Source organism: Neovison vison, chromosome 13, assembly GCF_020171115.1.
Source record: "Neovison vison isolate M4711 chromosome 13, ASM_NN_V1, whole genome shotgun sequence".
NCBI classification, from domain to species: domain Eukaryota; kingdom Metazoa; phylum Chordata; class Mammalia; order Carnivora; family Mustelidae; genus Neogale; species Neogale vison.
In genome coordinates, this window is record NC_058103.1 from 31,197,413 (window position 1) to 31,269,501 (window position 72,089).

Below are 72,089 nucleotides of genomic sequence, written 5' to 3' on the forward strand. Positions count from 1 at the left end.
CTTAGCTGATTTTAACAAGTATCTATGTGCAAGTATCTATGTTCTAAGAAGATGTCAGTCCAGAAAATGGGGGTATCGGTTTCCATGTCAGCGGACAGCAAACCCAATTCCAGCGTCTAAACCCCAATTGCTGGCCAACGCGTCGGAATCAAAGCGTTAGCGCTTAAATTTCCGGGCGGAGGCGCAGTATGTCGCAATGGGTCGATTGCTTTGGCCTGGCGGAAGTCTATCAGGAGAGGACCGCGGCCGCGAGGACGGTGGAAAGGCAGGGAGCGTGTGATGTCCTCGTCGCCCGAGAGCTTGAGCTGCTGGGTTTCGGGAGGCCACGCTGGCCCTCTTGGGACGGCCAAGCAGGTCGGAGAGTTCAGTCGTGTTTGCACACGCGCTGGTCGAGTCCCGTTGTTGGCGATGGAGAGGTGAGAGCAGAGAGACCCGAGGCAGAAGTGTGAGGGCGGGATTCTGGAAGGGGCGGGTCGTGATGCGGAGAATCTGTGATTCGCCGGGCGGAAGGCGGGGACCCGGGCGCTCAGGCGGTGGCCGGTGGGTTGGGGGTCTTCAGGCAGTCTTCGTCGAGGGTGACCCCTGCAGGAGGTGGCAGAATGACCAGACGCCGGAGCCAGATTCTAACCCAGGCGTGGGTAGTAACAGAGCCTGCGGGCTGCGGCCGCCGGGATGAAGGGTAGTTCCTTCACTGTGCGGTTTGCGGCGTCTCCGTGCGTCAGCTTCCCAGTTTGTAAAGTGGACTTAATTCGTATTTCACATAGTTGATCGAAGGATATATAAAGAGTTCAGCTCAGCGTCTTCCAAATGGTTGGGACTCCCAGAGTGGTTGACCGCTGGGTTACTCTCTGTGTTCTCACAGCTCTTTCCCTGCCTCACTCGCGTGATACTCTTGTGTTCTCTACGTGTGCTCCCTTCTACACGGAGTGCCCTTAGAATGAGGACTCTGCTCTCGGGCGCCTGGGTGGCTCAGTGGGTTGAAGTCTCTGCCTTCGGCTCAGGTCATGATGTCAGGGTCCTGGGATCAAGACCCACGTCGGGCTTTCTGCTTGGCGGGGAGCCTGCTTCCCTTCCTCTCTCTCTGCCTGCCTCTCTGCCTGCTTGTGATCTCTGTCTGTCAAATGAATAGATAAAATCTTAAAAAAAAATAATAATGAGGACTCTGCTCCATTGCCCAAGGGAGTGCAGGTTGTCTTTGGTGTCAGCGGCGGGAGGATAAGGTCTTGGAACCCTTTAGACCTCAGTTGGAATCCATGAAACTCCCTTTGAGTTCCTTAGTGACCCTGGGCATGTTGTTTGCTTTTGCAGACCTCGGTCTGGTTCATAAACACAATAATTGGGATAAAGCTTTGGGTTCTCCTTCCAGTCTGAATTAACTCCAGTTACACACTAATGAGACCATGGACAAAGGCCACTTAATTGTAAACACAAAATGGTCTGTGTTTTTGAGGGACTGTAAAATTTATTTCTGGTGGCCTCTAAGGCAGACAGAAAGTACTGGATTCAGCGCTCTTAAACCCAGCAAAATTACTGGAATGAATAAAGTAATGCACCGTCTTTCCTTGTAGCGGTGTTATGTGAAAACAGCATATTGTTATATATATCCCATAATTACTATGACGTCTTCAAGGTGGATTATATCTTCTGATAAGTATTACTAATCTTTTTTTTTTTTGTTAAAATCTTTTTTGTTTAGATTTTATTTATTATTTGACAGAGAGCACAAGTAGGCAGAGAGGCAGGCAGAGAGAGAGGGAAGCAGGCTCTCCGCTGAGCAGAGCCCAATGTGAGGCTCTGATCCCAGGACCCTGAGATCATGATCTGAGTGAAGGCATACGCTTATAACCACTAGCCATCCAGGAGCCCCTAAATAGTACTAATCTTTATGGAAAAAAACATTTAGAAGAGGGTTTTAAAGTAACAGGGATACACTAAGTAATATTCTCAGATAATGCCTTTGAAAAAATGATGAATTTGATGCTTCGGCTTCTCTGTCTGTTCCCTCAATTGCCCTTGCTGATAGCATCAGTGACCCACTACTTTCTAAATCTAATATTTTTTCATCTTTATCCACCCTGACTGTTCTATAGTATATGCTACCAATGCTGACTTCCTGCTTTTAGAAAACCATGCTCTCATTCATAAACTCACTGGGCTTGCTTTCTTCTCCACCCCTGCTCCCTCCCCCTCCTTTTCTTGTTAGGTTGCAGTCCTCATTTTCCTTCATGATTTTTTTGGTCTATCCATTAATCTGTATTTTTCAGCACTCCCTCCTACATACTTCTAATTCTACATGTCCAAAACCACACTTGATGGCTTCTTCAAACTTTGTTCATCACTCTACAATATAATACATAATATTCACCTATATACATGTATTTTCTTTTTTTTTTATATACATGTATTTTCACCTTCCTCAGCCCCCACTACCAGAATTCACCAGGATCTTTAGTTTGTCTCTTAAATGTCTCTATTCTATTCCTACTACTTTGCTTTAGTCCTCAGTTATGTCTTCTATTCCTGCTCATACTCCGATATTTCCTACTCATTGGGAAGGAACTTTGAATGCCCAGGGTCTAGGATTATCCTGAGGCTTCTTCATGCACATATTTCGCTTCTACCCTGGAATGGCTGTCATGGTATCTACTCATGGTCCCTCTATGTGGCCCTTCCATGCTTCTCATAGCATAGAACACTCTCCTAAGGGAGTGTTCAGAAAAAGAATATCTGGAGACTGAGTTCCAGGCGAGCCAGGTAGAAACTACTTCTACCACTACTGCTTCTTTTTTCTTCTTGTATATCTCTCTAGACTTGGAAGTAACCCAGGTTCATTATTGTTGCATTCTGTTAGTTACAGGCCAACCACTAAGGCCAGTTGAGCCCAGATTCAAGGAGAAAAGAATTAGACTCCATCTCTTGATGGCGGAATGGCAAGGTCACCTGGCATAAGGGAATGTGGGATGGATGATATCTTCAGAAAATATCATCTGTCAGATACATGTAATACATGTGTATACTATATATATACATAGTGCTAGTTTTTTCCCCCAAAGAACAATATTCATAAACTAGTCTGAACTTTTTTTCTGTTATTTTTTAGTGATCAGTGATATGAGTGTCACTTCCTTCTTTCCTCCCTATTACTATTGTAGTAGTGTTCATGGCTGCTGTACACAAAAAGGAATCTTAAGACCAGGTAACCACCATGCAGGAAAAATGACAGTTGCCACTTTAAATACCTGGAATGGTGGATCTACCCAGCTCCTTACCTTTAATAAGTCAGCCTTCATTAAGAGGAAAGGGGTGTGGCTTCTCAGTCCTCATCACTAATCACAAAATAGAGAACAGGGTGCCTTCTTTCTCCCTGTAATTTAGATGTGATACATGTAATTGCAATTTACTGGAGTTTCTCTAGAGTGCATTAGCAGATTACCAATCCTTTTTTATAGTGCTTTATTTCCAGAAATTCAACGAATAACCACTCCCATATACTTTTTGCCATTGGGAGAACATTCCTGTCACGTATTTAAAATTATATTGATAGGTAATCAGGTGCAATTTTGAGTTTAACACAAGGTCTTTGGAATTGCTCTGGTGATCTCCTGAGGTGGGCCCTAGGGCCAGATAGGGAAAGGTACCTCAGTCTGATTAACCTCAGTTTGCTGTAACGTGGTTAGGTTAAAAGAAGGTTTCAGCGATGAATGACATTTCTGATTTTGTCTACCTCCTCGGTAACCCTGCTTGTCAGTGGCAGTTATAACTCTAGATGTTTGTGTGTCTCTCAGTATCCTCTTAGGACACAGGGCTTCCCAGACTCTGTCCCACGTCCACATTTTTTGGAAGTATCTGTGTGTCATTTTACTATCTGCATTAGTTTTCTACTGTTGTGTAACAAATTACTATAAACTTAGTGACTTAAAACAACACAGATTTATTACTTTACATTTCTGAAGGTCTGAGGTCTGATGGGCGTGTCACTGGGCTAAGATCAGGGTGTTTGTTGTCAGGGCCGGACTCCTTTCTGGAGTCTTTGGGGAAAATCTGTTTTCTTGCCTTTTCCTGCTTCTGGAGGCTGTTTGCATTTCTTGGCTTGTGGCCCCTTCCTCCATCTGCAGAGCTGGCAGTGGAGGGTTGCGTCCTCACTTCTCATCACATCACTCTGACCTTTTCCTTTGCCTCCCTTTCCCACTTTTAAGGACCTTGGTGACTCCATCGTAATTGTCTGGATCATCGAACTGTTACCTACCTTAATTCTATCTGCAGCCTTAATTCCTTTTTGCTCTGTATGATTATATAGTCACAGTTTCCAGTGATTAGAATGTGGATGTCTTTGGAAGTGGTGGGGAGATATCCTGCTTAGCACAAGGAGAGCTTTATTATTTTGGAGGAGTCCTATTTGAGTATGATAGGAAAAATGTAGAACTATCTCACAAGTAACATCATCATCGTTACAATCTTCCATTAAAAAACTAAGACATGTTAAATATGTTTGAAAAGTAAATGACAAGCTTATGCATATATATCAACTCACTAAAATCATTAAATAATGATCTAAAACTATCCACAAGTTACCACTTTACCCTTAAATTCTAGAAAGGAATCTAGAGAGCTGAGCGTGGAATTGGTGGTGTTTTTCCCCTGAGAATATTTCTGCCATAGGCTGAATGTTTGCATCTTCCCAAAGATTCATGTTGAAACCTAATCCTCGTGATACTATTTGGAGGTGGAGCCTTCCAGAGAGGATTACGTCATGATAATGGAACCTTCATGAATGGGATCAGTGCCCTTATAAAAGAGGCCCCACCGCACAAGCTCTGTGACCCTTCCTGACATGTGAAGTTATAGCCAGAAGACTAAACAAGGAAGGGGGCTCTTAACACTGAATTTCTTCCCATCTTGATCTCGGACTTCAGCTTTTAAAACTGGCATATAAGTCACCCAGAGTATGATACTCTGTTATAGCAGTCTGAATGGACTAAGTCAGTTTCTAATTTTAGAAGTGGTAGCTGAGATGCTAAGAGATTTTGCAGTACTTATGACATTGTTGGAGGTATAATAATAAAAAAGTTGGGATCCAGGGCCCAGCAAAAAGGGTACCTAGTAAACTATCATGGCTTTGGATTGGACAGTTAGAGAGCTTTACTGACTGATACTTAGAGAAACAGCCCAGAATCCATTCACTTTGAAAATAGGTTGGCAGTTCCTTAAAATGTTAAGCATAGAGTTGCCATATGACCTAATAATTCATATACCCAAGAGAGATTAAAACATATATTCACATAGAAACACAGATTCATAGTAGTATTATTTATAATAATCAAAAGTGGAAATAATCCAAAGTACATAAGCTGATGAATGGATAAGCAAGTGGTATATCCATACAATGGAATGTTATTCAGCAATAAAAAATGTCGTACTGATGCATACTACAACATGGGTGAACCTTGAAAACATTATGCTAAATGAAAAAATTCATTCACAAAATGCCATGTATTGTATGATTCGTTTTGTATGGAATGTCTAGAAGATGCAAAATTATGGAGGCCAAAAGTAGATGAATGGTTGCCTAGAGTTGGGCAGAGAATGGAGAGTGAGTACACATTGGTGTGAAGTTTCTTCCTGGAGTGATGAAGATGTTCTAAATTTAGAGAGTGGTAAAGGTTACGGAACTCCATGAATATTCTAAAAACTCTTGAATTTTACACTATGGTGAATTTTATGGTATGTGAGTTATGTCTCAGAAACACTATTTAAAAAAAAAAAAGGTATTATCTTAGTCTCTGAGTTTGGATCAGGGTGTTTTGGATTGCTGTTGCCTTTAGGTGCTGGCAGAAAAAAAGTGAAATTATCTCTGGAGAATGAAAACACTGTCTTAGCCCACAAATTAATTAATCTTGCAAATGTAATGTTAAACAGAATTTTAAAAGAACCAAGTACATAAAGAGACAAAATAACATAAACAAGAACCAGCAGAAACAAAAAAATAAGTTCAAAAAAAATAATAAGTTCATGGGAACTCTAGCTGTTGAAGTTACTAGCTAGAGACTTAGAAAACTGTGCTTAATAGGTTTAAAATGGTAAAAGACGAGATTTTTTAATTTTGGCAAAGACCTGGAAACTATGAAGGATGTAAATTTGAAAAAGAACCAAAAGATACTCTAAAATGAGAAGTATAACAAATATTAAAAACTCAATAGGTAAAATAATAAGAAACAAAGCACAACTGAACAGAAAATTACCAAACTGAAAGAAAGTTCTGGAAGAAAATACCCAGAATAAAACATGGAGACATGAAGTGATGAAAAGTAGTGATGAGAAGGTAAAATACAAAGAAGATACCATGAGAAGGTCTAACCTATATATAATTGAAGTCCTAGGAAGCAGGTATGAGATGAATGGGGCAGAAGCAACGTGTGAACAAACTAATCATTGAGAATTTGCCAAATCTCATGAAAGATCAAGCTGCAAATTCTAGAATTGTTACAAACTACATGTAAAATAATAATAGCAATGATAGTAATAAACACACTTTATAAAAAATTTGCTGAAAACCAAGGAAAGGAAAATAACTATAAAAACAGCAGTGGAGAGTGCTTGGGTGGCTCAGGTTTGGTTTAAGCATCTGCTCAGGTCATGATCTCAGGGTCCTGGGATGGAGATACACATAGGACTCACACTCAGCAGAGAGTCTGCTTCTCCCTCCCTCTGTGTCCCCCCCACTCGTGTTCTCTCCCTCTCTCAAATAAACAAAACCTTTAAAAAAATTAAGAATAGCAAAGGGAAGTTTCTTTATTGTGTAGCATACTAATAGTACTAAAAATGGAGGGGAAATTTCTTATTCTGATGCAAGGTTATCTATAAAAAGCCCACAAAATATGGTGAAATGTTGAAGTCATTCCCTTTGAGGTTAGATCAAGGATTCCCACACTATCCCCACAGTTACCACTTATATTCAACAATATACTGAAAGTCTTAGCCAATCTAGTAAGGCAAGAAAAATGAAAACAATTGGTGACAGATTGGAAAGAAAATTTTAAATGTCATTATTTGAATGTGACTGTGTGAAAAATCCTAAAAGCTCTACAGATGAGTTTTTAAAGAGTTTAACAAATTTGCAATTTAAGATCCATAGATAAGAATCAATTGTATTTCTATAAAGCAAGGTAAAAAAATGAAAGTTGATTTTAGAAACAGTACCACTTATAATATTTTGCATATTGCATCCCAGTATTTTGCATCAAATAAAAGGTGTTCAAGCATTCATCACAGAAAATTAGAAAATTAAAAAAAGAAAATATTATTGAGGTTAAAAGTGACCTAAAGTAAAGATAATGATACATACCATTTCATGGATTATGAGATTAAAAATCATACAGATGTCATCTCAATAGAGCATGATCTATAAAATTAGTACACTCCAGTCACAATTCCAACAACTGTTTGGTGAAATTTGAGATGATTCTAAAGTTTATGTTGGAAATTCAAAGGGCCAAGATTTGCCCAAGACAGGTTAAGGTATATGTCCAAGGACAGATGAATAGACAATAGAGAATGTAAAAAATAAAGATTATAGGAAAAAAGACCCATACATCTCAATACCTCAAAACATAGAGCACAAGATAAAGGAATATTTAGATATATAGTGCCCCCCAAAATAGAATCTTGATTCTTATCCCATATAACATAAAATCAGTATTCCATTAGCTATATTTGTCTTCATATAAGAGATTAGTCTTATATGTCTTTATATAAGACATTATCGTCTTCATATAAGACATTAGTCTTCATATAAGAGATTTTTAAAAATTTTAGATAATATTAGATAACATATTCAGAGCAGAAAAATAAATATTAAATGGGATATAAAATAAAGGAAAAGTTTCTAAAGATGAATTTATTTGAGTAGGAGGTGGTGGGGTTGAGAGAGTCTAAAGCAGCTCAGCACGGAGCCTGACATAGGCCTCAAACTCACAACCCTGAGATCACGACCTGAGCTGAAACCAAGAGTTGGACGCTTAGCCGACTGTGCCACCCCTACGCACCTAAAGGAAAATACTGAGAAGTTGGACAATGTTAAAATGAAGAACTTAGGGGCGCCTGGGTGGCTCAGTGGGTTAAGCCGCTGCCTTCGGCTCAGGTCATGATCTCAGGGTCCTGGGATCGAGCCCCGCATCGGGCTCTCTGCTCAGCAGGGAGCCTGCTTCCTCCTCTCTCTCTCTCTGCCTGCCTCTCTGCCTACTTGTGATCTCTCTCTCTGTCAAATAAATAAATAAAATCTTTAAAAAAAAAAATGAAGAACTTAGGTCCATCAAAAGATAACATTAAGAAAGAGAAAGAGAAAAGATAACATTAAGAAAAAGAAAAGACAAGCTTTAAACTGGAGGATTTTATTGCCACACATAAAGTCAATGAAGGGCTTGTGTCCAGAATATAAAGTGAACTTCTTATGAATCAAAAGTAAAAGAACAAAGGCTTCACAAAGGAGATATATCCACATTGCCAATACAGGTGTGAAAAGGGCCCAGCCTCATTAATCAGGGAAAGAAATGCAAACTAAAACCACAGTGAGATAACAGTGCATGTCTAGCAGAATGGCTAAAATATTTTTAAAAAGAAAATAGGTAAGAATTGGCAAGAACGTGGAATAACTAGAAATCTCACATGTTGCTGGGAGGGTATAAATTGGCACAATTAATTTGGAAATAGGAATGTGTGTCTGTGCGTCAAGATACATGCATAAGATTGTTCATAGCCACATAATAGCACATTTCATAGCAGTAAAAAACCTAAAATCAACCAAAAAGTCCATTATCAGTAGAAGGAAAAACACTTGAGAAATGGTGAGGATGCTGATTGAGGGAGGGTAGAGACAGAGCAGAGCAGAAAGAGGGAGGAAGAGAGAGAGAAGCAAGATTTGAAAAGGAGACTAACCAGACAGGACTACAGATTAGAAGGAGTCATGAGGCAGAGGGAGAAACCTCAGTGAGTGAGGTCCCATGATCTTTTTTTTTTTTTTGGTAAAGATTTTATTTATCTATTTGACAGAGATCACAAGTAGGCAGAGAAGCAGGCAGAGAGAGAGAGAGGGAGGAAGCAGGCTCCCGGCTGAGCAGAGGCCTGATCCCAGGACCCTGAGATCATGACCTGAGCTGAAGGTAGAGGCTTAACCCACTGAGCCACCCAGGTGTCCCAGGTCCCATGATCTCTTGAGTTGTTCTGCTTTCCAGTAGGGGGGAAGTAGAAGACAGAACGGATTGATCTCCTTTTGCTCATTAAACATTACTGGGCACCATTTATATCCTAAGCACTTCTCTAGAATCTCGAAATACTAACATGGGTTAAGAGTGCAGTCTGCTGAGTCTTCATTTGAACTTTACAATAGCCTTTTGAATCTAGACCGTCATTTACATTCGACATAGTAAAAACAACCCATACAGGTTTTATCCTGAACGGCATTGTACATGGAAATCAAGGGGAAAATGTTTTTCAAGAGAGAGTGTTCTCCTGCATCAGATGCTTGAGACTTTATATAAGAGGAGACTAGAGGACTGGTTATTGAGTTTAGCCACGTGAAAGTCATTTCAGAGGAGGAGTGGGGATAAAGCTATATTAGAATGTATTGAAGAGAGAATGGGAGGTAAGAAAGTGAGAACAGGTCATGTGGAAAACTTCCAAAAAGTCTTTTTGCAGTTAAGGAAGGTAGAGAATGGAGTGGTAACTAGAGAGAAGACTAAACTGGTTAAGGTCATATTATGGAGAATGTTTCTCACATTGGCAGTGAAAACCCTTGAAGATTTCAGAATCATACAATTCACTGAATGTGGAGGGTGGAATTGGCATGATTACTTGGAAAGGGTGAAGCTGATAGACCAGTGTGCAGATAGTCCAGGAATAAGGGCACAGGGATATGAACCTGGGTGGTGGCCACCGGGATGGAAATTAACAAACAATGAGATAATTATTTTATTTTATTTTACTCTATTTTCTCATGTTTTATTTTTTAAGATTTTATGTATGTATTTGGCAGAGAGAGACACAGCAACAGAGGGAACTCAAGCAGGGGGAGTGGGAGAGGAGAAGCAGGCTCCCTGCCTTCCCTGCCTGCGGAGTAGGGAGCCTGATGTGGAGCTTGATCCCAGGACCCAGGACCATGGGATCATGACCTGAGCTGAAGGCAGACGCTTAATAACTGAGCCACCCAGGTGCCCCTATTTTATTTTTATTTTTATTTTATTTTATGATTTTTATTTGAGAGAGAGAGTGCACGTGCTTGAGCTGGCGGAGGAACAGAGGGAGAGGGACAAGCAGACTCTGTGCTGAGTGTGGAGCCCAGCATAGGGCTTGATGTGGGGTTCCATCTCATGACCCTGAGATCATGCCCTAAGCCAAAACCAAGAGTCATACTCTTAACCAGCTGAGTCACCTAGGCGCCCTGTAAGTGGGGGTCATTTTAGATCTTTAAAAAGATCATTTTAGTGATCTTTGCTGAAAGATTTTCAACAAAATGCCCAAATCACTTACTTAGAGACAAAAGTATGGAGCTGAAAGGAATCTAATGTTATAGAAAAGGAAACTAACACCCAAGAAAGGAGTTAAAACATATATCTTACTTGGAAAGAAACTAAATGTACCCACATATATTTATATATTTATGCATTGAGAATATAAAATGTACTTGAAGACACCCCGGCCAAGGGTCCTGGCTAAGGTCCTCTGAGCAGTTTGCTCCGTGGTCTTCAGCCCCATCTGGCAAATGGTAGGACCTTAGGCTTTCCTCATTCATGTCTCTTAGGTGTTCCCTAAAGGGCAGGGCTGTGGTACACATTAACAGTTCTGGAGGACATCAGTTTATACTGGGCTCATGGGAACTTTACTCTGCATTTCTGTTCTGTGGTCATCTTGAGTCTGTCACCACTCACCCTCTCCTCTGCACATCTGTGGCCCACAGTCAGCCAACTCTCCCAACATTCCTGTTGTGGTGGAGCTGGCTTGTTGTCCTCCAACTCTGGTTACGATTTGGGCACCTGCTGTCCATATTGCTGCCACCGGAGCCAGGTTGGCTCTTAGCTGCTGCTAAGACCTTGAACAAATTACTTAACTTCTCTGTGCTTTTGATACCCATTTGGAAAATGGTAAAAATATTACTGCTTACCTTACAGGTTTGCCTTGAGTATTATTAAATAAACTAATTACTGTAAAACACTTAAATATATTAGCATTTAGAGAGCTTAGAACACTACTTGGTACGTAAGAAGGATTTTTAAGGCATTATTATTATACTCACCGGATACTGTGGATCAAACTAAATGTTGCACTTAGGCTCTCTTCTTCCTGCCCAAAAGAGCCCTACTTACAAGGGGTGTGTGTGTGTGTGTGTGTGTGTGTGTGTGTGTGTGTAGAATGCTTTACTTAAGATTGGGGGAATGGAGGAATTTGCATTTCATTTGTGTCACGAACTTAAAATTTCAGGGTATACATTTCTGTTCCTAAAAGCTTCTCAAGCCACTTTAAATTTACTCTCCTCTCATTCTCTGCTCATCCCACATTTTTCATCTTTATGAATGCAGAGAAATTGAGCTGTGTCTTCACCATTAGCTCTGCTGACTTGTGATCGCAGAGTCTTATCATTCACTCAACCTGTTTATTAAGAATTATCTTGGGGCGCCTGGATGGCTCAGTGGGTTAAGCCTCTGCCTTCAGCTCAGGTCATGATCTCAGGGTCCTGGGATTGAGCCCCATGTTGGGCTCTCTGCTCAGCGGGGAGCCTGCATCCCCCTCTCTCTGTCTCTGCCTACCTCTCTGCCTACTTGTGATCTTTGTCTGTCAAATAAATAAATAAATACAATCTTTAAAAAAAAAAGGAATTATCTTAAGCATGGGTATTTCCTTCTTCTGTGAAATTGTAGATACAGTTTCTAATGGTTCTCATGTATTCTTTAATATTGAAGTATGTTGAAAGCAGTCCAATAAATTATCTTATCATTTGAGCCATCTTGCTGGATGTAGGTTTTCTGTAAATCCAAATTTTCACACCTTAAGAGTACAAAAGTAATACAAGAAACTGTAAGCCCTTGGGGTGCCTGGGTGGCTCAGTGGGTTGGAGCCTCTGCCTTTGGCTCAGGTCATGATCCCAGGGTCTTGGGATCGAGCCCTGCATCGGGCTCTCTGCTCAGTGGGGAGCCTGCTTCCCTTCCTCTCTCTCTGCCTGCCTCTCTGCCTACTTGTGATCTCTGTCTGTCAAATAAATAAAGAAATAAAAATCTTTTAAAAAACAAACAAACTGTAAGCCCTTAAAGAGCATAGATTAAATCTTTTTCATCTCTGTGTCTGCAGCAGTACCCAGTAGGTGTCTCAAAAACTGATGTACACTTAATTCATTGTATCTTTTCAGTAGAAATGAAATACTTTCTTTGGGGAGAAGTCTTCAAGGTTGGTACTCATTTGCAGTGAGTCGGTATAATGTTGCAAAATTTCTTCACTACCATGATGGTAAAGCAAATGATTCCTTTTGGGCTCAGCTCAGGTGCCAGAGAGACCCAGCTGATATTTATACGCTAACATAATGCCAGGAACTCTTAAACATCATGAGCAGTTCTCATTCTTTTCACTCCACAGGACTTGAAGTCTAGCTTTATGTTACTGCAATAATTACTCTTGATACTGAGTTCTTCTGTGGAATAGTAAAGAATTTAAATTTTTCTACCAAATTTAACAGTTTGACCGTAGTTATTCCTCTAGTAGTGTATTCCTGGAAGAAGAACGGGTGAAGTGGTATCTAAGAGGAGAATAACATTCTTTTCTCTGCAGACATAGTACTTCCAACATGGCAGGTACCCCTTTTGTTTCCTTATACAGTTTTGTTTAAAATATTTTTGTAATAAAGAGTGCGACTCTATTTTTTGATGTTTAACTGACATCTTTTAAGCCTCATCTCTCCCTCTTAGCCATCTGTCTCACATATGGGCAAGCTGATTGAGTGATCTTTCCTTTGTGCCTATGGAACTTAAAACCATGCCTAGGAACCCTTGCTCTAATCACCCTCCTTAGTCACCATAAAAACCTGAAACCAATCTTTTCCTGCTCTCTCAAGCCATTTTTGGGCCTGCCTGGGAGCTACCCTCTTCTCCCCAGAAGGTCTTATTAAATGATCAATTGTTTCATACCTTCCTGGTGTCTGTGTGCACATTTAAGTCAGATTTGAGTATCAGGGATCCATCTGGACCCTACAGTGTAGCGTCAATTTTATTAAATTCTTAATACATACAAAAAATGTTTATATGTTTAAAATATAAAAGGAGCAATTTTAAGAAGTTCTAGACCTCTCACCCAACCTAAGAAATAGAGCATTACCACTGTACTTGAAGTGCCTTTCCCTGATTTCATGCCTCACCCTGCATAAACCAGTTCCCTATCCCAACTCATCAAGGCATTTTGGATATTTGATTGTTTGTCATTCCCTCTATTTTCTTTTCACATTTTAACTGCAGATGTATGTATTCCTAAGTTATATATTGTCTTGTGTTATATGTTTATTTACTCAATATAGTTGAATTCATACTCTATAAACTATTTGGGTAGTTTTCTTGTTGATACTATGTTTGGAAGTTTGGGTTCATACAGCTTCATGCATTCATTTTTCTCTACTGTATTTTATGTCCATAGTGTGAACAAATTACAAATAATTTATGGATTCTCCCCTTATCCTTTGATCTTACATATAGTATTGCATGCTAAACATTCTTGTACATAAGCTCTGGTGAAAATGTGCAAGCGTTTCTCCAGCATGTATGCCTAGGAGTGGAACTTCTCATATACAACATCCACAGTTTTAACTCTAATTGATGATGACAAATTGACTTTCAATTTCATATCTTACTATTTGGATAAACAATCTTTCCAGCACCATTTATCAAAAGGCTCTTAACCTACTGATCCATGTTATCACTTCTGTCATACATCAAGTTTGCATACATGGGTGGTCTGAGTTCTCTGTTCTGATACACCAATCTATTTTTATCTGTATCCATACAGGTACAGTTTGGCCTTATGAAGATAGTTTAGTTATAAGCCTTGATATCTAATAGAACAAGATTCCTACTTTATTCTTTTTTTTCCAGGAGTGTCCCAACTATTTGTGGACCTTTGTTTTTTCGTAGAAGTTTTGGAGGGGCGCCTGGGTGGCTCAGTGGGTTAAGCCTCTGCCTTTGGCTCAGGTCGTGATCTCAGGGTCCTGGGATCGTGCCCCACATCAGGCTCTCTGCTCAGCAGGGAGCCTGCTTCCCCCTTTCTCTCTGCCTGCCTCTCTGCCTACTTGTGATCTCTGTCTGTCAAGTAAATAAATAAAATCTTTAAAAAAAAAAAAGTTTCGGAAACAGCTTAGTGAGTCACCAGCCAAGAAAACAAAATAAACACCCAAAACTAATCTTAGGCTTTTAACTGGGATCGAATTGAATCTATAAATAAATTTGAGGAGAAGTGATACCTTTTCAGTGTTGGGTCTATGTATATATAAACATTACGTAACTACCCATTTATAGAATTCTTCTTCAGTATCCTTCAAAAAAGTATTACAGTTTTCCTCAGGAGGGTCTCACACATTTTTGGTTAGATTTCGTCCAGCTCCCTCATTTTTATATACTATTGTTCATGTAAATCTTTTTTCTAAGTTAGGTTTTATATTGGGAAAGCTGTGTCTTGGTGGTACATATAAAAGAACTTGACTTAATATGTCTTGATTTTGATTCTACATACATTAGACATACAGCATTGTCATTCCAGTAATGTATCTATAAATCATTTTGGTTTTTTCTCTGCATCTCTGAATAATAACAGTTCTGACGCTTCCTTTCCAGTCCTTGTAACTTTTAACTCTTTCTCTTGCCTTTCACTGGCTAGAATCTCCCATATAGTGTTGTGTAGAAATGTCCTGTCCCTTGTTGTAAAAGGGTTCAGCAATAAGTAGGTATGTAGACTTGTTTGGAGTTGTCCTGCATAGACTGTTGGTGACCCTGGGAGTGCTCCTTGGTTGCCCAACAATGAAGTATCTGGGGCTGGGGATGCTCCTTCTTCCGCTCAGTAGCAGGGGGTCAGCCTAAGCCCAACTTCACAAGAACTAGAGGCTTTCCATCCTTGAGGTACCTGAGTGTGGTTGCCTTAAGCTCATCAGTAAGAATGAAGACATATGACCATACAAAGACTTGAACACGAATATTCATGGCAGCGTTTTTCACAATAGCTAAAAAACTTGGAAAAAAGTGAATGTCCATCCGCTGGTAAATGGATGAACAAAATATGGAATAGTCATATGATGGAATATTATTTGGCAAGAAAAAGGGATGAAGTGTTGACACATGCTAGAGCATGGCTGAGCTACAGAATCATTACACTCAGTGAAAAAAGCCAGTCACGGAAGAACCCATATGAATCCATTTACGTTAAATATCCAGAAAAGGCAAAGAGATAGAAGGAAGTTAGTGGCTGCCTACTGCTGTGGGTGAGCATGGAGAATGGCTATAAATGGATGTGAGGGCTTTTTAGGGTAATGGAAATGTTCTAAAATCAGGTTGTGATGATGATTGTACAACTATAAATATAATAAAATTAATTTAATTATACACTTAAAATGGGTGACTTCTGTGGTGTATAAATTATATCTCAGTGAGGCTGCTTTAAAAAAAAAACAAAACAACAGTAAAAGCAGCTGATGTTCCATGACAGTAATCTGACTGACCAGCATCTGAACCTAGACCACTTGGTGTCCAGATCCTGGCTGATTAGTCCCCGCATATGAGGCTCCTCTGACGCTTGCCTGGCAGGTAGAATAGTAAAGGGGCAGGGGACCATCGCAAACAAATCCCTGAACTACCACCATCTACCGAGACCATAGTGCAGATACCAACCAGCCACAGTCATTGGCCACCGCGGTACTGAGGTCGTGGACTCGAGTGGAGTAGCCGTGGTGGCACAGAAGCATGGCATCCGGCATTGAAGCTGACCTTGCCCCAGCTTCCACCCTACCTGTCAACCACAGACACTGCTGCCGAGCCCTTTTAGTGTGAGAATCTTCAAGGAGACCAACCAGTCACTTAGTGGCACTTATCACATCAGAACCCTTCCACCATGAGGGGGCAGCAGGTCATTTTGAAGGGTTTTCTAAGTGTGCTCTTACCTTTCCTGCCGGTGTCCCCTGGGTCAGCACCTCTGTGCTAGGACTCACGGAGTATCTGATTGACTGACATGGGATCTGTCACCTACTGTCACTTCAGATCAAGGACCTGATTTATGAAAAAAGAGGTTCTGCAATGGGTAGATTCCTGTGAATCCATTGGTCCTGCTACTCCCACAGCCTCCATAAGCTGCCGGCCTGCTGGAGCAATGAAATGGCCTCCAAGAAACATAGCTGAAGCAACACTTTGGATGGACGTGATACCCTACAAAGGTATGCGGTCGGGAGGCAGCAAGTAGATTAAACAGGTTGGCAAGCTGGTTCCAAGGCCAGATCAGGCTTGCTGCGCTTCTACAAATCTAGTATTATTGGAACGCAACCACATGCATCATCTGCATATTGTCCGTGGCTTCTGTTATGCCATATCAGCAGAACTAAGTAGTCGTGTCAGAGACTCTGTGGTCCCCAAAGTCTAAAATAGTTACTGTCTGGCACTTCACAGAGAAAAAGTTTGCCACTTTTTCCCTTAAACCACAGAGGATTATATGGTTCTGTATTACTACTGAGAGCCAAGGAGTGGGAAGGAGGGCTCTGTTCCAGCAACCCACTTGGGAGACTTTTGCTTCCAGTTTCTGAAACTTCAGGCTCTTCTGTTGAAGAAGCAGAGGTCCTGGTTTCTAGAAAGGGGACACTCCACTAGGGGAAACATTAATAGTTCCATTAAAGGCTGTGGCTGCCATTCATCATTTTATGCTCGTTGTGCCAGTAGATCAGCAAGAGCAGAAAAGAGTTACCGTACTTGAAGGGGTAATTGGGTTTGCTAACCATGAGGTGGTGGGGTTGCGGCTATGTAATGGTAGCAGGGGGAATATATTTGGCACTCATGTGAATTACTGGAGTAACCATCTCTTCTTGGTAATCGGAACCTCTGGTTTCACTGTCAGTTCGCAAGTAGAGCTCTACCGTGGCTAGGCAACAGCATGGGAACAAAATCTCAGACCCCTCGGGTGACAGTACCATGCAAACCGCATAGGCCAGCAGACATGCTGGCACAGGTGAGGGGAATATGGACTGGGAGTAAAGAGAGGAAATGATCCGTATCAGTTCTGACCTCAGAGCAGACTGCGGCTGTGGAGGCTGTAGTTTATCCCACGAACTTCTCCTTTAAGTTTTCATAGGAACTGTGACCAGCCAGAATCCTGAAGTTACAAAAGAATGGGGTGAACCTAATGTGTAAAGCAAGTGCCCTGAGCTGTACAAGGGGTAGAGCACAGCAGTGTTGGTGCTCTGTCCAGATCGCCTTTTGTTGGCTTGGTGTTCTCATTCTTCTCCAGGTGCTGCATGTGATGCCACTAATGCCCTTGGACTGTTTTCAAGAGCCTTGCCTCTGGTACGTTGGAGCGCCATCACCAGGAGATGGCTGGAAGTTATGCACTACTTATCCCTGTAATGGCCTGTAAACAGTGGCTGCCGAGTACATGATACGGAGGCGCAGAAACCTCACTCCCCTGCTCTAGGGTGGCAAAGACTGTGGTGCGGTATGTGCATCAGAGCTCCTGGAGATGTGGGCTGAGGCTAGACCACTGAAACCACAGTCTTGCTTTGCTCCTTCCATTGGCCTCTTTTGTTGCCCCTCATTCTGTTGCAGATTTTTTTCCCATTTTCTTACACAGTTTTGAGTTTGGACCTTAAAAGAGGGTGTTGATATGCGGATTGGTCTAAAACAGGCAGCGTGGCATTGTGTCTGGCCCAAGATTTCTTGTATAATTAGGTAATTTCTCTCTCAATAAAAACCGGTTTAATCTTTTGCCCTTTGTAAAGTTTGTTCTGTATTTTTCCCCTAATGTCTAAGGTTGGAATGCTTCTTGTTCATTAATTTTGACCCTTTTGTGTTTACTTAGGAATATACAATTACCCATTTTCTTCAGAGTAAGACTTTAGGAGCATCTCATAAGTATTGAAAAAGACATTCTCTATCATTCAGTTCTGAGAATTTTCTGATTTCCATTATGACTTTTTTTGAGCCACAAATTTTAAAATTTTCAAACACATGGAATCATTTCTCTTTGTCTTTGTTACGGATTTTAACTTAATTTTATAATTGTCAAGTAAGTGTTCTGTATGATATTGGAACACATTTTTAATGTGCTTTTAATAATTTATTTAATTAACTTAATTTATGAATTAATTTAATGTGATTTTAAAGAATTTACTATCTTCAGTTTTTTGTACCATCATAAATATTGTGTGCTTGGAGAGAATGTATATTTGCAGCTGTTGAGCACAGTATTCTCTATATATGTGTGCTTTTCATTAAACTTGTAAATTGTATTGCTCAGATTCTTTATATCCTTATTTTTTTATCTATTTAATTTACAGTGAGAAATTTAAAATCTTCCTCTGTGATAGTGGAATTGTCTATATATTTGGAGACTGCTATTAAGTACATAAAATCTAGAATTGTTATATTTTCTTGATAAATTGAAACTTTTATCATTATATAGTGATCATCTTTATCTCTAGAGATGCTTTTTGCTTTAAAGTCTATTTTGGGGATACCCGGGTGGCTCAGTCATTAAGTGTCTGCCTTCAGCTCAGGTCATGATCTCAGGGTCCTGGGATCAAACCCTGCATGGGGCTACCTGCTTGGCGGGGAGCCTGTTTCCTCCCTCCCCCACACCCCCTGCTCATGTTCTCTCTCTCACTGTCTCTCTCTCTGTCAAATTAAATAAAATCTTAAAAAAAAAAAGTCTACTTTGTATGGTATCAGTATTGCTATACCAGATTTCCTTAATATTTTCCTGGTCTATTTTTCCCATCCTTTGACCTTAATACTTTTTCTGTCCTTATGTTGTCACTTACAAAGAGCGTAGAATTTAATATTTTTTTTGCCTTTTAATTTTAATTTTTATTTTTATTTAAATTCAGGTAATTAACATATAATGTATTGTTAGCTTCAGAGGTGGAGATCAGCGATTCATCAGTCTTGTATAATACCCAACACTCACTATATCACATGTCCTCCTTAATGTCCATCACCCAGTTACCTCATTCCCCCAGTTGCCTCCCCTCCAGCAACCCTGCTTTTTTCCTGTGATTGTCTCTTATGGTTTGTCTCCCTCTGTGGTTTTAGATTATTTTTAATCCAGTCTGACAGTCATTGACTTCAAATTGGATAGTTTCGACAGTTTCCATTAATTTTAGATCAGTTTTATATTTGGTTTAGTAGATATCTTCAAAATAGTCAGTGACCCTTCCTAACAGCCCCTCCTTACAAGCCCTGTCTCTTCTAAGCCTATTCTTGTTGAAGTATTATAACCCCATTGATCTCTAAGTCTATTAAGAGACTTGGCCTTAATGATGATGATTTTTCTTTTAACCAATTAAAAGCAAGTAGAAATAAATGTACTACTTCTGAGTAGAAGCTTGTAAAGTCACTATGTTATTCTGAGTTTTTCTGTGTCACCATAGGTTTCAGACTGTAGGTAGGTTTCAGACTGAAGCCATTCCTTCAGTCTGGGTTCCACACTGAATAATGAAGGCCGGCCAGGGACTGGCATGCAATGTGAGAAACAGATTTCATAAGTTGCTGAGGTTTGGGGATTACTTATGAATGCAGGATAACCTTACAAGATCTGATGCTTGAACAAAATGGGTTGGGGGCACTGACCCCCAAACAGTCAAAAATCTGCTATAACTTTGACTCCCCCAAAACTTAACTACTAATAGCCTACTGTTGACCAGAACCCTTATCAGTAACACAAATAGGTAATTAACACATATTTTTATGTTATAGGTATTGTATACTGTATTCTTACAATGAAGTAAGCTAGAGAAAAACTATTATTAAAAAAATCTTAAGGAAAAGAATATACATTTACAGTACTGTATTGTAAGAAATCTGTATATAAGTGGACACATGCCGTTCAGACCCATGTTGTTTTAGGGTCAACTGTACACTTAAATTTATTTCTACCCTATTATTTGCTGTCCTCTATTGCTCTTGTGTGTGCGCTCTCTCTCTCTCTCTCTCTGTCCCTTTTTGTCTTCTATTGTACTTTCTTTTTTTTTTTTTAACTTTTTAAAAAAGATTTTATTTATTTGAGAGAGAGAGTGTGTGTGCACGAGGTGGGGGAAGGAGCAGGTGGAGGGAGAAGCAGACTACCTGCTGAACAGAGAGCCCAATGTGGGACTCAATCCTAAGACCCTGGGATCATGACCTGAGCCGAAGGCAGTTGCGTAGCCAACCGAGCCACCCAGGTGCCCCTATCGTACTTTCTTCTTGATTTATTTTTAATTTTTTTCATTCCTTTTCTCCCCTAAGAGTTTAAAATTATATTCTGTATTCTTTCATTTCCCTATAATATTTTAACTTACAAACCAGTGTCTATTAGGATAGACTATATTATGGACTGGGAATAAATAATCCAAATTCTTAGTGGCTTAGAACTATAAAGGTTTCTGTACTCCCTCTGCACTGTAGGCTAATGGAAGATTGACCATTTGAGAATATCAGTGACAGTAGCAAAATCAGAGAATGGACAGTTTGTAGTGGTGTTTAAATACCTCTGCCTTGGATCATTTCCCATATATCACAAAAGTCACATGGGCACACCCAAATTAGCGGGACCAGGGAAGTGCAATCCTCTTATGTGAGTAGAAGGAAAGGAAAACTTGAAATAATGGAAAGGAGATAAATGTCAACCACAGTTTGCCCTTCTGCTTACCAACTGTTTGGATCATTCTTTCTCTGATGTAGATGAAGCTTACTCCCATGTCAAAGGAGAGCCACCCCACATTCCCATCTAGTGAGGAAGTTTAGCTCAGGATCAGGTTTCCTTTGTATTGTAGGGTGGGAGGGATGCACAACAATCTCTACAACAGATCTTGATGTGCTAACTTTTGATACAAGCACTTTCAGCCAAAAAGAAAAATTAGGTTTGTTACATGCTCCCAGTAGATAGTGATGAAATGGGCACAGCATAAATAGAAAAGTGCTCCCATTTGGAAAAGACTCCATGATACAGAGAAATCACTGGTCCATAGCAGTTTTAAAATTCTGGTGGGCACATATGGTTAAGGCCCTCCATCTTTGGGGTGGATTAAATCTATTCTAGGAAGTGAAGGGACTTATTTTTCCATTATTCTCTGTGGCCCTGACTCTACCTTTGGAAAATTACCTTTTGTATTATTCTTCTCAGCCCCATCTGAAATAGAGGGCAATAGAATCTCCTTGTGGACCATCCAGTTTTCTCAGCCTTTTGTTGCCCTATTTCCTTTGGCACTAAAACTCCTCAAAACTTAACAGACTTGCAATTTATTTGATTTTAGTCAGGTGTATGCCAGTGTCCATATCTGCATTTCTTTATCAGTGTGCTTTCTTAGAGTGTAGTGTTTGTCATCTCTGACTTATATTCCTATGTCCCCACCCCCTCTAATAGATAACTTGAGTTTACTGGATGTCACTGGGAAGAACACATACTTTAGCTGTTTACTCTGAATGATTTTGTCTAAGTGAACAATTTGCTGGCTATCACACCCTTAATTTGCTTTTTGCCCTGAGTTCTTAACCTATCTAGTGGTTTTCACAAAGTTATAATGAACACTCCTTTAATTTGACCTTTGCTTCAAGCTTAGTTATAATTAGCCTTTGTTGCTAAAAGATTTCCTTACATTTAGCTTTGACATTTTGTGATAGTGAGGAAGTTTTCTTTTCTATCTCTGAAAGTCCATGAATTTTCATATTCTCTCTACTCCCTTTTATTCCTGTCTGTAAACATACAAATTCTTTCCTGAACCCAGAAAATGGTCAAATGCAGCTAATTACCAACACTCACTAGTAAAGTTTGTTTTCTAACTTCTTCCCTTAGAGCCACATACAAGTTTATAAGGTACATGATACCTCTCCCAACTTAGGGCAGATAACTTTTTACCAAACATTTTGGCATTGCTTGTTGCTCACCTTCAATACACATTTCCCCACTGCTTTCAGTACCAGTGCTTGTTTCTTTTAGGACAAGGTATATTGTTATATGAACAGCCCAAAATTCTCAGAAAGAACCAAGATTTTGTCCTCATTCTGGGTCACAGGCCGTTGAGGGTTCCATAGGAATAGGCTATTCATTGGTCACAGCAAAAAGGGAAGAGAGAATAGATACTCTAACTCATAAATATTTCTTGGAAGTGACACTTTGTTCATCTTCCATTTTTCAAGGCTAGTTTCATGGCCAAGGCTAACTTCCAGTAGGCTAGGAGGTATAGGCTCCCAACATTCCCCAAAGGCGAGGAGAATCATAAATACTGAGGAGTAGCATTACTGTCTGCAACGGAATACAAAGTTGTTAACATTAGCCTCTTCTAACATAATAGAAGGGCATTAGGAAACTTTAAATCTAATTTTCTGAACTTCTATATTTCCCAGGATATATTTTTTTAAATCCTCTCCCAAATTAGATATTATTTTAATGCTGTTTTCTCCAGTCAGTATTTATTTAGATTCCTTCATATGTTTACTTTATTCTCCCGTATCACATTTTCTTATTAAATTCAGTTTCTTTGTGTGTGTGTGTGTGACATAAAGCCTTTAGAGTCCTTCAACTGAGTCTGTTAGTAGCAAATTATTTTTGTCTGAAAAGGTTTTATTTCACCCCTTTTCTTCTAAGTGAGAATTCTCTTGGGTACTCAATACTAGGTTTTCTTCTCCGATTTTGAAGGTTTCTTCAAAGAGTCCCCTCTCTTATGGCCAGCCAGTACCACTGTTGTTAAGAATTCAGCTGTTGGGCGCCTGGGTGGCTCAGTGGGTTAAGCCACTGCCTTTGGCTCAGGTCATGATCTCAGGGTCCTGGGATCGAGTCCCGCATCAGGCTCTCTGCTCAGCAGGGAGCCTGCTTCCTCCTCTCTCTCTCTGCCTGCCTCTCTGCCTACTTGTAATCTCTCGCTGTCAAATAAATGAATAAAATCTTAAAAAAAAAAGATTATTTATTAAAAAAAAAAAAAGAATTCAGCTGTTTGTAAAACTGCCATTACTTTGTATCTACTCTCCTTTTTTCCTAGTTTCTTTCACGTTCTTCATTTCTTTGCTCTTCTCTAAGTGCACTGCGATGTGTCTCGGTGTGGAAGTCTAGTTTATCCAGTGTAGGATTTAGAAATCTCAATCTGAATGTTCTGATCTTTCATCAGTCTGGAAAACTTTCAGCCTGCATCTCTAGGAGTATTCCTTTACCAATTCTGTCTGGAAACTCTGATTAGGTATAGGATAGGTCTAGGGATTTTTCACCTACCTTATAGTATTTATCTTTTTGTTTTTTACTCTACTTTGGTCTTGGATAATTTCCATTACTTGTTAGGACACCTATATTATATAAAAAGTTGGGAGGATTAAAAAAACAACTATCCAGGTGTTTAAATTAGTTTGCACTACGATCGTGGAACTGGATAGATAGTTCACCAAACTGTCAAGTATGGAATTGAATTTTCCTTTTTTTCCCCCTTACTTTCTTATTTATTCTCTCACTTTTATTTATTTTCATTCTTTTTTTTTTTAATTCTGTTACTTTTGAGCAGGTACTCTAGAAAGACCATTAAAGAACTTGTGTTTGTTTATGACCCTTTCATCACTGACTTCCATCTCATATATAGAATCTTCAGCATTTTCAGTCCAGGCAGTTACCTTAGCCCTTTCCTACTTTGTCCATTTCCTTGTTTTAACTTCTTACCTGAATCCAGAGTATACTCAGGTTCTTACCTTTGTCTTTATATCTCATTTTAAACCCAAAGTTGATCTCATAGACTTGAACATAAGTTTAGTCTTCTGAGTTTTTATATCTTGATAGTCCCTAGAATTTGCCTTTTGTCCACATCATTGCCCTTTCTGCTTTTTTACTCTCATAACTGAATTATTACACTTGACCAGATCCTACACTAAGCATCCTACTCTGTTATTAGCCATCTGACTTGTGCCCTGGAAAAGGTGTCCCCACTCCAAAAAAAAAAAAAAGAAAGAAAGAAAGAAAGAAAAGAAACAGTAAGGAAAAGACACCCTAGTTCCACCTTTGACCACTCTTTCTGACAGTGATCAAACTTTAGTGCTTAAGCCAAATAATACTTTGAGGTTCTGTGTTTTACTGTTGGCTGTGTTGGTATTCATTTGATGGCATATCTTATTACGTACCAGGTAATGATGTTTAACAAGTGTTTCTACTTCTCCTAGATAGCTTGTTCATAGATTGATTTTATGCAAACGAATTTTCCAGGCTTTAGAGTTGCAGTTCGTTTCAGGGCTCCAAACATGGCATCTAGTTCCAAGGAAACATCTTCCCATTGTGTGCACATTCTCATCTCAAATAACGTACTGTAGACAGAAGAATGCATGGGTCTCAGCGAATGTGAAAATCCCAAAGCCAGGAAAGACTTCAGCTGTATGCAGGTTAAAAACCCCAGTGGGAATAAGTCATGGTGCTTTTATCAGAGTTAAGAAAAGATGGACACAGAGCAAAAACAAAAAACCCCAAGATGTTTACTACCATTTATTACTGTGGGTTGGACAAAGTCTGGCTACAAAAGGTTTCCACTCCTTGAGCTTTCTTTTCATATGCCTTTGAATAACTGATTCTATCTCTTAATCTTCTCCCTTGCTTTGTGGTTTAGACAAGCAGCCTGGACCTTGGGTACCTTGAAGGGTAGCCATGGCACCTGTTCCCTATAAACCTAGCAGAGTTTCCACTTCTTCCCAAGCCCAGTTCCATTTCTTGGGATCTTCCATTCTCTAGATCACCACAAGGTACAGGAGGCCTGAGCAATGATGAGTATAAAGACTTAAGGAGAGCACTTGAAGTGATGAGCACTGAGCGTTACATGCAACTGATGAATCACTGAATTCTACCTCTGAAACTAATAATAAAGTATGTGTTAAATAAATTGAGTGTAAATAATTTTAAAAAAGAAGGAGAGAGACCCGGTGAATTATTCAGTTGATTAGTCCAAGCCGAGCTTGGCTCAATTTACCAATCCTACCACTTGGGGGCAATAGGAAGCAAGAGAGAAGGAGCTATGCCTAAGACCTTTTAATACACCAGGGCTACCAATCAGTAACTGGCCCAAACAGAATCCCAGAATTTGACAAAATATTAGCAGCTCCTCCTCAGGATTGGGGAAGAGCAAGAAGGGAGTGTGAAAGAAGGGAATAAAGTTTCTTTTTCTACTTGAGTATACATTTGCCCAGTTATTTTTCTAAGCATAGGGGATAATAGTTGTTTAGTGATTTGTTTTTTTACTTAAGAGTATAATTTTCATGTCCTTAAATGTGTGATAGCACATAATTTTTAATCACTGGATAAATTTCCAGTCAAAAGACATAATACATCTAACCAAACCACTATTTTTGGATAGTTAGGGAATTTTCACATTTTCTATATTATAAGTAATGATGGTGTAATTAATTTACATAGGGTTGAATCATTATCAAAAATTATAGTTATTTCCTCTGTACAAATTATATAGATGTAAGTGCTGGCTTTAAATGAATATAGGTTTTTGAGGCTAAATATTGTAAATTCTTCAGGAAGTGTATACCAAACTATACTTCACAAATAACATTAGTTATTTATTTTTCTGTCTTTACCATGCCAAGTTGATTCTCTGTTCATTCATATTTCTTAAGTTGTAATGAGATGAATATTTCATGTTATTAGCATTATAATATTTTATTTACATATTGCTATTTTAATTTCTTTTTTTAAATTTTCCAGGAGTATCTTTGATCCACACATACTTAGTTTTTCTGTTAATTTAGTCTGATCTGCTTATGTGGCACCCCTGTCAATTTCCAGGACAAGAAAGCATTAGCCAAAAAAAAAAAAAAAAAAAAAGCGGGGCACCTGGATGGCTCAGTGGGTTTAAACTCAGGATATGATCCTGGAGTTTTGGGGATTGAGCCCCACCCACATCAGGCTCTCTGCTCTGTGGGGAGCCTACTTCCTCCTCTCTGCCTGCCTCTCTACCAACTTCTGATCTCTGTCTATCAAATAAATAAAATCTTTTTTTTAAAGGAATTTGTATCATTATGCTTTTGAAAAAGCACTTACATTTCTAATGCTGCATTTTGTTTCCATTCTCTTTTCCTCTCCCACATCATTAACCTCCCCCACCCTCCACCCTACCATCAATTTCCCCATGGGGGGCTGCTCCTTTAAAGAGTGTGTGGAGACACTGAGATCCCCGCCCCATTCATAGTCCTCGCAACAGGAAATTGAGCCCAGCACTCTACCTGATAAAGCGTCCTTTTCTGACCTTTCCTGGTCTTCTGGTTTGTGATACACTGGCTTCCATTCAGTTTCCTGTGCAGCCTGTTCTGATGAATTCACCACGGAGTCACTTTCACTATCAGTGCATCCATCATATTAAACTAGCACTTCAGAGTTGGGTGAGTCAACAAGGAGGAAGAGAGGAGAAAGAAGAATGAGCAGAAAGAGAGGAGGGTAAGGTGGGAATCCTGATGCTTGATGGGAAAAACTTAACTGGACCGCCCTGGAAAATAGACTCACTTAGTTTTGGATCAAACCCGGTGTTATATCTAGTGTATTTGACAGCTGGAGTAGGTTATTATTATTACTGTCATTGTTAACATTTCTTCCTCTTTATGACAAAGTTATTTTTAGAAATAATCATGAAATGAAATAATAATGGCCAGAAAAAATGTAAATAACGAACATTCTCTTTTATTGAACGTCATAATACATCATGTCAGTAAAAATAAATAAATAAGCAAAAATTCCATTTCCAAAAAGGGAAAGAGGAAATTTTCTTATTGAACTTCTCATAAGTAACCCTACAATTGAAAAAGTTTTAAAAGGTAAAATATATAGGGCAGTACAAAAGAGAGTAGTAGGTTAACACTTATTAAATGCATACGTATATATACGTATATGTATATATTTGAAAAAATATAGTAAAACTTATGCCCACATATTGGGCAATCATGGTAAAGAGTAACAACATTACAGTTTCCGCTAGAGCCTTCTGCAGATTTGTCAGTGGCTTTATCATTTCATTTTCACATACTCAAGTCTAATGGACAGTTTAACTTGTTATTAACTTTTTGTTAATTTTAACTTCAAAAGTTTTGACATGAAGCAAGATAAACTAGCGAAGAGAAGTTTTGAACAAAAGGATAAACAGATTCATAAGAATTCAATTTCTTAGCAAAATCCAAAAATTGCAAAACTGCCTGTGTATTTCTTCAGGATGAATTCTAGCAACTTTGAGATAGCTCTATATTATTCTATCTCTAAATGTGGAAGTAATGTGTCTGTCTTTATAATCACTGTGCTGTCATTACTTATTTGAATTTTTGTTTAAACACTAGAATGTATGGCATCATATGAATTGGAGACACAAACTGCACCCATATTTAGTTTGAATGATTATGAACCTTATAAACTTACTTTCAAAATGATTGCAGGTAGCTAAGTCTGAATACCTAGGGCCAGCGCTCTCATTATTAACCTCCATGTTTAGAATGCAGTGTTTACTGAAGAATAAGCAACAAAAATGCTAACATGAGGGTTATATGTATAATTAAAAACTTAGCAGTTAGCCACAGCAATTGTTTAGAACCTAGTCCAACCAAAAAAGTATTTGAGGAGGAATACTTATCACTGACCTCGTTTAGGATTACAGATTTATAGTAATAATAAAAAGCAGGCCAAAAAAAAAAAAAGCAGGCCAACTTTTTCACTCAGTTGTTTTTAACTCTCTCCAGATAATATATTCCTTTATTACCTGCATCTGAGGCAGACATGTAGCCCCGACCGTGGTACAAAAATTAGAGCAAATTCTCATAAGCTCACCAAAAAATAACACAGAAGTGCTACTACTTAGTGATTGGTCACTTGCTATGCTTCAAAGGCTCTGCTTTCCAAATACTATTTCATTAATCCCTATTCTAACTATGAGATTAAGTGTCTTGAATATATACACTTTACCAGTGAGACAACTAAGGCATAAAGAGGTTAAGTAACATGGCTAAGATTACACAGCAGCTGAAAAATAATCCAGTCAGTCAGGATTGGAACCCAGATCTGTCTGATGCCAAAGTCTGGAGTCTTAATGACTACATGTCTGCTAGAAAAGCAACTTACACTTCTCTTGTCTGCTGCAGGATTTTCATGTTTTTTAGTACTGAGTAGTCTCTTGTGACAACTGGATGGGGAAAGAAGGAAGCAAGAACCAAAATGGGGTCAGAAATATATAACTGGTTTCATGTGAAGAATACCAGACTTGGAGTCACAGTACCTTTATTTGATTTACCTAATGAGATGAGACCAGTAGTACCTGTTAGTATTTTTTGCAGGATGTGGTTCATAGTAACAGTTGAGGATTTTTGAAGTACATATTCTTGGGGCGCCTGGGTGGCTCAGTGGGTTAAGGTTCTGCCTTCAGCTCAGGTCATAATCTCAGGGTCCTGGGATTGAGCCCCGCATCAGGCTCTCTGTTCAGCGGGGGGCCTACAGCCCTCTCTCTCTCTGCCTGCCTCTCTGCCTACTTGTGCTCTCTCTCTCTCTCTCTCTGTGTGTCAAAAAAATAAAAAATAAATAAATAAAATAAAATACATATTCTTAGAGCTTACTGCAGATCTGGTGAATTAGAATTCTTGAGTTGGAATTTAGGAATATGAAATACATCAAATTTAAGTTAAAAAGGACACAAGAAGCTGCATACCTGGGGAAAAGATGTGACAAGATACGGCAGACAGCTCTTACAAATCAATAAAATGACTAACATCCCAGTAAAAGTAGGCATTTAGATAAAGATGAGATACAAATATGCAATACATAAAAAGATGCTCAGACTAGGACTTTTGAAGGTATGCCTCAGTCAGTGTGTGGAAAAACAAGAACTCTCAAAGTTTAATGGTTGCAGTATAAATTGGAGAGTTGAACTATAAATTTCCAAATTGGAAAGCTAGCAGTTCTGCTTCAAAAGAAAACAAGAAGGATTTCAATTTTGGACAGTTTGGCCAAATAGATACCTGGAATATCCCTTTTAGACTGAAATAATTAAAATGATAAATAAAACTTTGTTTTTTTTTTTTTTTTTTTTTATTTAACAGGAGATGTGGGGAGACTATTGAGAAACCATAAAAAAGAAAAGAAGAACTCTGGTTTCTGGTTCAGCCTGTGGGGAGCTTGGAGTTTCATTTTGTCCCAACAACAGGAAAAACGCTGAACAAACTGAAAAATTAACAACTCTTCTTAGATCCATTAGAGAAGTGAGAGGTTGTGTGTGGAAGCAGAAGGTATGTGGGAACTTTCTGTACTGGATGCTCAGTTTTGCTGTGAACCTAAAACTACCCTGAAAAAAAGTCTATTAAAAATTTTTGTTTAAAGCTTTTCTGAGTTCAGACAAGTGAAATGATTGACAGAGGCCAAAAATAATACTAGGAGGAGCTCCCAAGAAGTAAGAGAGAACTCAGTCCTCTTTCCCCCTAATGATTTCTCCTAATCCCTGGAGATTTTGATCTTTGGGGGCCTGAATGCCTGTATTATGCAAGGGAACAGGAAGTAAAGTCTTGGACCTCAGAAGTCTAACAGAAGATCTCTTCATAAAGCTAGACCCCAAGGGGAAAATCAGAAACAAACCTGCTATGAAAAGGAGAAAGAGGATAATTACTTGTCTCAAACTTGTAACAAAGGAGAAGTAGGTAATCTCCCGTGAAAAGTTAAAATAACAGGCAAACCCAAAGTAGGTTTGAAGCCAAATTCATACAATCTATGTGACCCTTAGAAATCTCTAAAAACTTCCAGTACAAAATTTAATTTAAGGTCGTCCAGATTGGTATAGTGCCCTTAGGCAGCTACCAGAAGGAAAAGCAATCTTTGCTGGAATGCAACTTCAACCAAATCCCAAAGCATTCCCAAAGATTCTAAAGTAAATGAATAAATGAATGAGTGAACAAACAAATGAATAAATAAAGAGCTCCAGGAAAAACATCACAGGACAGAAATAAGGCCCCATAAGTGACAGCCAAAGAAACAACAGTACTATTAGGACCCCAAAGACCTAAAATATTCAAGTTGTCATATATAGATTATAAAATAAACATCCTTAATATATTCAAAGAAAGTTTTTAAGCTTAAAATATATTCAAAGAGGGCACCTGGGTGGCTCAGTGGGTTAAGCCGCTGCCTTCAGCTCAGGTCATGGTCTCAGAGTCCTGGGATCGAGTCCCGCATCGGGCTCTCTGCTCGGCGGGGAGCCTGCTTCCTCCTCTCTCTCTGCCTGCCTCTCTGCCTGCTTGTGATCTCCGTCTGTCAAATAAATAAAATCTTAAAAAAAAAAAAAAAAATATATATATATATATATATATATATATATATATATTCAAAGAATAAAAGATTTGAAGATAGACCACTAAGATTTGGAAAATAACCAGCCAGAATTTCTAGAAATGGAAAACATGATACTTAGACTGATAAAACTCAGTGAAACGAGTTAGAACAGTTTCAAGAAAATTAGTGCACTGAAAAATACATTCAAAGAAATTACGCAGAATTCAAATTATCCAGAAAATGGAAAAATGAAAGAAATATAGACAAGGAGCCTAGAGCTACAAGTTCTAACAAGCATCTATTCAAAGTAAAATACAGAAATAACAGAGAAAAAGGAAGAGACAATTTTCAAAGAGATAACGACACAGAATTTTCCAGATTTTATGAGAAACACAAAGCCCAGTGTATCACAGATAGAATAAATTAAAGAGGGGCGCCTGGTGGCTCATGGGTTAAAGCCTCTGCCTTTGGCTCAGGTCATGGTCCCAGGGTTCTGGGATCGAGCCCCGCGTCGGGCTCTCTGCTCCGTGGGGAACCTGCTTTCTCCCCTTTCTCTCTCTGCCTGCCTCTCTGCTTACTTGTGATTTCTCTCTCTCTGTCAAATAAATAAAATCTTTTAAAAAAAACAGAATAAAGAAAATTTATACTTGACAAGTCATGGTAAAACTGTAGCAATGACGAAAAAGATAATCTTTAAAACAAGCAGAGAGAAGCAACTAAAAATATTTGAGCTCAGGGATATATATCAGACCTTGCACTCTAGATCTGGAGAATTAAAATTCCTTTCAAATTCACATGAAACTTATATGAAAATTAACCATACTACCACATTCTCCAACCGCAATACAATTTAGTTAGAAATGTTTTAATACAGCAAAAACACCATGTATTTAGATATTTTAGAATATACATACATACTTCTAAACAATTCAAGAAGTCCTGATAGTAATAAAAATATTTAGAAATAAATTATAATGGTAATTTTAAGTGAAATAAAGAGTCTCACTCCACTGGTAATGTTTGCTGACAATTTTCAGCCCTTCCCCCCACCCCCTCCTTCCTCTTCTGTCCTGCTGCTGGGCAAGCAGATAAGAAAGCTTGGATGTTTCCTCCCTTCTCTGGTGCTAATAAGACATTGAAGCCACGTAAGCTCCAGTCTACATGAGGGAGCTCTTACCTCAACCCCACCCCTTAAGCACCATAAAGTCCCAAGCCAGTTGCCCCTTCCTACTCTCTCAAGCCATCTTTGGAACCGCTATGAAGCTTGCCTTACTCCCCAGAAAACCTCATTATGTGAGTAATGAACTTTTTCATACTCTCTTTAGTACATGTGTGATATCATCAGTCTCAACATCAAAGTCAAATTTTGGGTGACGTCTGCATCTCTCCTCTGTAAGGGACTACATGTTATATACCGAAGCTTTCTATGTAATACTGCTGGGCTCACAGGGATATTTATAGTCTTGAAAGATTTATATCCTGGGAAAGAATAAAGGTTGAAAATTCACGAGCCAAGTATCCAATTTAAGAAGTTAGGAAAAGAATTGAGAACAAACCCAAAGAAAGGCAGAGAGAAGGAAATTAAAAAATGAATATAAAATTGAAAGATTCATCAAAGGTAGAAACTGGTTATTCAAAAAGACTTAGAAAATAGGTAACTCTTGGAACACCTGGCTGGCTCAGTTGGTAGAGCATGTGACTTTTGATCTCAGGGTTGTAAATCTCAAGCCCCATGTTGGTTGGGGAGATTTCTTTAAAATATTAAAACAACAACAACAACAAACCCTTTAGCAAAGATTACCAGGAAAAAAGAAAAGAAACAAAATAAGAAATAAGAAAAATGTTATAACACAGAGATCAAAAAGACAACAAAATGAAAACTTTTTGATAGCACATTTGAAAACTTAGGTAAAATTGGGGTACCTGGGTGGCTCACTTGGGCTTGATCTCAGGACCCTAGGATCATGACCTGAGCCCAAGGCAGATGCTTAGCTGACTGAACCACCCAGGCACTTCTTTGACATGGATTTTTAAAGAGGCCATTATAAAATGCTTTAACAATCACTACAAATTCTAAGAAGTAGAAGTTATAAAAAAAGAAACACTAATATTATAGAACTGAAAAATGCAATAAAGGAATTCTTTTATATTGCTGGATTAAAGAGTAGAATGGAGATGACAGAGGATAGAAGCAGCAAACTTTAACACAAATCAATAGAATTTACCCAGTATGACAGGAGGTAAAATAGAGTTGGGGGGGTGGACAATAGTGCTTTAGGGGCTCAGGGACCTCTGAAACAATGCAAACATTCAAATTATCAGAGTCCGAAGGATAGGAGAGAAAGTGGGACTGGAAGAGTATTCAAAGAAATAACAACTAAAGATGTCCCAATTTTGGTGAAAGAAAAAAACCTACATAATCAAGAAGCTGAGTGAATCCCAAATAGAAAATCCGAAGAGGTCTACTCCAACACACAGCATAATTAAACTTCTGGAAACTGAATAAAAAGAAAAAAAGTCTTGAAAACAGAAAGTGTTACCAAAATCCAAGTTCAACTGCCCATCACTCAAAAGGCTAATACTCATGTGATATTTTTTTTTTTTAATTTTATTCATTTGACAGAGATCACAAGTAGGCAGAGAGGCAGGCAGAGAGAGAGGAGGAAGCAGGCTCCCCACTGAGCAGAGAGCCCGATTGGGGCTTGATTCCAGCACCCTGGGATCCTGGCCTGAGTCAAAGGCAGAGGCTTTAACCCACTGAGTCACCCAGGTGCCCCGTCATGTGATTAATTTTGATTGGAAAGGCATATGAACTTTATTCAAGAGGCCTGCCACCTGGGGAGAAGGGGGACTCTTGTCCAAAGACCAACTTAAAGATTTCTGGCTGGCTCAGGGGCTTTTAAAGGAGTTTAGGGCAGTTATTCATTAACAGGAAGGCAGTGATCCATAACATTTCTTGATTATGTGCAGGGCAGACTCGATGGTGCCAGCTACAGACATTATCTCAGTGCTTGGAGGTTGTGTAAGGGTGGTCTGGTTCCTTGGTGCCTGGGTAGGGGTCGTTATGCAAGAGAATTTGGTGATATGCAAAAGAGCTCTGTTTTAGGAAAGAATGCATAATCTATAGATATGCAAAGAAAGTTTTAGTTAATCACAAGGGCTAATGGTACCAGCCTGGAAACTACTAGGTTGGCCAGAGGGGCCAAGGTGGCTTCAAATGATGTGTTACCCATAAAGAAAACCAATTCCAATGACAGCAGATGTTTCATAAAAAACATGCAGGCCCAGAAGGGAGTGATGAATTTTTCAAGTAATGAAAGAACAGAACTGTCAACCATGAGTTCTATATCCTGTGAAACTACCCCTCAGAAATGAAGAGGAAATAAGGGCACCCTTGAAAGAAGGAAAAATAAGAATTTGTCTCTAGCAGACTTACCTTAAAGATTAGCTAAAGAAACTTCTTCAAAGAGATAAGATATGATAAAAGAGGAATCTTGGAGCATCAGGAAAGAAAAAAGAACAATGGAAAGAGTAGAAATATGGGTACACACAGTAGACTATCCTTCTGTTCATGAGTTTTAGAAATCATATTTGAAGATTTTATTTATTTGACGGAGAGCACAAGCAGGGGGAGCAAGCAGCAGGCAGAGGGAGAGGGAGAAGAAGCAGGCTCCCCACAGAGCAGGAAGCCCAATGCAGGGCTTGATCCCAGGACCTTGGGATCATGACCTGAGCTGAAGGCAGATGCTTAACCAACTGAGCCATACAGGCATCCTTAGAAATCATATTTGATGACTGAAACAAAAATTGTAACACCATCTGATACTCAAAAGACACCTAAATGGAAGTAAAGTTTCCAAACTTCACTTGAAGTGCTCAAATGTTGATACCAGTAGGATATAAGTCACTTATTTATAATACTTAGAGCAGCCAGTATGAAACATATACAAAGAGACACACTCAAAACACTATAAATAAGATAGGATCCTAAAAAATGTTCAAATAACCCACAGAAAGGCAAGGAAACAAATGAATGAGAACTAGAGGAAACAGAAACAATAAAATTGCAGAGTTAAGCAATAACAGTGATCACCTTAAATGTAAATGGTCTAAATACTCCAATGAAAAGACAGAGATAAGTGGGTGGATAAATAAACATGTCTCAAAAATGTGCTGTGTACCAGAAATTCACTTCAAATTCAATAAAATAGGTAGGTTGAAAATAAAAGGATTGAAAAAGATTTATCTTGCAAACATTGATCTAAAACCAATGAGTAGCTTCATTAATATCTGATAAGGTAGATTTCAAAGCAAAGAATATTACTAGAGACAAAGAGAAATATTACACAATGATAAAGGATCAGTCCGCTAGCAAGATACATTAGTTCCCTAAGACTGCTGTAACAAAGGACCACAAACTGGGTGAGTTAAAACAATATAAATTTGGGGCACCTGGGTGTCTCAGTCAGTTAAGCATCTATCTTTGACTCAGTTCATGATCCCAGGGTCCTGGGATGGAACTCCATGTTGGGTTCCCTGCTCAGAGGGAAGCCTGCTTCTCCCTCTCCTGTTCTCCCTGCTTGTGCTCTCTCTCTCTCTCTGTCTATCAAATAAATAAATAAATCTTTTTAAAAAAGCAATATAAACTTATTATTCACAGTTCTGTAGGGTAGAAGTCTGAAATTAAGATGTTGGCAAGGTTATGCTCCCTCTGAAACTTGTAGGGGAGAATCTTCCTTTTCATCTTCTAGCTTCTGGTGTTTGCCAGCAATCTTTGGCATTCCTTGGGTTTTAGATGTATTACTCCAATTTCTGCCTCTGTCATCACATGGCTGTCTTCCCCCTGTGTGTGTCTGTGTCCAATTTTTTCTTTTATAAGCCCTCCCTAATCCAGTATGACCTCATTATAACCTGATTACATCTACTTCTAAGTGAGGTCACATTCACAGATACCAGAGGTTATGACTTCAACATACCTTTTGGGGGACACAATTCAACTCTTAATAGAAGATATAATTATCTTAAATGTGTATGCACTCAACAACAGAGCTTCAAATTACATGAAGCAAAAACTGATCTAGCTGAAAGGAGAAACAGACAAACCAAAATTACAGCAAGGAACTTAAACAGCCCCTCTCAGAAACTGATAGAACTACTAGACAGAAAATCAACAAGATCCTATTGACTGATTGTGTTGGAGTCTACCTAGCAATCAAGAAATAGATAATCCCATCTTAAGCCATCTCTTCCAGAAACTTACAAAAGAGAGAATACTCTTCAATTTATTTTTAGAAACTGGCGTAATCATGATAATTAAACCCAAGAAAGAGAATACAAGAAAGAAAATTATAGGTAATGTTCAATAATGAATATGGATTTAAAATTTTTAAATAAAATACCAGCAAACTGAATTTAGCAACATATAAAAAAAGATACAATATGACGAAGTTTAATTTATCCTGGTAATACAACATTTGTTCAACATTAAAAAATTAATTGATATAATTCACTATTTAACATATTAAAGAAGACCATATAACCAGGTCAAGCTATAGGGTTACTTGGTGAAATTTCAACACTCATTCATAACTTTTAAAAAACCTTGTTAGCAAACTAGATAAAGGGGCACCTGGATGTCTCAGTTGGTTAAGCATCTGTCTTCAGCTCAGTTGATGATCCCAGGGTCCCAGGATTGAGCCCTGGCATCGGGCTCCCTACTCAGTGGGAATGTGCTTCTCTCTCTGTCCCTCACCCTGCTTGTGCTCAATCTTTTTCTCTCGCTCAAATAAAGAAATAAAAATCTGTAAAAAAAAATTTAAAAATTAAAAAAAAAACTAAAAATAGAAGGAAACTTCCTGATCTAACAAAAATAAACCTACAACAAATATCATATTAAAATATATTAGAAATTTTAAAATATATTAAAAACCTACAACAAATATCATGTTTAACTCTGAAACAAGCATTCTTCTTAAGATTTATTACAAGACACAGGTTATCTATTACTACTCCTATTAATCATTGTTCTGGATTCCCAGGCCAACACAGTAAGGCAAGGAAATAAATAAATGTATAAGTATAGTAAAGAAAGAAATAAAATTGTCATCATTCATAAATGACATGATGCTAACAAAGGACACACAACACCTTCACTGAAAAAAATTATAAACCTTTAATGAATTAAAGTTACCCAAATAATAGATATATCATGTTCATGAATTGGAAGATAGTATCATAGCGATATCAGTTCTCTCCCAAATAGACATATTTATTCAATGTAACTCCGATCAAAAAGCCCATAAATGCTTTTATAATCTTAAAAGCTAATTCTAAAATGTTTATAGAAAAGCCAAAAATAGCCAAGACACTTTTGTAGAAAACTTCAAGATGGGGAGATACACCTACAAGATATCAAGAGTCTTTTTACAACTCCAGTAGTTAAGGACAGGGTACCTTTGGTGGACATGTAGACAAAGAGTTTACTTGAATAGAAAGAAAGCCCAGAGAGACTCAGACAAATACTGAAACTTGTTATATAATGGATCAGTGAAAAGGATAAATTTTTTAATAAACAGGGCTGGGATAATTGGTTATTTATATGAGGAAAAATAAAATTACGCCCATACTAGACATTATACACAAAAATTAGCATCAGGTGGGTTAAGACTCTAAATGTCAAAGACATTTCTAGAACTTTTTAGAACTTTTTTAGAATTTTAGAACTCTGTAAAAGTTCTAAAAGACAATAGAGATGCGTGCCTTTACAAAACACTTAACAAGACAGGCCTTTACACACGCTGGCCCTTCCCCTTCTGTCCGGGTCTGTCTTGCCCTCTCCTGCCTGCTTCACGGCAACTCACACTTCGCATTCTAGCTCCTATGTTACTTCCTCAGAAAAGCTTCCTTAGGGGCGCCTGGGTGGCTCAGTGGGTTAAAGCCTCTGCCTTCGGCTCAGGTCATGATCTCAGGGTCCTGGGATCGAGCCCCGCATCGGGCTCTCTGCTCAGCGGGGAGCCTGCTTCCTCCTCTCTCTCTGCCTACTTGTGATTTCTATCTGTCAAATAAATAAATAAAATCTTTAAAAAAAAAAAAAAAGCCTCCTTAGTTATCCAGACTTAATCACATCCCCTGGTTATAAATGCTCAAAGGTCATTCTACTTTTTCTTTTTTTTTTAAATCATTCTTTGAGGTATAGTTTATATAAAATAAAATGAACAAATCTTAAATGTACAGCCTGATGCATTCTTATGTGGGTAAATACTTGTGTAACCACCACCTACATCAAGATATGGAACAATGTTTCTCCCAAGTTTAAGCAGGTGGCTTCTCCCTCTTGTTAGATAAATGGGCAATAAGGGCTGGATGGAGGTATTGGCTAACAGATAGTGAAAACTGTGAACAATTCATTGAGGCTGAAATTAGTGGAGCCTCCAAGTAGGGCCCTTGAAATGGGCGCCTGGGTGGCTCAGTCGGTTAAGGTTGTGTCTCCCTTTGGATCGTGATCCTGGGGTCCTTGGGATCGAGACCCGAGTGGGGGGGTTCTCTGCTCAGCAGGGAGCCTGCTTCTCCCTCTGATCCTCCTCACCACACTTGCTCTCTTCACTTTCTCTCTCAAATAAATAAGATCTTTAAAAAAATAAAGGGAATGAATGTCACATACTGGCCTTGGGGAAAAAAAAGCCCATTTATTCTACTCAAAGCAACTTCTAACTCTCTACTTACGGCACTTTCTGAACTCTATTCTCTGTGTGTGTGTCTATTTTTAATTATTTCATTCTGATTTCAATATCGTAAACTTTTAATACACTCTTATATATGATACTGAAAGTACCCCATCATTATCATTTTTCTTTTCCTTTTTTAAAAATTTTATTTATTTATTTGACAGAGAGAGAGAGATCACAAGTAGGCAGAGGGGCAGGCAGAGAGAGAGGGGGAAGCAGGCTCCCTGCTGAGCAGAGAGCCCGATGCGGGACTCGATCCCAGGACCCCGAGATCATGACCTGAGCCGAAGCTTAACCCACTGAGCCACCCAGGCGCCCCCATCTATCTATCTTACTTTCTTTCTTTCTTTCAAGATTTTATTTATTTGAGAAAGAGAGAGAGAAAGAATGAGGAGGGGAGGGACAGAGGGGGAGAGAAGGGAGAGAATCTCAAGCAGACTCTGCACCAAGCACAGAGCCAAAGTGGGGCTGGATCTCATGACCGTGAGATCATGACCTGAGCTGAAACCAAGAGTCAGGTGCTTAACCGACTGAGCCACCAGGCACCCCATGATTTTTCTTTTGAGAAATGTCTCACTGTTTTCACCATTGTTTTTCCCTCTAGATAACTTTCAGAATAGTTTTATCAACTAGCCATAAAGCCATAAAACATTCTAGGAACATGTCATTCCTTCAGTTGAGGTTTTTCATTCATGTCTCTGGTAACGTAAACTGCTCTGTGAATTCTGGTCGGTGGAACATGGGTCAGATTAATGATGGAACTTCCAGCCTTGGCTCATAAAAATCTTTCCACTCAATATTCCTTCACTTAAAATCCTTCATGCTCGTTTTCCCATTTGACTTGGTTGGAATGGAGGTAGAAACAACCCCACGGCAACTCTGGATTAAAGATGGAGGCAACACAATAGGGAAGTAACCTAGGTCCCTGAATCCCATTTGGAAGAAAGCTGCCCACAGATCTAAAATACCCATTTTCACTTTATGTGAGGAAGGAGTAAATTTTCCTGGGGTTAAGCTACTGAAATTGGGGGCTGTGTATCATAACAGCTAGCCAGTTCTGAGTCATGCATCCTTTAGGTCGTTCTCCAGATTTCTCCATCACAGAATCTATACTGTTTAATTATATATTAATATAACAATGTTAGAAAAAAATAGAGGAAAGTTACATTAAAATCACTGTAATACTGCTATTTAATGATAGGCATTTTTAACATTTGGTTTCTATCTTTTCAGTTATCTGTCAGTTGATCATGATCTCTGGGCTTTGCCATATTGTGATTTAAAAAATCAGTTACAAAAAAAAATCAGTTACATTTCTTAAGTTCCCACTTGCCTATCAGTAGAGTTGTTAGATTTAGCAAATAAAAATACAAGATCCCTGGTTAAAATAGAGGGGCGCCTGGGTGGCTCAGTCGTTAGGCATCTGCCTTTGGCCGGGATTGTGATTCTCAGGGTCCTGGGATCAAGCCCCACATCGGACTCCCTGCTCAGTGGGAAGCCTGTCTCTCCCTCTCCCACTCCCCCGGCTTGTGTTCCCTCTCTCTCTTTGTCTCTCTCTGCCAAATAAATAAACAAAATCTTAAAAAGAGAAAGAAAGAAAAAGAGAAAGAGAGAAAGAAATGTATATGCTGCTTCTCTAAAATTGATAGTCTCTGAAGAGGCTAGAAAAGGATGAACTGATTGCTCCTGAGTTTGATGTAGTTTGTAAGTTGTGACAAGAACTCATACAGTGAAAAATGACTCCTTTTTTGGAAATAACACTGTTCCAGAACACAAAAGGAAAAACAAAAACAAAACCCACTACCAGAAAAAGATACCAAGTTAAATAGGATTTCTTAATTTCCTTACTACCTGGTAACTTATTGACCTCCACCTTCATTTTCACAAGTTCAGATTATCTCTGTGCTTTTTAAAACTATTTTCTCTGAGAAAGAAAGGTTGAAATTATGGTGGCATTTCATGTGTTTCAGAATAGTTTTTTTTTTTTTAAAGATTTTATTTATTTATTTGACAGACAGAGATTACAAGTAGGCAGAGAGGCAGGCAGAGAGGAGGAAGCAGGCTCCCCGCGGAGCAGAGAGCTGGATGCGGGGCTTGACCCCAGGACACTGGGATCATGACCTGAGCTGAAGGCAGAGGCTTTAACCCACTGAGCCACCCAGGCACCCCCAGAATAGTTTTTAAAAGATGGGTATTTAAGACCTGGATGGCCTATAGGATGAATCCATTGATGCAAAGGACCTAATTAGTTGACAAAGAACTAATCCATCAAACAGCCCTATGAAAACATGTGGATAGACTTTTTAGAGAGCTGGAAACTACTTTCTACAAGTTAGAAAATCTGCTGGTTGGAAGTAAGATCCTCAGTTTCTGAGTTCGCATGCTTTTGTTAAGATGATATTTAGTGGGGCGCCTGGGTGGCTCAGTGGGTTAAGCCTCTGCCTTCGGCTCAGGTCATGGTCTTGCGGTCCTGGGATCCAGCCCCGCATCGGACACTCTGCTCAGTGGGGAGCCTGCTTCCCCCTCTCTCTGCCTGCCTCTCTGTCTACTTGTGATCTCTGTCTGTCAAATAAATAAATAAAATCTTTAAAAAACAAGAGATGACATTTAGTTTGATGTCATCACATCGGACTAATACCTAGACTCAGAGTCATGTGGGCCTGGTAAGAGCAAAACTGCAAATCAAAGTCCAATTTTATGTTTTACTGCTCAGTTTTACCATTATGTTAAAAAAAAAAAAGGATGTTCTAAAGTTTGTAAGTAATATTGGAAAAGGAAAACAGTGAAAATATGGGACAGAAGGATAAAGGTCATTATTATTTTAATTAAATATAAGTAATACTTGTCTAATTAGTCCTATTGGTTTATGTGTTTCTTTTAAAAAGTCTTACATTTATATGTCTTATAATACATAATAAACCAATGCACCTATGGGCGACTGATTTTCAACCAGGGTGCCAACACTGTTCAGTGGGTGAAGAGCAGTATTTTGAACAAATGGTGCTGGGGCAGATTACTATTCTAATTAACATAATTATGTTAATAATAGCAATAACATGCTATTTAAAAGTATTTAAAAGTAAATAATACAGGGGTACCTGAGTGGCTCAGTCCGTTAAGGTCATGAGTCCAGGGTCCTGGGATCATGCCCCGAATCCCAGCTCCCTGCTCAGCGGGGAGTCGGCTTCCCCATCTCCCTCTGCCCCTCCCCTCCACTCATGCTCTCTCGCTCTGCTAGCTCTCAAATAAATAAATAAAATCTTTTAAAAAAAATAAAAATAAATAATAAAGAATGATGTATGATTTCAAATAAACACCTCTTTTCCAAATTTTTTGTTTAAGTAATAAAACGTAATTATGCCAATTATGATTATGCATTGTATATAATAAATTTATGACATGCATTTATGATATAATATATATTATATATTCTATATATTTTAGTCTGATATGGCTGTGTCCCAGGTTGGCGCTTTAAAAAGTTGGTCACCCCAGTTAACCCTCACCTAAACCCTATGAGATAATACTGTTTTCCCCTCCAACTTATGGAAGAGAAAACAGAGGCTCAGAGACATAAATTAACTTGCCTAAAATAACAACATAATAAATGGTGGAGTTTTTTTTCCTTCCTCCCATCTAAGGTTATCTACTCAGTTCTCTCCTTTTTGGGGAATGATTGAACATGGAAATGTCCAATCTCTTTAATACAGGGTACAGAAATTACTGGTCCATGATAATATGAGCATGTGTGTACACACACATGCATGTATGTGTGTGTGTTGGCTCGGCGTGTACTCTAAAATTAGGAATCCAGGTTTCTGTTTTCTCTTGAGAACCCAGAGGACCTGGAAACACCGGGCCCCCCTTCTTCCACAGTAGCGGTTGCTGACCAGTAGCTGTCTGTCCAGGCAGGGCATTCATCCCAGTTTGCCCAGTTCCCCTTCTCCCTTTTGCTCATGTCCAGCCAGCTTTACTCAAGGACATTACCCTCGCTTCAGAGAGGCAGCAGACCATAAGGTAAGAGTCTGACTGCAGCCAGACGGGGGTTCAAATTCCGTCCTCTTGCTATTCACTGGCTCCTTAACTTTGGACAAGTTCCTTCACCCCTCTGTACAGGATTCTTCCATCTGTAAGATTACACAAACAATAGTATCTTTTCCATAGGGTTTTTAAGTATTTCAAGCGATAATTCAAGTAAAACATTTAGAGCACTCTTTGGCATGCGTGTTTCCTTCATTGTCATTACTGCTTGTTGCCCTGTAAGCACTTTAGTTTGCATCCTCCGCGGAAGAGGAAGCTTCCTCTCTCCGCCCTCGGAGGTGTGGCCCCAGCCAGACAATGAAAACAGATCCCAATAGTCCAGCAGCTGTGCTTTCTGGGTTATTCTGTTTTAAGTAATTCCACACATGGACATCAATCATCTGGCCCCCTTTGAGCTAAACCATGGCCAGTCCAATTACTCTTTACAGAATCTGTTCTAAGGGGAAGATCCTGCCTCCTGTCCTTCCTGCAGTTTTCAGTTTCCCAGCTCTAGATATCCTGCATGAGATTAACCGAAAAGGGACAAGCAACCCTTGGCAAGGCAGTGCTCACTAAATTCACACAGGCAGGCAGTAGTATCTTTTCCACCCTCACCTTAAACCCACGCGCCAAAGAAGTTACAGTCTCAGAGATAGCTCTGATGCAAACACACTCCAGACAGCCTATTACCAAATGATATTGGCCATTCCCATCTAGTCATCTGAGTCATGTTAAGGGTCAAGCCCCCCAGTTTCCCGCCAAAGATATGAAATCAACTTTCTACCTCTTTGAGGACTGAAAAAAGGCTGGCTTTTTGGGGGGAGGGGGGAATCTTTACAAAAGATTCCAAGGGACTCTTAAAGGTTTGGTTTTAAATAATATCTAGATATAAATTGAGATTATAAATATAATTTTAACAAAATAGATTCTGCTCTCCATAGTATCTTTCAAAATGTTCTTTCACTTAGCACTATATTGCTAATACATTTGGTGTCAATACATTTACTTTTACAATGCTATTTTTATTGGTTTTATGATATTCAGCTGTACGAATGTAATCAATGTCTTATACTCAGACATCTGGGTTGTTTCCTGGTTTTCGCTAAGACAACAATGAGGTGACAAACACACCCTTGTGAATTAAATTTGAACAGCAGCTTCGTTTTTTTAACCTGGGAATTTTTCCTAGATGTGGTTCCCCTGTGTACTGCCCACCTTTGGAAATAAATCCATTTGTCAGGGGGGAAAAGTGTTAAAACATGCTAATTTGCATATTCCATCTATTTCCTATTAGACCATAACTGACAGAGAAGCTACTAGTTATCAGCACCTGCTATGTGTTGTACTTTCCATCTATCTGTACATATTATCTGTACTTTACATTCTTTGCTTAAATGACCCAACAGTCTTTTGCAATGGGCCTTATTATCCTCATTTAAGAAATGAGGCTCAAAGGAGTAAAGGATTATATCCAAGGTCACATCTAGTTAAAAGTAAAAAATTTGAATTCTTGTTGGTCCGACTTCAAAGTTCAGGAACTTTCCTTAACACCATATTCCTGAAGAGATTCCATAATTCAGTTTTTGTATAGACCCAACAACAATTTAGATGCTGTGAGGCCGATGACCATTTTAAACTGTCAGTGAGGGGCACCTGGGTGGCTCAGTGGGCTAAGCCTCTACCTTCAGTTCAGCTTATGGTCTCAGGGTCCTGGGATCCAGCCCCGCATGGGGCTCTCTGCTCAGCGGGGAGCCCGCTTCCCCGCCTCTCTCTCTGCCTGCTGCTCTGCCTACTTGTGATCTCTATCTCTCTTTCAAATAAATAAATAAAATCTTAAAAAAAAAAAAAAGTCAGTGAATGAATTTGCAAAATAAATAACCGGTCACTAAAAACTGATGGAAACTGAAATGTTTCTTTATAAAGTAGCTGAAATCAAATGGTATTTCTAATTTCCTTTGCTCCTGAATTTGCATTACTCTGTACCATCAGCTCCAGGGTGAACGCCTGCTCAAGACATATCTCGGGCTCTTCCTTAGTGCTCACCAAACGCTCTGAGAGGTCTCTATTTGTGAGTATGACTCCCTGTTTCTGTACTATGTAAGTTCACTTTTCTCTGTTAGGTGTTGTAAAAAACATACATAGGGACACCTGGGTGGCTCAGTCGGTTAAGCATCTGCCTTCAGCTCAGGTCATGATCCCAGGGTCCTGGGATCGAGTCCCACATTGGGCTCCTTACTCAGCAGGGAGCCTGCTTCTCTCTCTGCCTCTGCCTGCCACTTTGCCTACTTGTGCAGCGTTTTTTTGTTTTCTCTCTCTCTCTCTCTCTCTCTGACAAATAAATAAATAAATAAACTCTTAAAAACCAAAAACATGTTTCAGGCTTAAGAGAAGCCTAAGGAGTATGCCACAGGGTGCCTGGGTGGCCCAGTCAGTTAAGTGGCTGCCTTCTTCGGCTCAGGTCGTGATCTCAGGCTCCTGAGATCGAGCGCCATGTGGGGTTGCCTGCTCAGTGGGGATCTGCTTCTCCCATTCCCTCTCCTGCTCCCTCTGCTTGTACGGTCACTTGTTCTCTCTCTCTCTTTCTCTCTCTCTCTCTCTCTCTCAAACTGAATAAAATCTTTAAGAAAAAGAGTGGGGCACCTGGGTGGCTCAGTCAGTTTGGCATCTGCCTTCGGCTCAGGTCATGATCCTGGGGTCCTGGGATCAAGTCTGGCATCAGGCTGCTTGGCTCAGCAGGGAGTCTGCTTCTCCCTCTCTTTCTGCCTGCCACTCCCTTTGCATGTGCTGTCTCCCTTTCTCTGTCTCTGCCAAATAAAAATAAAATCTTTAAAAAATGTGTATAAAAATGTATGCCACGATAACTGTGCTCAAGGATTATGGGATACAGATTCTGGATGATTCCTTTTGCTCACTCCCTCATCTTAATTTGTCCATCTTCTGGAAGGATCAGCTTCCACCAGTTGAAAGAAAAATTCATCTTATTCACCCAACTGGTCAACTCCTGACACTGAATTTGTGGTTTGTAATTTAGCAGTTACTACAATATTGACACTGCCTTTCAGAAAAGTTGAGCCTCTCATGCACTGGCCATCCTTGGCATGTATCAATTAGGATAGATTCACCTGCAAGAAAGAGTGCATTAAACCATGAGAAATCTTCTTACTTTTTAGGAAAGATTCCCAAAGTGGGCAATTCTAGGGTTGACTGGTAACTCAAAAATGTCATCCAGGATCTAGTTCCTTTTCACACTTCAACATCAGCATCTTGAGCCTGGGGGCTTTTCACCCTCGTGCTTCACCTCACTGTCACCAGATGGCTAGGCCGCCACAGCTGTAGGCACTAGGTCTTCATACGACATTCAAAGATGAGAAAAAGGGGGCAAGGGAAAAACACCCTTCTTATTCTCCAGGAAGGAGGTATTTTCCAGATTTCTTCCTGTGCCCATCATGGGAACTGAATCACGTGGCTGTCTCAAACATCAAGGCAAGTTGAAAAGTGAGGTCAAGATTGAACCCCTAGCAAAGGGGTTCAAGATTCCCACGATTGACTTCGACCAGTCCCAACTTGTATTTATTCAGCCTTTTTATTCGTACCTTTTCAGTGTTTTTTGGTTTTTGTTTTGTTTTGTTTTGTTTTGTTTTTCTCTTTCCTTCTTACTGTGGTCAATGCTGAAGAAGGAGGAAATGACTGTTGGGCAGGCAGCTGATAGTGCCTGCTCCTTGTGTGATAACGGTTCTTCACGAGACCCTCCGCGCTCAGATAAGTAAGAGAGGACAATAAAGTCACACACATGCTATGACTAGGGCCCGTCAAGAAGCGGGCTGGGTTTATGTTTGGCTCCTGCTTTAGCCTTGCCACAGTAAAAATGACAAAGATAACAAAGACACCCAAATTGTAAGAATACAGAAGCTGATTAAAATGTTCCATTGGCTGAACTCATTACGAATACCATTAAGAGGCTCGTGTGGGACTAAAAAAAAGAAGGCAGCCGAAGTCTATGGCTCCAAGTCAGGCGGAGAACAGTTTCCCTCTGACAGGGTCCTCGCTGAGGACAGCTCTCCTCACCTCACAGGACTATGAATCCGCCAGCTTCCCTGGTTAGAAAGGCCCAGTCACGAGGGCAAAAAAGCAGGATGTGTGCCGTGATATGGGTGGTCAGAAATTTCTTTAAATGCCATTTGTGTGGGGGTGTGTGTGCATGTTCCTCAGCAATGCATCACGCACTGCACAAGTCTGACAGCTCCCCACCAAAGAAAATCCGCTGCTCTAAAAGCTGGTCTCCGCATCTCTGAGTCTCTCCTGTCCTCTTCAGCGACATCATCTTATGAATTGGGGAAGAAAGCCAGGAAACTACCAAGGTTGTAACACCACGGTTGTTTACCCCAGAAAACAACCCCATGGGACATAATTTTGGCATTTGCCCACCCCAGCCTCTGGCTGCCTTATTTCCCTTGGTATGGCCGGAGCCTAGAGCCCAGTCTGGGGACCTACAGAAGATACTGTCGGTGGGAAAGTGATTGCTAACTGATGCTAAATTTGAAATTAGGATACAAAACTGTAGCTCCCAAATGACCTCAGGTAGACCCAAATATATTATTAACTATAGTTATAGAAAACTAAAACCTTAATAATAGTTATCTCTAGGTGGTGATATTTGGGTGCTTTTCCTCATATCTTCCTGCATGTGTAATTTCCCAACCACAAATAGTGTCCCCATAATTAGGTAAATATCATTGTTTTTCTTCTTTCTCTTTTTTTCATCAGCATCACCGAGGAAGACGCTGTAACAACACCTGGTGCAGTTGCCATCCTGAGAAGGAGCAAACCGGGCAGGAGTTGCTTTCTTCCCATAAAGAAGCACAAAGGCAGAATAATCCACAGATCCAGACCAGAAGTCTTGTGATGGTTTCTCAGGGAAGAGACTGCCCCGGGGCGCTCCGGCCTCTCCCGCCTCCCTGCCGCTCCCGGCTCTCGGCAGAATTTAGCAGATTCATCACTGTGCTCCATCCTAGGCTCTGCTATTTTTAGCTCTGTTGACTTCCCAACCGTAGGCAGATAACCATGCGGTAGGCTAAGCACCTGGCAGGTGGGCAAGGGCACCCCCGGCAGAAGGAGAGGACGGCTCGCCCCGGGGGAAGGAGGGCCTGGTGTCTCAGGCAGGAAGGATTTAGAGTAGCCGAGACCAAGCCTGCGCCCCCCCCCCCGGGGGGACTCCAAGCTGGTGACCCCAGGGTCCCGGATGACCCCTCCTGTTCTCCAGCCCGCCAGGCCGGCCCGCCACGCCTTGGAAGTCGCTGCTCTTCTGCGCGCTCCCCTCCACCCCCCACCCTCAGGAGCCCACCTTCACGGCCACCGCCATGGCCCCACCACCTTCACGGCCACTCGCCGGCCTTTCCTCTGGCTCGAGCTCTCGTCACACCACTTAGGTTCATCTGAAGTTTGACAAGAAGGCGGCAGCGTTTGCTTGTTGATGGACACCCCACCCCCACCCCCCACCGTGGGCTCTGACCCACGGCCGCTGGGAGGAGAACCTTGCGGGTCTCCGCCTGGAACGCCGCCGTGTGTCCGTGACTTTCAGTAAATAAATCGCGCCATCTGGGCCAGACAGATCCTCGCCCTCCCCTCACCTGTGAAGCTGCTGTCGTGGCAGCTGGACCGCTGCTCACTCAGGTCCCCGGTGACTGCCTTTTGCTCTGGCCACCCCGGCCCGTCACCGGCGTCACCGCCCCGCAGCGCGCGGCCAGCTCACGTCGCCGCTGCCGCTTTCACTCTGTCTGGTTCTTGCCTTCAGTCTGTCCTCGGGGGAGTCGCCTTAGAGCCTCAGCCTGTTTCTTGGAGTCTCAACTGTGCTCTTTTCGTTAAAAAAATTTAAAAAAAAAAAAACAAGAAAAAAAATTGGGGGGGGGGCAGCTTTATTGAGGTAGAATCGACAAATAGAAATTGTATATATTTACTTTGTACAATGTGATTTTAAGGTGTCCAGTGTGATGACTCAATATATGTATATGTTTTCCAGTGGTGAGAACACTTAGGATCTACTCTCAGCAAATTTCAAGAAGCATCCAATACAGTGTTACTTACAGTAGTCACTGTGCTGGACATCAGATCCCCAGAACTTACTCTTCTTATAACTGAGGTGGTACCGGCTCCCAGCAGCCTCTATTCTACTCCAGGCTCTCGGAGGTCCACTTTTTTAGATTCTACATATTAGTGAGGTCAGACAGTCTTTGCCCTTGTGTCTGGCTTATTTCACTTAGCGTAACACCCTCCAGGTTCATCTACGTTGTGGCAAATGGGAGGATTTCCTTCCCTTTCACTCTTTATCATAACAGAACCATGTTCTTCTCCATCTGAACTTAGCCTCTGAACCTCAGAGACATAACTAATGTCCAAAGGCAATGATCCAAAAAAGCCCACAATGGCCACCTTCTGGCTACGGGAGCTCTCGTGAAACCCAGTGCAACCCTGACACTCAGTTTGGCAATGTGACAACTTTTTCTCCCCTAACAGAATGGAACAGGTAGTTCTGAATTTAACCCTCTTACCAGCTGTGGACCTTTGACTACCATCTCATGATCCTTAAATTACAAACATCATGGGAAAAGTCAAACATGCCAGGGACAGGTGAACAGAAATTTCAGGAAGTTCTCCCATTTTTAATGACTCATTTTTAATGAGCTGCTCAATTACCCCGAGATCACTTTCTTTTGGACTTCTTATGGCTTAAACTGCTGTTGGGTGGGTATTCTATGGAGGGAAAAAATCCTAACAGGGTGTGGGATTGACCAGGGGTTTCTTACTTGCACATATAAATCCTTTTATTTTTTTAAATTTTATTCCATTGTTATTATTATTATATCATTATTTGCACACATAATTCTTTTTTTTTTCTCTACATTTTGTTTATTGAGACAAACTAATTAAAAGGCACAAACATAGGGCATGTTTACATGGACATTATAACAAACATATACATTAAAAGTGTAGGAATGTGTTGCCTTCCTGCTAAACAGAAAGTTCCTAAGCTTTTATATATACAAAAATTGCACACATAATTCTTTATCAAATTACCAGTGTACATTTGGGTTTGCCTATAATTTCTGTTCATATCAGTTCTATTAAAATCAGGAAGAAGGAAAAATGCCTATTATTTCTTCTGTGATTACACATTGTTTTATAAGATTTAGCCAATATGATAAGGAAATAAAATAAAACAATTACTTTAAATATTGGTAAATAGTAAAATTTTCCTTTTAGGATTAGAATATTGCTTTCCTAGAAAGACTAAAAAATTCTACCTTACGTCTCAGTTTCATCATCTGTAAAACTGATACAATAGTATCTAGCTTTTAGAAATATTGAGGATTAAGTGAGTTAATATACATAAAAAACAGAATAATGCCTGTCCCATTGGTAGTTCTTGTTGTTATTAAAATAATGGAATCAGGTGGGGTGCCTGGGTGACTCAGTTAAAGATCTGACTCTTGATTTCTGCTGAGGTCATGATTTCAGGGTCATGAGATGGAGCCCCACTTGAGAGTCCCTCTTTCCCTCACCCTCTTCTCCCCACCCCCCCAAACTAGCACACACTGTCTTCCCTGCCCCCCAAAAAAGAAAAGAATTGAATAAGGTAACTGGACACAAAATTAAAGTACAAAAATTAGTAGTTTTACTTTTAATCAACAGAAATTTGTCAGGAGGGAGGAAATCCCAGTTTTTAATAAAAAATCAAACTGTAAAATGCCTAGAAGTAAAATTCACAAGAAAGGCAAAAGACCTAAAGAACTAACTATGAATCCTTATTAAAATGTGAAAAAAGATTAAGTGTAGTGACAACTGACTAAGAATGATAGAGGGGCATCTGGGTAGCTCAATTGGTTAAGTAATTGATTCTTAATTTCCTTGATTTCTGCTGGGGTCATGATCTCAGGGTTGTGCAATTGAGCCCTCCTTAATCTCATCCAGCTCCTGGCTCAGTGAGGAGTCTGCTTCTCTCCTTCTCCCTCTTCCTCTGCCCCTCTCCCCACCCATGGTTGCAAGGTCTTGCACACTCTCTCAAATAAATAAATAAATAAATAAATCTTTAACAAATTTTAAAAATTAAGAATGCTAGAATGTCATAACAGTGCCTGCCCTTCCCAAATTAATTTACATATTTAATGAAATGTCATCCAGAATCCTGGTTTATATGATGATTATATATGATGATTTTAAAAATCAGTGGAGGAATAGCTGAGAGTACGCAAGTAAATTCTAACAGAAAGATGGATGGGTGATAAAACAATTTGCTTTATATCTAATGTAATAAAAAATACAAAGTATGGGGACAGAGAGTTTATGGGAACTCTCTGTACTTTATTCCCAGTTTGGCTGTGAACTTAAAATTGCTCTAAAAAATGGTTTATTTAACATAGATAAATAAGTAAAAAAAATGATGGGCTTGGCACAATAATAGATGGATCAAAGGAACAGAATCCAAAATTGGTTCAAGTAGTTACCAGTCTTAATATTTGACCAAGTGGAAAAGGGTAGTTTATTTGATAAGTTACACTGACAGAATTGGCATTTGAAGGCAAACAAGTTAGACTCATAAAGCATACCATGTACAAAAAAAGTTCTAGATAAATTAAAAACCTAAATGTAGAATATAAAATTTTAGGAAATCAACTTTAGGAAAACATTTGTTTAAGCTTCACGTGGGGAAGTCTTAAAACAAGGTCTAGAAGTCATAACAAAAACATGGGCATTTTATGCATGTAAAATTAAAACTTTCAGATCAGAAAAGATACCATAAGTAACATTTTAAAAGGCAAACAGGCTTTGGAAAAATATTTGCAACATACGTGACGAATGAGGGGTTTATATCATGAATTATATTGAGTAGTCTTACAAATTTGATAACAGTAGGAAAAAGGGCAAAGGATAGACACAAGAATTTTCAAAGGAGTATATGCACATGGCCGATAAACATTTTTAAAATCCTCTAAATATCTTGGAGTAAAATCAAATACATATTTCACCTAGTAGACTGGCAAAAATTGAGAAATTAGCAATGTATTTATGTGGTTAGAACAAATAGAAACCATTTGAATCTAGCAACAGGAGAACAATTTAATAAATATGACATATATATAGTATGGAATATTATGCATTTATGTACATTTTTTAAAGCACTGATGCAGTTCTTAGTAAAAAGCAAATTGCAAAATTGTGTATGCATGATACAATTTTTAAAAAACCCAAGCTAATTGTCTTTGGCAACCACTATATTGGTATATGTGAGTATAAAAAAAAAAAAAAGGAAGGATACTCAGCAGAGCTTAACATTGGTTACTTCAATAAAGGAGACAGATTGGGAACGGGGGTTTATTAAACTGTTCCTAGTATATGTCTGTATTATTTAATTTGATAGAGCAAACATATATTTCTTTTGTGTTTAAAAAAAAAACTAAGTGATCTGCACTTTCAGCTATGGTTTGATGATAACAGAGCTACCAAGGCAGTAAGGACCCGAAGCACTAAAAACCAGAGGAAAGGAAGGCATTGAGAAGTGAGCTGGAAGTCTCTAGTGCATTCTTCTTCAAAGCACCTGCAGACCCATAAACTCTGGTCCACTGGAAAGCTAGGCAGGACATAGCAACTAAAAGATGGAGATATTAAGTAGAATTCTGAGCAGTCTAATCTACGTGGAGACAAAGGAATTGGAATTGTGGCTCACCACGGAGGTGAGCCTTGGGAAACAGAGGTGACCAGAAATAGACCACTGCTTGCAACAGCATGGAGCAGTCCCAAATAAACTCACATGCAGACAAAATTAAGATAATTTATCTCTATCCTAAAAGCCTACCCCCCAAAAAAGTAAGTCCTCTCTAAAAAAGCTAATATTACCCAAAGTTCCATATTGTACATTCAAAATGTGTAGGACTCTTCATACCTAATGTTAGTATTCAGCCCAAACAAACATCAAAACAGCAGGCATTCCCAGAAAAAAGAAAAACAAGAGGGAAGGGAGGAGAGGGAGGGAGAGAGAAGGAGGGAGGGAGAGAGAGAATGAGAGAAGGAGGGGAGGAAGAGGGAGGGAGGAAGGAGAACAAGATCTAGAAACAGACGTACAGGAGGTCTAGATTTTGGAGGTGCCACATCCAGACTGTAAGAGAGCTGTGATCAATAGATAATAAGATAGCAATTTTCAGCAAAAACTTGGACTCTACTAAAAAATGAGCAGATGGAAATTAGGGAACTGAAAGATAGGTCAGTATAAAATACCTATGCTAAAACATAGAGATGAAAAGGAAGAGAAAATCCAGACAAGGGCGTAAAAGAAATGCAGGGCATATTAACACAATTGAACATCCCTGTAACTGGGGTTCCAAAAGAAGGGGAGACAGACAACAGGGCAGAAATATTATTCAAAAGTATAATTACTATATTTCCAAGATCATTTAAGGACATTAAGTGACATGTTCAAGAACTTCTATAATGGGCTCCCGTGTGGCTTAACTGGTTAAGCATCTGACTCTTGATCTCAGCTCAGGTCTTGATCTCAGTGTGGTGAGTTCAAGCCCCATATTGAGCTCCAGGCATTCCCCCCCCCAATATTGTAACTTATGATTAGAAAAGAAGGTATAAGTGTCTAGGGGGAGAGGGCAAAGAGAATGCTTTAATACTGACATACTATTTAAAAAAAAAGAATTTCTACAAAATCCAAATAAGATAAATTTAATGAAAGCTATACCTAGGCCCATCATAATAACCCTGATAAGAACCAAAGGCCGAGACAAATTTAGGATCAACAGAACAAGCATATCCATTAGCTGCGAAAGAGCAGCAATGAACTGACAATGGACGGACTTAACTGCCTTACTGATATTAAATTTAATAAAGCATGGGTACCTCTTGTAACCTCTAGGTCAGGGATTAGCACTTCTGTAAAAGACTGAGCGGTAACTATTTCCCTGCCTTACCGGTCATACAGCGTCTGTGGCCACCACTCTGCCCCTCTGTCCTCGAGCAGAGCCCTCACTGACCGTCCATAAACAAACAGGCATGCGTTCCAATAAACTTATATTTGCAAGACAGGCCGCAGGCCTGATTTGGCCCACAGGCCGTAGATTGCTAACTCCTGCTCTAGGATGATCCTTTAAAAAGGAGTAGAAGAGCGTGTGACTAATGCTACACATAGTAGCACCTGGGTGCTGTGGCCTCCACGATCACCTACCTGCTCCCAAATCTGAGTCCCTCCACCAGCTCTGCCTCTGAAGCTTCAGATCTGTCTCTGTGCCTCTGAGATTTCCTTTTTGAACATCCCACGGGTTCATGAGGGGCAAAACCACACCTTCCTCCTTGCTCTCCAAACATGTTTTCCCTTTCATATTTCCTAAGCCAGTGCTGCCCTCCATCGAGTTTCTCAGGCCAGACCCTTGGAAATCGACTTAGACACCCCTTCTCCATCATCCAGGCCAGACCCTTGGAAATCGACTTAGACACCCCTTCTCCATCATCTGTTAGTCAATCAGCAATCGAGCCTGCTTATTCCACCACGGAAATATTTTCTCTCCAATGACTCACAGCCTAGTAATAAAACCTTCATAAACAAATGGAGAAATTATGTAAGAGGTAAAAGGATGTGTTGCTGGATATTGGATGAGGTTGTTCATAGCTTCTTAAGAACATAGCTAAATATCCAGGAAATTATGGTAACCCATGGCTAGAAAAGAAGGTGCAACTGTCTAGGGGAGAGGGCAAAGAGAATCTTTAATACTGACATGCTATTCTTTTTATTCCATGCCAGCTGTCATCCTCCTGTCCTTGGCAGAAACAGTGTCCACAAAGGCATGAAAATCAGGGGCTCCTCTTAAAGAGACCTGTTCTCTTGCTTAGAAGATGAACAAAGTTCTTCTATCCCTTTGAGTATTCTCAAGGTCACGGTGAACCGGAAGGGAACAGAGAAGTTGTGAACACGGAATTGAGACCAAAGAACCTGGATGAAGAGGGATCCAAATGACCAAGAAAATGGTTCTATATGGTTCCATGAAAAAACAAATTTGTGAAAAACATTAGATAAGGGCATTACAAGAACAGAAAATTGCAGACCAATATCTCTACTGCGAATATAGATACAGAAATCCTTGACAAATTGTAAGCAAAGCAAATCTAATAATACATATAAAAAGATAAGTACATCACGACCAAATACCTCTATTTCAGATACGTGAAGCTGGTTTAACATTAGGAAATGAGTCCATAGGGGCACCTGGGTGGCTCAGTCAGTTAAGCATTTATGACTCCTGATTTCAGTTCAGGTCATGGTCTCAGGGTCAAGGGATCCAGCCCTGTGTCAGGCTCCATGTGGAGTCTGCTTGATGCTCCGGGTTCTCTTTCTCCCTCTCCCTCTGTCCCTTCCCCCATCTGCATGGGCACACACACGCTCTCTCTCTCCCTCCCTCTCTCTCAAAAAAAATGAATAAATGAGCGTCTCAGTGGCTCAGTTGGTTAAGCAATTGCCTTTGGCTCAGGTCATGGTCCCACGGAGTTCCAGGATCATGTCTCAGTTCAGGTTTCCAGCTCAGTGGGGAGTCTGCTTCTCCCTCTGACCCTCTTCCCTCTCATGCTTTTCTCTCAGTTTCTCAAATAAATACATAAATATCTTTATAAATAAATAAATAAATAAAATCTTAAAAAAAAGAAAAGAAATCAAATGAGTCCGTATAGTTTATCACTTTAACAGAGCAAGGAAAAATTTCATACAATCCTCTCAGTAGATACAAAGAAAACATTAGATAACTTTCAATGCAAGCTTATGATTTTCCAAAAAAAAACCTTAAGAAACTAGGAATTGAAGGGAACTTCCTTAATGTCGTAAAGATTTTCTATGGAGAACCTACAGTAAACTTCATATTTAATGGAAAATACTGAAACCATCTCCATTAAGATGAAGAAAAAAACTAGAGAGAGTCCCATCATGTCCACTTCTATTTTCCATTGTGTTTGATATCCTAACCAGTGCAAAAATGAAAGATTTGAAAGGAAGAAATCTGTAAACATGATTATGTATAAGGACAATTAATAAAAAGGCAAAATCTACAACTGTGAGAACTAAAAATTTTAGCACTGTCATTGTATGCAAAGTAAGTACACAAAAATCAGTAGTGTTTTATTTACTGTAAAAACAATTCAACATAAAATTTTGTTTTACAACAGATTTTTGTTTAACACCATAAAGAAAACAATATCACTTGGTATCACAAAATCTAAATACTTAGGAATAAATCAAAAGAAATATGTGTGAGACCTATACACTGAAAATTTTAGAACATTACTGGGAGAATTTAAAGATGATCTGAATAAATAGATAGTCCATGTTCATGCAAAAGACTCAATATTATAAAGATGTCAATTCTCTTTAAATTTATCTATAGATTCAGGGCCATCTTGACATTCCAGCAGGGATTTGTTTTTGAAAACCGATAAACTGATTCTAAAATTTATATGTAATTGCAAAGGATCAAGAATAACCAAGATATTCATGAAAAGAACAAAGCAAAAACACTCACTCTAATAAATGTCAAGATTTCTTATAAGCTACATCAATTAAGACATATGTGAATAAAAGAAGAGAAAAATAAGCAAATAAAACCAACTAGAAAGTCCATAAACAGATCCATACAAACACAAATACTTGGTTTGTATCAAAAGGTAGTGCTGCAGGTGAAATGATCTCTTTTCAGCAAATTGTACTGGGTCAGCTGTATGTCCATATGGGAAAGAAAAGAAATTTCACCCCTTCTTCACATTAAATTTTAAAAAAGTAATTCTATAGACCTATAACTACAGAGAACAAGCTGGTGGTTGGTAGAGAGAAGGGCAGTGGTGAGGGGGCGATGTAGGCAAAAATGAGTGAAGAAGAATGGGTGATCCAAACTTCCAGCTATGGAAGAAGTCATGGGAATAAAAGACACAACATAGAGAATATAGTCAATAATAATGTAATAGCCTTGTATGGTGACAGACGGTTGTTACCCTAATGGTGGACAGAGCATAACATACAGAGTAGTTGAATCACTGTGTTGTACACCTGAAACTGATGTAACATTGTATGCCAATTGTACTCAAATAAAAACATGAAAAAAATAAAATTCTGGAATTATAGATCTAAATTTGAAACATAAAAAATAAGAATTCTAGAAGATAACAGAAAAATATCTTAAAGGCCTTGAAAGTCTCATAGAACATGTAGGGTAAAGAAAAAATGATAAATGTGCTACATTAAAACTATAAAAAAATTATTTATCAAAAGACACAATTAAGAGAATGAAAAGGCAAGCCACAGGCTGGGAGGAAATAGTTGCAACACATGTAATGACAGAGGACTCGTATCCAGAATATGTAAAGAACCCTCACAAGGTCAGTAAGAAAAAGACAGACAACGCTCTAGAAAAATAAGCAACAGACTTGATCAGACACTTAACAAAAGAGACTATCCAAAGGGGAATATATATAAGAAAAAATTCCCACTTCCTAGTCACTAGGAAAATGTAAATGAAAGCCACAATTAAGTATACACCTACCAGAATGGCTAACATTAAATGAATTGATAAAACTCAGCACTGCCAATGACCTAATGCAACAATGCTGGGGAGGGGAAGGTGCAATTGTACCACCAACTGAAAACTATCATTATCCATTAAAGCTGCATATTCACCCGCCTCATGAGCCAGCAAGTCCATTTTGAGACACAGACCCAAGAGAAGCAAGTATATATGTAAACCAAAACGTATGCATACAAATGCTCCTAGCAGCATTATTCAAAATAATAAAAACAAAACAAAAGAAAACAATCATGAGCAGAATAAAAATTAAATTAAATTGGGGGCATATTCACCCAATGGAAACACCACAGCAAAGAAAAGCAACAAACTGCTGCTACACACACTTTGGATAAACCTTACAGACCCACTGTGAGCAGACCCAATAGTACAGTTTGTGCTTCCACTTATACAAAGTTCAGAAATCACATAAAATTCATGTAACGGTTCAGAAGTCAGGAGAGCAGGTACCTTTGAAGACAAAGAGGACGCATCATTGGGTGTGGTACCTGAGGGGTACCTGGGACACTTGTAATATTTATCGTTCTGGGTAATGATTCAATGAAATACAATCACTTCATGAAAATTCTTTGAGCTTGGACTTATGACTTGTACACTTGTCCGTATGTGTGTTCTCCTTCAACAGACACTTTTAATAAAGGAAACAACAGAAAAATAATTAAGTGAAAAATGTTGGAAATACAGGTTATAAGAGAGTTAAGAATTATATGGGCGCCTGGGTGGCTCAGTTGGTTAAGCATCTGACCCGGTTTTGGCTCAAGTCATGATCTCAGAGTCCTGGGATGGAGACCCATGTCAAGCTCCATGCTCAGCTCGGAGCCTGCTTGAGATTCTCTCTCTCTCTCTCTCTCTCTTTCTAAATAAATAAGTCTTAAGGAAAAAAGAATTCTATACCCCATAGGGAAGAATTATGTCTTCCTAAACTCTCCCATTACCGAACATTCCGTGTGAAACTTCTCTCTCTCCTACGTAGCTGCTCCAGAATTTATTTAAGTTCAACGTGATGTCTGCTTCTGCCTCCTCAACTGCTCTCAGATTTTATAGTCCCAGGGCCATGGAAGGCCAGCACCTGGGCACAGTGGTATCTGTGACAAGCAGAGCTAAAGGCAGCAAAGGCAGGCAGGGCTGGTCTCAGTGAGGTGCCTGAGGCCCCACGTCTGGAGAGGTACAGACTTGAGGAGCTTTTGGGGCATAATGGTAAGTAGTGGGGCCTAAGGAAGAAGAAACCACAGGGCAGGTTCTCAATATTCACCCCATCTGCCCCATTGTGCTGCCAGCCTCTGGAGAAAGAAGGGCATTCATTACCTGCTCTTGTCTGGGTGACCTCATGGGGGTGACTTCTCCCACTTGAAGTTTCTTCTTCTCTAGATAAAAGGATGCTATGCAGCTCCCAATGTGGACGTGAGGAATAAATAACAGTTTTTCGTGAACAGGTCTGACATACTCCTGCTTATGAATCTCAGAGTTTCCTGTTCTGGAACCTTTTTCCTTCAAGCATCATCATGGCTCCCTCCCCCTTCTCCTTTGAGTTCTCACTCTACTGACTCTTTGTCATTGAAGCTTCCAAGACAAACTCCCCAATCTCTCCAATTAAAAAGCCAAATGATCTCCCCTTCCTCTCTTGGCAGCCCTTACCTTTTCCTCTGCTCTACTTTTTCTCTCCAGCCCCATGTATTTTGTTCATTCATTTTTATCCAAATGAATTCCCAAATCCGGGTTGTTTTAAGGTACCAAATAACCTGAAGGAACTCCTTGAAGTTGGAAGAGAGCCAGCCTTGCCAGGAATCAGCAAGAAGACCCGGATTCTGTATGAGTCTGCTCTGGCCGCCATCACAAAATACCACAGACTGAGTGGCTCAAGCAGTGGAAATTCATTTCCTCACAGGCTGGAGGTGAGAAGTCCAAGATCGAGGTATCAGAAAGTTTGAGATTTTCTGCAGCCTCTGTCCTCGGCTTGCAGATGGCTGCCTCCCTGGTGTGTCTTCACATGGTCTTCCCGCTGCCTATCTGTGCTCCTGTCCTTTTCTTATAAGAACACCAGTCATTTGATTAGGGCCCACTCTAATGACCTCATCTAACTTAATTATCTCTTGGCCCTCACATGCTGAAGCACAGGAAGCTACTAGTTCAACCTACGCATTTGGGGGAAGGGGGTCCCCATGCAGCCCACAATGGACTTGCTGTGTGAGCTCTGTGACTGGGTTGAACCCCCCTACTTCTCTGGCCTCTGTCTCCTCCTGATTTTGAAAATGAAGTCTGTGGCTCTTGTTCCGCTGCTGACAACAAGTAGCCTGCTTGCCGTCTCTCCTGTGAAGATCTCCTCGCGTCCGACCACAACCAGAAATTAGGGAATAAACAACGGCAGAAACTGAAGGCAGACTGTCCTCAGAATTACCGTAGTTATTTATAACCCTGTATGCAGGTAGTAGAGAGGGAGATAAAGTGGGACTCTGCCCCAAGTTCAGAGGACACAGGTGGTTGTAGAGCATACAGTGGGAGGAAAGCAGGGTAAGGGGGAGAAAGAGAGAACTGACGTGCATTTGAGAATGACTCTATATCAGAAACTGTAATCTCACGGAATCCTCGCGCCGACCCCACGAGTGGATGTTACTGTTGTTATTAATTTTTCTTCCACGCTCTAGGTGAGGACACAGAGACTCAGAATGCAGAACTGGGCTTGGTGATTTCAGTCTACCTGGAAGTCAGATAACCCCCACGAGTCACTCTGCCCACAGCAATGGCTGAACGAGCCGAGCTGCTCCCCTCGCCTCCCACCTTCCTGCCCAGCCACACCTGCTACAGGTGAAAAGACGATGAAGCTCCCCTCAGTTTCTGGTAGTTCTAGAAAGACGATAAGACCAGTTCTGTGTGTATTGTCACTGCTGCTGTTTTAGCGAATGGGAAAGGTTCTTTGAAAAAATATTAAGAGCCATAAATAGACACAAAGAAGAAAGTCCTAGAAAAAGCAAAACTAATCTACAGTGACAGGAAGCAGATCAGTGGTTGCTTCAGGGGAGGAGGGATAACTGCAAAGGGGCTTGAAACCTTTGGGGGGAGATTTAAATGTTCTGTATCTTGACTGTGGTTGTTATACTTGTGTGTACTGCTATCAAAACCCATCAACCTGTACACTTAAAACAGGTAATATTATTGTATGCAAATTATACCTCAATAAAGTTGATTTTATTTTTTTTTAAGATTTTATTTATTTGTTTGATGGAAAGAGAGAGATCACAAGTAGGCAGAGAGACAGGCAGAGAGAGAGGGGGAAGCAGGCTCTCCGCTGAGCAGAGAGACCAATTCGGGGCTCGATCCCAAGACCCTGAGACCATGACCTGAGCTGAAGGCAGAGGCTTGACCCACTGAGCCACCCAGGCGCCCCAAAAAAGTTGATTTTAATAGAAAAATAAATCACTAAGAATCCCACCACCCAAAGATAACAACTACTACCATTTTGGTGTTTTTATGCTAGTAGGGTACACACACACACACACACACACACACACACAGTGTCACATTCTATGTTCCATTTCCTTTTTCTCTCTCAGTAACATATCATGCAGACCTTTCCATATCAATACATGGAATGCTGCACTGACATTTTCATAATGGTAGAATGTACCATTATGTCACATAACACAACCTGCACAAACAATTCTGTTTGAAAATTAAGATGTTTCCATTTTTAAAAAAGTATTTTATTTATTTGACAGACAGAGATCACAAGCAGGCAGAGAGGTAGGCAGAGAGAGAGAAAGAGAGGGAAGCAGGCTCCCTGCTGAGCAGAGACACCCCACCCCCCATGTGGGGCTTGATCCCAGGACCCTGGGATCATGACCTGAGAAGAAGGCAGAAGCTTTAACCCACCAAGTCAACCAGGTGCTCCAATGTTTCCATTTTTTTTTTCTGTTATAAACACTATCATGGATATCCTTGTAACTACGTATTTGAGCACATTCTTAACTATTGCCATAGAGTAAATTTCAATGAGTAAAATTACTGAGTCAAAGAGGTTCATATTTTTTAAGGAATTTGATATATCTTTCAAAGGTGCCCTTCCTAAAAGCAATACCAATTTACACACCCACCAGCCATGCCTTGGTCTTCACTGCAGACCAGTCAGCATTGTGGATCTCCGTGGAAACAAATACAAGGAAGATCGTACCAATGACATATCCTCAAATCCCAAACTTTCGAAGTAACTGAAGTCTTACAGAGTCAGTGTTTCGGCCTTAACCTTAACTGAACTCAAGAGCCATGAAGGTTCTGGGGTCTGAGATCACCAGGCTCAGTTAGGAGCACACCCAGGACTCGAACTCAGGATGGAAACCACCACATGATTTGCTGAAGGAGTAGTGAGTCAAGGGATCAGGAAAGAACTCACGTCACCCCAGGCTCACATGTTTTCTAACTCCTATGCTCACTTGTCCATTCCCACCAAACCTTGCTCCAGAACAGTCCCCCGGGGATCCTGGAATTTGCACATATTGTCGTGATGATCAGCAAAACTCCAGTTGGCTCCACCTTCTTCCCATCCTTAGCTCTGCTGCTTGTGGCCTTGAGATGGTTCTTAGCCTCTCTGAGGCTCGGTTTTCTCAACAGAAACGTGGAGTTGGTCATTGTTCCTACCTCATGTAGTTTTATAAAATAAAGCAGTCAAGTTCATTAGCAAGGCTGCCCATCCTAAGGAGGAGCTGATACATGCTAAGCATTTTTCTTCCTTGTTGGCCCCCCAGACCGGCCTCAGGCAGCAGAGGAACAACTTCCCACCCTTGGGATTCTGCCCCAGAATTCATAGCGGTGCCTCCACAAAGGGCCAGCCCGTCAGTCACCCCGCTCCTTTTAGATCGCCTAATGCCATCGATAAACTAGAAGAAACCTCATTTTGGGGGGAGGCCTGCCCACCCCTCATGCCTCCAGGACCACGCCTGACAAATATAGAAGAAATTACAGGCATCTGATTTCAGGCTACGTGTGTACACTTTGTCTGAGCCAAGCCCCAATCCCTAGTTCTGCTGCTGCATCAAAAGACCATCTCTCCTCCAGGCTCCAGGCCCAGAGTAAGCAGCAATTTGGGAGGCAGCCCCCTCTTATTTTTAGCCTTAAAAACCCAAAAGCCAACATACCAGCACTCACCCAAGCGTCTCTCGCAAGCTGTTGTTTGATTTGGGTTGAGAAAATGACAGACTGAGTTCTGCACCAAGAACAGAAGAAAAAAAAGAGGGGAAAAAGGGAGTTTTATTTTCCCTCCCCTGCCAACCTCCATCCCCCTCAACTCCTCCCTTAGGCCTGGGTGGACCCTGCTTGGGTAATCGCCCCCTGCTATATTTAAAAACCACAGATGTGTTGGTGGAGACTTAATTTCGGAATTGCAGGCGGCGTCTCCTGAGGACAAGGGGAAAGCCGGTGCTGCGCGCCCGCCCGGCCGCCCTCCCCGCCCGCCGACCGGAGACCCGGACTCCGCGGAATCCAGGTCAGGACGCGCCGCCGTCTCGGGACCGCCGCCGGCGGGGAAGAGCCGGGCGCCGGGCTCCGGTCGTTGGGTGGGTGGGTGGGTGGGTGGCCGCGGACGAGGGCTCCCGCCCTCATTGGGCCCCCAGGGCCCGGGGGGGCCGCGAGGCGCAGGTCTGCTTCCCCGCGGCTGCTCGGGACGCTATCTGAAAATCCCCCCTCGGCGCGCGAGGATAAATATGCGCGGCTTGTCATTCGGTGCGGCTCCCTGGCTCCCAGCTGATAGGGTGACGTTCGGTTGGGAGGCTTGGAGATTGGCTTTTTGATTTGGCTTCTTGCTGCAGCTTAATGGGCAAAGCTCGCGGCTCGCCCAGAAACCAGCCCCTCCGCGCGTCCCCTCCGCGCGGCGAGGCCGACACGTCCCCCGCGGTGACGGCGTGCCAGGCGGAGAGTCGGCGCGCGCCCAGCCCCGGGAAAGCCCCGGCGACGCGGCCGCGAGCCGGGGTCCCTCCGAGCCGCCAGGGCGCGCCGGGCCGCCCGCCTTCCTGCCCCTCCCGGCAGGGATCCCCCAGCTGCCGGCGGCCGGGACTCCGGGCCTCCCCGCGCTCAACCCCGAGCCCGCGCCCCGGCCCGGGCTCCTTTGGGGGTCCTCGGGAGGGTCTCCCCGCTCCTCCCTAGGCCCCCTGCCCCGGCCGCAGCCCGCGCCCCCCCCAACCCCGGAAGCCTGCGAGTCCACGAGCCCCGCGGGCGGCGGCGGCGGCCGACTGACATGCCCCGGACGCGGCTGCGGCCGGCGGGCAGCCCGCGGGGGCGATGAGCCGCTGCGGCCGCTGAGCAGCCGGGCGGCGGGGCGTCGCGCACCTTCCTCTTCCCCCTCACTTGGCCGCTCCGCTCGGGAGACCGGGAGGAAACGGTGAGTAATGGGGTGAGCCTCCTGCCCTTCCCCCTCAGCGGGAGGCCGAGACTGGGGGCTTGGGACGCCCCTCAGGAGGGTTCCCGCTTGTGAATGCCGGTGTTAATTAAGTTATTTCCTGAGATCATTCATACCGGCTGCCTTCCCGTGGGTTTAGTGCCTCAAGAGGTGGGGGGAGGGTGCCTCGGAAAGTGAACGTTTTGTCTGCGGAGCTGGGGGGGGCATGTGGCAGAGTGTCTGAGGGGGTCGGGGGGGGGCGCAGAACGAGACGCCGGGGCGTGTGTGTGAGCGCTCGGGCGGCGGGTGCGCCCCGGGGACACGGAACGCTGCGGCGCGGGCCGACTGCATGTGTGCCTGTGCGCCGGTGTGCTGGCGGTGCCCAGCCGTGCGGCGCTCCGGGGGCTCCGAGTGCCCGCCGGGGTCGGGGGCTAGGAGCCGAGCGCGTTACCCCGCGGCGCGCGCCCGCGTGCACACACGCACGCGCGCGCCCAGCCTCTGGACTCCGCGGCGGCGGGTCGGGAACTGCAGCCCCGGCGCACCGGCCCGCCGCGGCCAAGAGGGCGGGGAGAGAGGGAGGGTTGCTCGGGTTCCGGGCGCTCCAGACGGCTGGGGTCTGGGCGGTCCGCGGCCAGGTGGGGAAAAGGGAGGTGTGTTAACTACCCACTCTCGCCATCCTCCCCGACACACACACACACACACACACACGCACGCACGCACGCACCCAGAGGCCCTCCTTCGGAGGCTAGCGCTGCTCTGCAGACCCTGCCGGACCTGCCCCGAGGACCCAAGCCACTGGGAGAGATGAAGAAAGCGATTTGCTCCAGGGAGGGGGGGAGCAGTTTTTGGTCTTTATTCTCTGAGTTTTATTTTTAACCGCGGAGGGAGTGCGGGGGGGCGGGCGGTGGTTAAATAGAACAAATGCCTTTAATGCAGTGCCATAAATTTACCCGCCTGCTGCCCGCCTCTCTCTCTCCCTCTCTCTCTCTCCCCTGCTCCCTCCCTTCCTCCTTCTCCCTCCCTCCCTCCCTCCGTCACTCACTCACTCATTCACTCATCTTTTGTGGCGACTAAAAAACCCTGCCCGTTTGCTGGTTCAGTCTCCTGGGCAGAGGTTGAAATTGGGGCATGTTCTCAGAAAGGCAGGCAGCGAGACTCCGAGCTCCCGGGTGGTCGAGAAACACCCCGAGCCGAGGGAGTTGTGGGTACGTGATGGGCACGCAGCGGGCCTACCGGTGGGGCACCGAAAGGGAAGCCTCCGGGCCTCTGCCGACCCGGTGACTTGCAGCCGCCTGTGATTAATCTCCCACAGCTGTTGTGCCCCATCCACTGGAGCTGAGCTCTTGTTTACCTCAATTTTCAAATATAGCTTCTGCGCCATGCTCTTCCTGAGATGGGGGATCCGTGCACTCTACAGGGGCGCCGGCCTCCTGCTGGCCCTTCTTTTTAGCGGGCTCGCAAGTTTGAGAGGAACCTGCCTTTTCATGCGGTGCGGTGCCTCACGTGGGGACCAAGGCTGCCAGAGCTTCTGGGTGTGCGCTGATCACCCCAGCTTCTCATCGCTGCCTACAATTCCTGCCGGAGGTCCCCCCACACGTGTCCACTCCCTAGCCCCTTTTTAAAAATAAAATATGGATATTGGGTTGAGAAGAAAAAGATGGAGCCTACAGAACTGAACTTGAAGTCGTTCTTGAACTTAATGGAGATGGAAAGGCTACTCATACGGTTTTCTGTACTTGGGATGCTTTCTTGTTCTTCCAACACCCCTAAACTCCAACTCCTTTCTGGTCTAATGTACTCCTAGTCTCCCTCCAGCTCCTAGGTCATTGGTTACTTCCTCAAGGATGCCTTCCATACCATCTCGGACCCGGCCAGAATGTCTGTACACTCATAACCTGAACCTGTTATTTTGAAGTAATTTAAAGAGGCACATTCAGTTTACTTGTGTGGTGGAATAAATGCTAGTCACACCTCTAGACAGTAAGCTGCAGGAAGGGAGGGAACATAACTGCTGTTTATTCATGGTGTATCTGCAGGGCCTAGCACTGTGCCTGGCATAGAGTAGGCAGTCAGTAAATGCTGGGTGGAGAATGAACTCGAAGGGCCAAGGTAGCTCTCTTCTCTGCTCCTGCCCCTCTGCTGTCCTCTTTGGCATCTCTTCTGTATGGCCTCCTGGTCACTAAAGAGAAAATGGGGTTATCAAACTGACCCTGTAAAAAAACATTTCCTTCTTCAGGCTCCTTCCTGGGCCGGAACCCTGAAGCTGAGGGAGTAGGCTCTTGCCCCATCCCTGCCCCGTCCCTGTGCCAGGCGGCCCCCTGTACAGTTTCTGGGCAGAGTTGCCAGGATTGTCCATGGGGCCGTGATGGGGGGCATTGTTCCTTGGCCTGCATGGTCCAGTCTCTGCTCTCATTCTGGATCTGGGGGAACGTGTCTCGCATCTTGGCCTCTCTTTAAAGTTACCAAAGTCAGGTAAGAAGAGAGGGGTGACCCCCTTTTCACTCAGTCTGGTTGTTTTGCCCAGAGGCTCAACTGTTTGGTGAGGCTCAGCCATATATTGGACTCTAAAAGAAAAAGCATTCATTTATTCATTCAATCAGTTATTTATTCAATAAATATTCAACAACAGCCTGCTCTGCCAGGCATCTGCCAGGTACAGAGGTAAATAAAACAGAGCGGTCCTTTTCCTCATAAACATCCATTCATTCCCACAGGAATAATCAGCTAGTGACTCCTTTCAGTGGAGGGTAGATCCTGGGGACAGTGGAAGCATGTAGGGAGATCACCTCTCCACAGAGCCTTCACAAGGACTTCTAGGGACATTGAATCCCAGAAATAGAGGATGGTCAGGGGTTGGCTTTGGTGAAAGCAGAGAGAAAATGTTAGGACGTAGGGCTCCACATGCAAAGGCTGAAGGTACATAAGGCCAATGACTGAAGACAGAGTTCCAGGAGAGAATTTTGGAGGACTCTCGAGGCCAATTTTTTTTTTTTTTTGGAATTTTAATTTTTTATTTTTTATTAACATATAATGTATTATTAGCCCCAGGGGTACAGGTCTGTGAATTGCCAGGTTTACACACTTCACAGCATTTACCATAGCCCATACCCTCCCCAATGTCCATAACCCAACCACCCTCTCCCTACCCGCCTCCCCCTGGAAACCCTCAATTTGTTTTGTGAGATTAAGAGTCTCTTACAGTTGTCTCCCTCCTGATCCCATCTTGTTTCATTTTTTTCCTTCCCTATCCCCAACCCTGCCATGTTGCCTCTCAAATTCCTCATATCAGGGAGATCATATGATAATTGTCTTTCTCTGATTGACTTAGTTCGCTCAGCATAATTCCCTCTAGTTCCAGCCATGTCGTTGCAAATGGCAGGATTTTTTTTTGATGGCTGCATAATATTCCATTGTGTATCTATACCACATCTTCTTTATCCATTCATGTGTTGGTGGACATCTAGGTTCTTTCCATAGTTGGCTATTATGGAAATTGCTGCTATAAACATTCGGGTGCACGTGCCCCTTCGGATCACTACATTTGTATCTTTAGGGTAAATACCCAGTAGTGCAATTGCTGGGTCATAGGGTAGCTCTATTTTCAACTTTTTGAGGAACCTCCATGCTGTTTTCCAGAGTGTTTGCACCAGCTTGCATTCCCACCAACAGTGTAGGACGGTTCTTTAGGGGCCAAATCTTGAAGGGCTTGTACTCCATGCTAAGGATTTTTGCTGTGCCAGTAGGGGCTCAGGAAGGTTGCTGGCACTGAAGTGCACAGTCAGGTTTGCATTTGAGAAGGTATGTCGAGACTGGACTATAGGGAGAGAGACAGAGGTGCGGATCCAGAAGGCTGTGGGAAAAGCCCAAGGCATCCTCTGGGTGGCCTGTGAGGGAGGGGTACGGGTTCTTCTTTCTGTTTTAGCGTATAAACCAGAGCTGCTCCTCTAGGAAGATGTCCCACCACTTTCTTTGATGAGATTGGCTTGTGTTTGGTTGTCTGTGTTTTGAATGGGCACTCTAAACCCAACACCAGACAGGGTGCCTCAGGGAAAAGGATAAATGGCTCCTGCAGGTGTAACACACACCTCCTGGCCTACTGAGCTGCAGAGCAGGGTGAACCCCTAAAGATCCGAGATCTCTGAGGACTGGGGATGGTCTCAAGATGGAGCCTGGAAGAGTAAGAATGGAGTTAGATTCATATTTGGAGCCATAGAGACTATTGAACAAGACGTTTAGATAGGAAGAATCACGTGAGTTTGTATATGTCTATGTGTAGTTTTTGATACTATGGAGAGTGACTAAAGGCTACTTCCAGAATCAAGTGTATTTGGATATGGTCTACAGAATCATGTCTACAAAGGCAACAGTTCTAGTTTATCCTGGATGAAATTTACTGCTTTGATACTTGAAATGACAAGTAATGATTTTCTGGTTGAGCGGCAGGAGTGGTGGGGCATGTGGGGCCTGGATGTGGATGTGAGACTGGAAACTGGGACTGGGAACTGGGGTCCAGCTCTGACTTCCCTGCAGTAATTTCCTAATCACTTGAGAGGAGAGGACCTCAGGGTCATGCACTGCTATGCTTGTCCTTGAGAATGAAGCCAAATAGCATGCACTTGGTCAATATGCTTCCTTTGCACCCTGACCTCCCCACTTGGTTCCTTGTGCTTCCCTGGCCCTGGTTTCAGAGTAAGAAAGAGCTCCCTTCCCCCTCCTGCATGGGGCCCAGGGGTCAGCCCTGCTCTTCCTTCACAGCCCATCTTGCATGCTTTCTCCTTCAGCCCTGGGTCCCCTCCCTCCAAATGTAGGCATGGTCAGCAAGCCCTGGCCCTTGTCCAACTCCTACCCCTTCACGTTCCCTTTCCATGCAGCTTTCACCAGCTCTTGAACTTTTAGAGTAAACCACTGTCTTCGCTTTGTCACCACTGGTTTCTTTGTTTAGCCCCATGCTTTCCCACTTTTCTCTACCTTCTGCCCAACTATCACCCACCAACGACTTCTCATTCCCCCCGAATGGAGTAACTGATTTCTGATCTCACCCGCGCACCCCCTGCCCTGATAAGATTGACTGTTAGCTCCCGAAGACTTTCCCCACTTGGCTCCCACCACGCTGAGCTCTCCGGGACCCATAGGTCTCTCGATGGTCCCCCTTCCACCTCCTCTCCAGGAGTCTCTCCTCCCTCCCATTGTCCCCTTCTACCGCCCCTCTGCAGTCTCCTTCATGGTTTCTGCTGTGACTGCGGCTTCACTGTCACCATAGCTCTCCAAGCCTGGTGTCTTGTTTCCAGCCCCTTGCACAATATCTCCAACAAGATGTCACCTCAGCTCCTCAAACTGAGTTGCTGCTCGACGACACCGTCTTCGTCCTTAAGAGCTACTTGTCTTCACTTCCCACTTTGTGTGGACAGCACCAGCCAACTTCCAGTCACCCTGGCTCAAAACCCCCAAGCGTCTGTCTGTCTCCTCTGCCTTATTCCTGAATATTGCTGATGTCCATGAAGTCTATCCCCACTTTCTCTGTCCCTACCACCAGCCCCCGAGTGCATTTGATAACCTCCTACGACATCGTACTGGTAACAATGACAGTTGTTATTAGAGTGACCAACGCCTGTGCTTGTACCACCTGTTAGCTCCTCGGTTGCAAAGTGCTCTGTATTGACTTTCCCTTCAGGCCTCACCATACCCCTACCAAGGAGCTGCGATTATTGCCATACTCTATAAATTAGCTTTCTAATATCTTCCCAGCTTCAACCTCCCGGTCCTTCAGTTCATGGTGAGACTGGGTCAAGATCCCCCTCCTAAAACAGCCTTCTAGGGCCATCACTGTCCTACACAGAGACCCAGAAGGGCCTCCCGTGGTTGGCAGCCTCCCACCTGCCCTCCATGGCCTGCTTCACTGCTGCGTGTGGAGGTTCCCATCTTCCAGGTCCCGCGTGGGCCCCTCAGTGAACTTGTCCTTTCCTCTTCTGTGCCTCCGCTCGCGGTTTACCTTTCACTGAGAATCCTCCCCGTTCTTCAGTGTAAAACTCAAATGCTTCTTCCTGACAGGAGCATCAATGGGGAGCCTCTCTCTGAATTTTGATAACACGGTGTCCGTTTTTCATGAGGCCCTTAGACTCACTGAAATGTAGTTTTGTGCATGCGGCTTGCCCCCCCCTTCTTGGACCAAGTGCTTTTTCTCGCTCCCACTCGCTGTCACATGATGCCGGAGACACGGTGGGTGTTCAGTGAGAAATGAAGGCGGGAATAAATGAAGAACCTGTCTCACTTTTGAAGTGGGTGAAACAAGGTCAAGAAAGGGGATCTGTGCCATTTATCATAAAAGAGGCCGGTGGTGGAGTCAAAAATCAAACTAGGAGCAGGCAGTGTGGTCTAACAGAAGCAGCGTTGAGCTGCCGAAGTTCATGGTTTAGTTCTTATCTGACGACGGCAGGCGAGACCACTTCTGCTCCATGGGCCTTGAGTTCCTTATCCATCAGAAAGCGTTATGTCGGCTGCCTTGACTTTTCAGCCGCCCCCCTGGCCTGATAATTCTCTATTCTGTGAGTCTCGCTCCTCACGCTGTAGATTGCCTCCTACTGACAATACTTTCCGTGCCGACAGCATCTTTCATTTCAGAACCTTCCAGCTGCACGCCGAAGCCCCCGGTGTGTCTGCTTTCACACTGGGTTTCTAGAGAGCAGCGAGGCCGGCTGACTCAACTCTCTGGACGTGTGGCCTCCATGGTGCCCCGAGCCGGTTGCGTGCCCCGATGGCCCTATGCTGCCACTCCTGCCTGGAGTCCCCTCCTGCTGCCACACTGCAGGGCATTCCCAGAATGACAGGTGGTGCTCTGGACCCCACGAGCTCCAGCTGATCTAGGCCTCAGCTCCTGCACTGCCCTGCCTTCCTTTTCCATCCAGGATGGCTGTTTTGAGAGCTATGTCGACTCTGTTGAGCGACTTGTGGGACTCCTGTACTCAGCAGCTTTCCACAGGCTCTGCCTACCCCCTGCCACACCAGCGTTCTCTCTCCCCACTGAGATGGGAAGAATCAGGTTGAGTCTGGGCCTTTCAGCCCCTCAGGAGGAATAAATGGGGGAGTCACCTTCTAGGGGAATCGTTAGAGGAGTGGGGAGAGCACACAGCCGCCACCAGTCCTCAGAGTCTGCCCGTGACACCCTCCTGTCGCAGGAGGGCCCAGAGCACCCTAGAGCTAGCCGATTGTGCGAGAAAGCCCCCAGTCGTGGCTCAGAGAGACGACTTTGACCGCTTGCCAGAACCCCTTTGTTCTCCATTCAGGCAATGATATGATTTAATTCCATATTTCAACATTGGAAAATTAAGAGAAATTAAGTGGCATTAAAATAAATCAGGCTCCTGGAGAAGGAGCCGAGGGAAAGGGACCTAAAGGCAGCTAATCACCTGCTTCCCCCTGATGGGCAGACAGAGCGATGGCAGCCCTGTCTCTGGGGATAACCCCCAAAGCCCAGGCGGCTTTCTCTGGGGAACAGTAAGGGGGCAGGAACAATACCCCCTCAGGCTGCCCTGGGCTTCTCACTCCCCTCGACCCAGCCTGGGCAGGGGATATGTTCTTCTGGTCGGTTCTGAAATGATGCTCCTTCAGGCTTGGGGGAAGGAGAATGCTGGCAGCCCGAGGACCAAGGTTTGGGTCTGGCTCCATCCGTAATTGGCAGAGAGATTCTTGGCATTGCAGCGAGCCCCGCGGTTGCTGCGCCTGTGGGAGCAGCCTCACGAAAGGATTACATGAGTCCAGGTGGGTGAGGACGGAGGCCTTTGTAAACCATTGGCAGCTAGTGTTGCTTGAGACTTGCTGAATGAATGGTGCACTCTAAATGTTGCTTATTCTTATGCTGCACACTGTGGGGTAAGGTGCCAATGAGGGGGCCGTGGCGCAGAGAGGGAGTCGTGCTTAGAAACAGCCTCAGGACTACTGTCCGAACAGTGTATGCTCTTGTTCTTTTGGAGGGAGGACACAGACTGCTGTCTGAGGTCAGTGGCTCTCTACCCGCCGGCTTCCCGGGAAGTTTGGAGGCCCCCTCACTGCTGCCTCTTTCCCACAGGACTTAGTCCTGCGGAGGCCACACTGATGTAGTCAGCAAACACGACTCTCACCCTGACAGGCGCCTGCCCTGAACATAATGTAGGCAGGAAGGTGAACCAGGACAGGTTTCCAGCTACCATGGGGATTATAGCCCAGGTTAAACTGGTAGGCAAACAGAAACAGTGAGGATTTCAGCAAGTGACTATGCCATAAAGAAAAGGAATGGTAGTGGGCCAGAGAGTGCTGGGGGGAAGGGCTGGGATCACCTTCAGAGAAGACGAGGGGGAAAGCCTCTCAGAAGCTGGCATCTGAGACCTGAACAAAATGAGAAAAGTGACCTCTGGGGATATTTAGGGTAAGGGGAGGGAGTGCAAGCAGAGAGAACAGTAAATGCAAAAGTCCTGGGGCAGGTGCATGCTAAGTATGTTCTAGAACCTACAGAGAACGCCGCCTTAGCTAGACTGGAGTATGCAGGCAGCAAAACAGAGTGGCGGGGGGATGAAAGGCAGTAAGTTGGAAGCAGAAGGCAGTAACAGGGTGAGGAGTTCTGCAGGAAGAGGAGGTTGCCAAGGATGTCAGGGTCTGATTAAAAAAAAAAAAAAAAGAACTTTTTGGCTGTCTTGTGGAAAATAGACCACAAGAGAAGGGGCAAAATCAGTAACTATTGCAGGAATCTAGGCAAGAGATATAATATTGAATCCCCAGTAGCTAAAGCAGACTGGGACACCTAATTGCCACTCAATACATTTGAGAACACTTCTGGGCAGAAGTGAAGCCTATAACTGCGATGGACACCTAGTAAGGGCTCAACAAATACTTTTTTCATGTCAATGAACAGAATCG

The 72,089-nt window shown here is 42.0% G+C and overlaps 1 protein-coding gene and 1 long non-coding RNA gene across 2 annotated transcripts; both read left to right on the forward strand.

The window, feature by feature from the left end:
- The first annotated feature begins 245 nt into the window (after positions 1-245).
- On the forward strand, positions 246-47,452 carry LOC122893927. Its single transcript, XR_006381723.1, has 5 exons — positions 246-416; positions 16,266-16,438; positions 29,274-29,459; positions 44,226-44,304; positions 47,001-47,452. It is a non-coding gene; the product is annotated as an uncharacterized LOC122893927 (long non-coding RNA).
- A 12,127-nt stretch (positions 47,453-59,579) lies between these two features.
- On the forward strand, positions 59,580-63,210 carry LOC122894482 (collagen alpha-1(I) chain-like). The gene is made up of 3 exons (XM_044232332.1): positions 59,580-59,644; positions 62,184-62,385; positions 62,638-63,210. Exons 1-3 carry the CDS (start codon positions 59,580-59,582, stop codon positions 63,208-63,210), a joined length of 840 nt encoding a protein of 279 aa, XP_044088267.1.
- Positions 63,211-72,089: the final 8,879 nt, after the last annotated feature.

Excerpts from the sequence above, each read along its gene's own strand:
- LOC122894482 (XM_044232332.1), top strand. The coding sequence starts at position 59,580 with ATGGCTGAACGAGCCGAGCTGCTCCCCTCGCCTCCCACCTTCCTGCCC. Across the intron at positions 59,645-62,183 it reads CCCAGCCACACCTGCTACAG|ATGTGTTGGTGGAGACTTAA; the intron begins GTGAAAAGACGA and ends TAAAAACCACAG. Across the intron at positions 62,386-62,637 it reads CGCCGGGCTCCGGTCGTTGG|CTTAATGGGCAAAGCTCGCG; the intron begins GTGGGTGGGTGG and ends TTCTTGCTGCAG.